The sequence below is a fragment of the Lonchura striata genome, chromosome 2, assembly GCF_046129695.1.
Source record: "Lonchura striata isolate bLonStr1 chromosome 2, bLonStr1.mat, whole genome shotgun sequence".
Classification (NCBI taxonomy): Eukaryota; Metazoa; Chordata; class Aves; order Passeriformes; family Estrildidae; genus Lonchura; species Lonchura striata.
Window position 1 is genome coordinate 112,794,755 of NC_134604.1, and position 71,021 is coordinate 112,865,775.

Below are 71,021 nucleotides of genomic sequence, written 5' to 3' on the forward strand. Positions count from 1 at the left end.
AGGTGCAGCTCCTTCCTTCCAGCTGCAGCAGCCCAGCAGCAGGGTGAGACCCCATACCCATTGGTCTGAGCCACAGCTGGACACGAGCCCAGCTGTGCCCAGGTGGCCAAGAAGGCCAGTGGCACCTGGCCTGTGTCAGCAGGACCAGGGCAGAGATTGTCCCTCTGTGCTGGGCACTGCTGAGGCCACACCTCGAATCCTGTGTCCAGTTTTGAGGCCCTAAATTCAGGAAAGATATTGAGGCATGCTCAGGGAAGAGCAAAGGAGAGGCTGGAGGATCTACAGTCAGTCCAGTGAAGGGTGGCTGAGGGAGCTGAGTGTGGAGAAAAGGAACAAAGGGACATCGGGGGCACCTTCTCACTCTCTACAACTCCCTGACAGGAGGGGGCAGCCAGGGAAGGGAAAGCTCTGCTCGTAAGGAACAAGGCACAGGATGACAGCCCACAGCCTCAAGCTGCACTGGAGGAGGTTTCGGTTGGAATCAGAAAGAATTTCTTCACTGAAAGGGTGGTCGGGCATTGGGAGGACTACCCAGGGAGTCCCCATCCCTGGAGGTGTCCAAGAAACTGGATATGACACTTAGTGCTATGGTTTAGCTGCCAAAGTGGGGACTGGTCAGAGATTGGACTTGATCTCAGAGGTTTTTTCCCAAACAAAACAATTCTGGGGGTCCTGTAGTCCCTGCAATTAGATCCACAGAAGGATCCAGACACTGAAATCCAGTGCTGGGATCATCAAAACTTCTAATCCCACGGGCAACTAAAACCCAGAGACGTCTGGAGCATAAAAACTCTTGCTTCAGAGCGTGCCTGGACAGACAGCAGCCTGCGGCAGGCTGGCCGGAGTGCCGCACACCGGGCTGGGATGCAGAGGGACAGAGGGACAGAGGGACAGAGGGACAGCTGCGGTTCCCTGGGCAGGGGAAGAAGAAAAGGCAGGAATGAGGTGTCTGGCGCTTCCCTCACCTTTATTTAACAGCTTATTTGTCACAGCTTATTTGTCACAGCTCAGCAGCGTGCGCGGCGCTCCCCTCCCGCCCCATCGCTCCGGCCGGGGAGCTCCGGACGCCAGCATCGCCCCGGGGCAGCTTCCACCCGGGAACCGCGCCGCTCCTCCGCGCCGGGAGAGAAAAAGGAGCCGTGGAAAACCCACCCACAGCCCGTCCCAGGAAGTGACGGCAGCCCGGTCCCCCCGGCACACCTGAGTCACCTGCGGGCGGGGCGGCAGCGGCTGCGCTGCGCTCCGCGGGGCCGGGCGGGGTCCGCGCACAGCAGCGGCCATGGCGAGGGACGGCGGCTCCCCCTGGGCCATGGGGCTGCTGAAAACCTTCGAGGAGAGCGAGTTCAGCAGCTGGGAGAAGATCGGCTCGGGAGGGTTCGGGCAGGTGTATAAGGTGCGGCACCTCCACTGGAAGACCTGGCTCGCCATCAAGTGTTCGCCCAGCCTCCATGTGGATGAGAAGTAAGGGGGGACAGAGGGAACGGGGGACACCGGGGGGACGAGGGATTCTTGGGGGACAAGGGATTCTTCCCGCAGAGGCGCTCCGAGCCTTCGGTCACGCCGCGGATGCGCAGCCGGGGATCCGCGGGGCGACCGAGCGCTGCCGGTGTGCAGCCCTGCCCTTCTCACAACCAACAACAGCAGCGGTATCCCAAATGTCCCTGCCTTGTTCTCTGGGAACCATGAAACATCCCAAATGTCCCGCCTGCTCCTCGGAGCCATGCGGAAAGCATTCCTGCCCTGCCCAGGCTGTGCGTGTGGCGGCTTGCACGGCCCCGCTGCGGCCCCAGCAGGCACCGACCGCGCCGGGATGGGATGGGATGGGATGGGATGGGATGGGATGGGATGGGATGGGATGGGCAGGAGGAGCAGTGGGAATGTGTCTGGGATGCAGGGGCTTGGCAAGAGCCAGGCGTTCAGCTCTCGGCTGCAGGAGTTGTGGCTCATGCGGTTGGGGTGCGGGCGCTGGAGCCGCGGGTTTGGTGTCTTTAGGGAGCGGGAGCTGAAAGGAGCCGGGCTGGGAAATGTGCCTGGCTCCAGCGCAGGGATGTGTGGCTTGTCCGTGTGTCTGTCTGCTCGGGATGAGTCCGTGCAGGTGTGTTGTAGTGCAGTAAAGGTGCCCCAGGCGGGACTCCCCTGCCCTCTGGCACTCCTTGCGGTCCTGGCTGAGGACGGTGGGCTGTGCTGTTCTCACGCTGTGTGTGATCGCAGAATCCCAGATGGGTTTGGCTTGGGAAAGACCTTAAAGCTCATCTCCTTCCAGCCCCCTGCCATGACCAGGGACACCTTCCACTATCCCGGGTCGCTCCAAACTGGCCTTGAACTCCTCCGGGGACGGGAGCTATCGAGTGCAGGTCTCCTTTCCTAGGAGAAGAACGTTGTCAGGTGCATCTTTAGAAACATCCCTGTGTTGTCGGGACAGCGGTGCCTTCAGCCTCTGTGCAGAGGGAGGTGAATATGCACAAGTCGTGTTCCTGGAGCTTTCCCAGCTCCCTTTGATCTTTGGGATCTCTACCAGCTCACAAGCTGATTCTGCAGTTCAGTTTTTGAGACGTGGATTGGCTCAGTCACAAAAGGTTTCCTGTTGGTGCCTTTCCTGCAGAAAGAGCAGAAATAAGCTAGCCCACGTCTGAAAACGTTTGTAAACTCATCTTCTGCAGGATTTCTGGGGTAGTTGAGCATCTTTTCCAGTATCTGAATTGCTGACTTTGCAGCAGGCATGGCTTATAGAGTGTAGTAAATGAAATTAAATGTCCTTTGGAGAGGGAGAGTTTACTATATGCATAGGGTAACTGTGCTGTCTGTGAATAAAAGGGAAAAGACCTTTTAGTTGCAGAGTGTATGTCATTGTGCTAATCTGCAAGCCCCCTACTATTAAAACCTCACAGGTGATTTCAGGTTTGATGCTTATTGATCAAAAGAGTACCATGGCTGGTTAATTTTAAAGTTAAGATTAAAACATGTCTGAAAAATAAGCTAGAACTTTTCATTTGCAGTGCATCTCTAGAAACTTACTCCAAAAGTTAATTTTCACTTTGAGACAAAGGATACTATCACCTATTTTAATATGTTTAGTAATTCATTTTAAAATTCATTTATAGTTTAATATTTAATAATTACTTTTGAGATTTGCTGTCAGATCTTTATATTAACATATAACACGTGCAGTAGAGAGCTGCCTGTCTCTGTGGCTATGAGGTGTGCAAATACTGTAAAACCAAACATGCAGCACAGTAAGCAAAAAATGCCTTGAGAATTTGGGAACTGAGGCCATAGGGCTGCTACACCTTATGATTGATTTTAATAAATAAACCAGTCCTTGAAGCACTAATTTGTTTTACTGCAGAATCTGTGCTTCAGATGCTTGAGGAGGGCATTGATAAGACATTGGAGTATCTCTGGCCTTTGAAATAGCTGCCCCAGCTAAATAAACATAAACTGATTTTATTTTTTTTTATTTCTCCCTTGGTTCTTGGGCTGTTCTATCAAACCCCTTTCAGGAGAGGGTTATGCCGAGACTTTTTACCCAAAACTTTTCTAATAAACTGGTGCTATTTAAATGGTGGGGTGGGGGGCACAGACAGAATCAAACACAGCCTCTTTAGCTGGCAGGTTGCAACAAGCCTGTGTAATTAGATTGTTAATCCAGGAGATTAGCCTGACTAGCTGTTTCTTGGAGCCCTGTGAAGAGTTAAAAGAATTGCCAGTGGTATCAGAAACATTAACTGAAAAGCACAGAGGCTTTTTCTGATGTATTTATTTGGTACCACATTAAAACCCTGTTTGTAATGGCTTGGTGGTGGTAATACTCTGTGTAGTCTCTCTTTCTGCAGACAGTGAGAGATTTGGAGTAATTCCCTCGGCAATTATCACATCATAGAGCCAAGTGGCCTCAAGCAGAAGAAAAACTGAATGTAGAGCCAGAAGTGTTTTTTAAAGCCCAAGCCCTCTCAGACAATCCACCCAAATTCCTTTCCTAACACCTTATTTGCTCCCACTTTCCTGAGATCTCATTTCTCTTATGGGACTCGGGATGCTCTCGGTATGGGGAGGTTCAAGGAAAATCTGAAAAAAGATATTTTTGAGACCCAGAAGAGTGTAGGAGCTTCTCCCCCAGGATTTGCAGTGGAAGTCTCTTCTTATCGGTGTGGTCTTGCAGAAAAACAGTGGCAAGCTGGGAGAGGGAGAATCCTTTGTTGGTATCTTCTGCTGAACATAAAGGTGCTGACTGTAAGGTGAAACATTTCCTGGAGAGGGATCTTTACTGGAGGTGTTGGCATTGGGGGTGACTACAGGGCGTGGAGGTGGAAAAAATTTCTTAAGAAAAAAGAAACCAAGCAATGCCCTACCGATATCTCCCTCTGCACATCCTGGATTTGGAAATGGAGCAGGACTTTGAAATTGAGGAGGTTTTAGAGATGCCTCGCTGTTAGTGGATGCTGCATTTATTTAGGTGGTGAAGGTCAATGTCTCCTCTGGGTAGGGACAACCTAGGAGCACCTTGTGCTCCTTAAGGAGTAGGGGAGAGCCTGGCTGTGCTGTAATCCTCTGGTACCAGAACTGCACAGATCTGTTAGCAGGGCTGACATCTGTCAACCTGAAAAAAAGGGATTTTCTTCCTTTTTCCCACCCTCCCCCCCACAACACACTCTGTCCTAACCACGCAGTGGTTTTTGTCTTCTCATATTCACATTCTTGTCTGCGAGTCAGCAGCGTGGAAGTTGTTAAATATGTACCCTGCAGAGCAGAGGCCACTGTGTTCTCTTCAAACCTCTGCCATGATGCAGGTGAGAAGAGCTCCTGAGGACTTTCAGGGGTGGTGTAATTTGGTGGACCCCCATCTGCACCAGCAGCAGTTTGTGAAGATGTAACTTAAATTCCTGCCTGCAGAGCAGGGCTGGATCTCCCCTGGGCTGGGAGAAGCCTGGCTGCTCTGTGTCTGGAGGTGGCTCACACAAATGGCCCCAATTACAAGTTTTGAGCTTCTCTGGAGCAATTTTTGAGTTTCTTTGGAGCAACTTTTAACTGCTCTGCCTCAGACTCCATTAGGGAAATGTGGTGGTAGTGGTGGGGGAATATAAAACTGCAAGGACTGCCTGGTGAGTCTAAGGTTGTAGTCTTACAGCAGTGTTATCTCTAGGGCACAAAGATTGGATCCATGCAAATGCAGGTACAGCTGTAATTCCTGCTGTTCTTGTGGCAGGGTTTGTGGGACAAGGGCTGGGCCCTGGGGACTGGGGCAGTGGGCAAGAGGGAGGCCCTTGTGTCTCCAGGAGAAGCCAAGGAATGCAGCCCTGTCTGTCTGATGTGGAGTGGAAGCAGACAGCTCTTTGGAGGTCTCCAATTCGTGTGATATTTCTAGCTGCTTTGAAAATGACTGATCTGTACTGGCTTCTCTGACAGAGAGCTCTTTTGGCACTGGACCCAGTGCTGGAACTCTTGATGTGTGGGGCCTGTCTTCTGGTAGAATTGACAGCTGTCCTGTGTGTAAGTTTTCCTTTTTCTTTTCCTCTTTTTCTTTTTCTTTTTCTTTTTCTTTTTCTTTTTCTTTTTCTTTTTCTTTTTCTTTTTCTTTTTCTTTTCTTTTCCTTTTTCTTTACTTTTCCTATTTCTTTTCTTTTCTTTTCTTTTCTTTTCTTTTCTTTTCTTTTCTTTTCTTTTCTTTTCTTTTCTTTTCTTTTCTTTTCTTTTCTTTTCTTTTCTTTTCTTTTCTTTTCTTTTCTTTTCTTTTCTTTTCTTTTCTTTTCTTTTCTTTTCTTTTCTTTTCTTTTCTTTTCTTTTCTTTTCTTTTCTTTTCTTTTCTTTTCTTTTCTTTTCTTTTCTTTTCTTTTCTTTTCTTTTCTTTTCTTTTCTTTTCTTTTCTTTTCTTTTCCTTTTTCTTTACTTTTCCTATTTCTTTTCTTTTCTTTTCTTTTCTTTTCTTTTCTTTTCCTTTCCTTTCCTTTCCTTTCCTTTCCTTTCCTTTCCTTTCCTTTCCTTTCCTTTCCTTTCCTTTCCTTTCCTTTCCTTTCCTTTCCTTTCCTTTCCTTTCCTTTCCTTTCCTTTCCTTTCCTTTCCTTTCCTTTCCTTTCCTTTCCTTTCCTTTCCTTTCCTTTCCTTTCCTTTCCTTTCCTTTCCTTTCCTTTCCTTTCCTTTCCTTTCCTTTCCTTTTCCTTTACTTTTCTTATTTCTTTTCTTATTTCTTTTCTTTTCTTTTCTTTTCTTTTCTTTTCTTTTCTTTTCTTTTCTTTTCTTTTCTTTTCTTTTCTTTTCTTTTCTTTTCTTTTTTCCTTTTCCTTTTCTTTTATCCTTTTCTTTTTTATTTTCCTTTCCTTTTTGCCATTTTTTTCCTTTTTTCTTTTTTCCTTTACTTTTATTTTTTAATTTCTTTTCCTTTCCCCCCTTTTTTTCCTTTCCCCCCTTTTTTTCCTTTCCCCCCTTTTTTTCCTTTCCCCCCTTTTTTTCCTTTCCCCCCTTTTTCTCCTTTCCCCCCTTTTTTTCCTTTCCCCCCTTTTTTTCCTTTCCCCCCTTTTTTTCCTTTCCCCCCTTTTTTCCCCTTTTGTCCTTTTTTCTTTGTCCATTTTACTTCCCCCCCCTTATTTTTCCCCCTCTTCTTTGTTCCCCTTCTTTTTCCTCTTTTCCCCCTCTTTCCCCCCACTTTCCTCCCCTTCTCACCCCTCTTCTCCCTCTTTTCCCTTTATTACGATGGAGGGAGAGGGCAGAGGAGGCCTGGAGAAAACAATTCCGACTTTTCAACCGCGTGGGTACGAAATAACAAACCACTATAACACAGGCTAAACCTCCAGCTCTCAGCCGAGAAACCCCACCCGGAGCTTTGCTTTTCCTTCACTTTGGGCAGCTGGGGACCCGTCCTGAGCAGGGAAGGACCGAGCGGTGCAATTCCATCCTGGGAGCCGCGGGATGCGCGCCCGCGGCTCCATCCCCGGTGAGCGCTCCCGTGCGGGGCGACGGCGCCCCGGGAACACCTCTGTGCCCAGCGCCGGTGGCATCCTGCGAGGGGAAAGGAAGGGAAAGGAAGGGAAAGGAGAGACCTTTGATCTCGGCCTGCTGGAGGAGATCTTGGTTTAACGAGCTGTTTGTGTTAGGAGCATTAATGCAAGCGCGCTCCTAATGACTGCTTTGGCTCTCTTGGCTTCTTTTGTCTTCTTTCCTTTTCTGTTTTCAAAAGGTGACAGGGACCTTTTGAAAGCTGTTTGAAAGTTGTGCCAGGCCTCTGGCTGATTCGGTTTTGAATGCTCTGGGTATGGGAAAGCGCTAAGGGTGGTAATTGTTCCATGGGGGCTTGATTTAAACGGGCAAATTAGATAGAGGGCACTGGCCTGTTATTCTGTTAATTCACTCAATGAACTGGGTCTGGTCCAAGCAGAAAGGGAGCTTTTTTTTTAAACAAAACACATTATTTTAATGAAACAGAAAATTCAGATTTTTTTAGAAAACGCCCCATTCCCAGCAGCCAATCTGTGCTTTTGGCGATGCTCTCTGAGGCTGTTGCTAGCCTGAGCAGCCCATCCCGAGGAGTTCAGTGGTTCTTGTCAGACCTTGGCTGTTGCTGGGCTCCTGCTTTGCCTGGGAGGGCTCAGACGGGTATTTTACATGCCTGACTCCAGCTCAGCCCGGTGAATTATGCTGGCTATGCGTGTGGCTTGGGGGCAAGGAGTTGGTTGTGTTATTCATGGGCGCTCCCTTCCAGCGTGCCAAAGAGCAAACCGGGTACTTGTCTGCAAAGGCAATTATTTCACAAGAAAGTTGCTGTAGGGAGCAGCAGGAGCCAACATGGTTAATAGAAAAGATTTCCCTTATCTTCTTTTCGCTTCTCTCGCTGTGTACGTCCCTCTTTAAACCATTCTTCAGCCTGATCTTGCCTCTGAAATGGGTTTGCTGCTCCTGGCTAGGTCCTGGTGGGAAATGTTGCCTGCAGCAGGTTATTGCAGGCTGCCACAGCACATTCCCAGCCTTGGGGAGTGTCCTGCTGCCGAGTCTGAGGGCCAAATGACAGCTCCCAAAAATCTGAGGGTCCCTCACAAGCTGCACTTCAGCTTCTCCCAGGTCATCCAGGCATTGGGGGGGACACATGAGAAGGTTTGGCTGTGTGCAGGCTGGACTTGGTGTTTTCTCTCTTTAGAAGTACACAATGCTGCTAGCTGGCCTTGGATTTGAAATTTCAAAAGCAAACCAGTTTGATTAAGCTGAGGTTCCGCCATGAGGCTCTCACAGTGGTAGCTGGCATCACTGTCTGGTGGCACAGAGCACAAACTTTGTCCTATTACTTCAGGTACTGTTGTCCATTAGATAGTTTGCACATCTTTGGGTGCATTGCAGGAGCTGTTGTGTAATAAGAGAGGGTCTGCTCAGGAAATATTACCTGTCTGACCTCCCTGTGCCCTCTTTTGTGAATCTATGGCAGCAACAGTGATGTGTCAGTGCCCAAAGCTGCTCTGGGCAGGGTTCATCATCGCTAATAATGCAGTTTTTACAGATTGAAGGGTCTTTAAACCATCAAGTGTGCCCCTCTTTGTGGGCACAGCCAGCCTGGGGACAGAACCCTGGTTTTCTCTTTCCAGCTTGAGGCTCTGTGGGCTGTTGCAGAAGGCTGTGAGTGAGGTGCAGAAAGGCACAGCAATTAAGGGTCTTGACCTGGGAGGCTGCATTCGGACTGAGTAACACTTAACCCTGTGCAGGGTCAGGCTGAAGTGACCTGTAAACAACCCGGGGTGCTCATTACAGCTGCCAGGCCCAGGCCTGTTACATCACTGAAAATGGTCAGCTGGGAGTTTTCAGCACCTGCTGGAGATGAATGAGTGCAGTTTTGGACTTGTAAGATCTGTATTTTGGGGAGGTTTTTGTTGTGTTTCCCTGATTACAGCTGGCAGTTTGATCCCCTCAATGGTGGGTCCAAGGATTCCTCTCCCAAGGTTTGGGTCTGTGAACACTCAGGATGCACCAGCAGGGCTGCTGAGAAGATGCTGTCTGGCTTCTCTTCTGATCAACACAGCCTTGTGACTCACCAAAAGTTCATTACTTCAGCCCAAGGAGTTAGAGCAGTGCTAAAGCTGGGCTCTAAGTGTACCACCCTCCTTCTGAACAGCACAGCACAACCAAAGCAGGGAGATGGGCTTTGCACTGGAGGTGTTCACACTGTGGGAGTGCAGGTCCCACCTGTGGTCCTGCAGCTGGGAGCTGCCTCCTCTCACAGTTGAGACAGAGACAACACAAAGCAACACAAAAGGTTTCAAGCTGTTTTTTATTATAGTATGCATGATTTTTCTACATTCTTATGAAGCTCATAAGTTTACACTTTACTCATTGGCCAGGAAAGACAACAAAGTGCTCATTGGAATAGGCAGTTGCAGGTTTCTCTCATTTATCCTTCTTTCTTTCTTGGTTTCTATGTCAACGACATAGAAAATTTTTGGGTAGAAAATTCTTTCAGGGGTAAATATGTATTCTCTGATTAAACTTCTCTCTGGCTCACAGGAGCCACCGTAAAACCTCTCCCACAGCCTACCACTGAAAGCACAAAACCCCAAATTAGTAAATATGGAAATACACCTGGGGTGCAGGCTGGTGAGATGCAGCGTGGGGTCAGTCAGGGGGTGATGGTGGGATGTGGCGTTGGGTTTTATAAGAAATGTTTTGTGTGTGATTGGCCTGAGGAGAAGCAGCTGCTCCATCCCTCACCTGCCATTCTCCTCCACGCAGGGAGCGCATGGAGTTACTGGAAGAAGCCAGGAAGATGGAAATGGCAAAGTTTCGCTACATCCTTCCCGTTTATGGCATCTGCAGAGAGCCTGTGGGCCTGGTGATGGAATACATGGAAACTGGGTCTCTGGAAAAGCTCCTGGCCTCCGAGCCCCTGCCCTGGGAATTGCGCTTCCGCATCATCCACGAGACAGCGGTGGGGATGAACTTCCTGCACTGCATGTCCCCTCCCCTGCTCCACCTGGACCTCAAGCCTGCAAACATCCTGCTGGATGCCCACTACCACGTCAAGGTATGCCCTCTGTGCCAGGGTACCCAACCTTTGGATGCTCCCCCACGGCTCCTGCCAGATGCAAAAAAAGAAAAAAAAAGAGAAACCAGCAGCATTCCTTTAAAATTAAAGAAATGCCCATTGGCCTAACACCTCTGATTCCCACATTAAAATCCACCCAAATACAGCCCTTAAATAAATGCACCTGGTTTATTTTAGCACATAAATAGAGGTGTGGTTAGGGAACTTGTGAGAACCCTCCTGAAATTTTAGAAGGATGCAGCGAACTCTGGTTCCAAGACCTAATGGGTCCTGCTACGAATTTCTTTGAGAGCAGGGGGAGAAAAGTGGTGTGAGCCTCTAAATCATCTTTGCCACTTCCACAGCTGCCATGATTGCCTTGTTCTGGGTCTTTGTCTGCACCCCTAAATGCACAGGTCTCATTTTCAGCTGGAGCCTGGGGAAGCCTTCCCAGAGGCAGCTCATTTCCATTTGCTCAGGGCATGTACAGTGAGGAAATATCTCTGTCCTGATTGTTCGTGCATACCAGAGGTCACTGAAAGGAATTTCTTTTGTGGCTGTAGCAGCATGAAATTATTTTTGTTATCCATTTCCAGAGTAAACTGACAAACTTGTTAGCCTTCTCTGCTGGAGGTTCTGTGGTCAGCTGGACCGAGGAGGTTGTGCTTGCTTTCTCAACTTTCTTTTCAGGGAGCACAGAGACTGAAATACAGTTTTTTCCCCTGATTGTTTTTGGGTTTTTTTAAGTGTTCAATTGTTTTTTTTAGCAGTGCCATAATCCATCTGCTCTCTGTTTTCCTTGGCCCCCTCACTGATCAAGTGCCTTTAGCCTTGCCTGTATCCTTCTAAAAATGAAGTTTTCATTAAATAAAGACAGATTTCCTGATGTGATGATAGGGTTGGAGCCATAGGAGGTGTGTGCCGGTAATGTAATCACACTTGTGATGGTCTCAGTTTTTTTACTAGGCCTCTTAGTCATTTATTTCTTAGAAGGATTTTCTTTCTGAGGTAGGAGGCATCTACAGGTGATCACGCTATTATGACCACAACATCAGGATTTGAATTGTTGAAAGCCTGTTCTCACACAACCATGCTGAGAGACCTTTGCTAAGTATTTATTTACTTAAAAGTTCATGCTTGCTTGCATAACTTCTTAAATTCCTGATTCTTGACTCATCCGTGAGCCCAGATAGCAAGGCTGTGTTTTTCTCACTGTTTCAGGAGGTTGAAGTGTCTGATGTTCTGCCTGCTGCACAGCCTATATCAGGGTGGTGATGTAATGCAAGGGGGCAAAGTGCAAAATGTGCAAAAATAAAAAAGTCTCTGGTGAGGTCATTGCTGACATCCCTGATGTGCTTCTGCACGAAACACATCAGGGTTGTCAGATCTTTTCCATGGAGCCCAGGAAGGAGGGGTCTAATCCAAACCTTGCCAGCAGTCTTTTACATCCACATCTTTTCCATCCAGTCTTTTACATCCAGGCATCTTGGAAAGCCCTCCAAGAAGCAAAGCAGAAACAGGACTCCATATGCAAAATGAGAGATGAACATATTCTGTGAGGCACCTTCACTTTAAAAATGTGGCCCCTAACCTTCTTTTTGTGTGACGTGAAATTTACAATTAAATTTCAGACCCTGCAGCTTGATTTAATGTGCATTTTCTTGCTGGAAGGCTAATGGAGCTGCTGATTGAAGTGTTTTGAAATGTCAGCATTAATTTAGTATGTGACCTGTCCCTAATAGAGTCCTAAGGTGAGTGAAGAGATGTTGCAGACTCCAAAAGAAGAGTTTGGAGGTAGGGAGGACTTTTACAAACTGTTTGCCCTTGAGCCAGGAAACAGTCAGTCTTCCAGTGGAGAGCACTGGAAAAGCTGCTGTGCCATCCTGCAGTTAAATGCAAACACACCCTGCTCCTTTTACAAGCCCTGTGCTCACTGTAAATCCCTGAGTGAGCCTGGTGACTCAGGCAGTGCTGCTGTACAGAACTTATCATCAAGTGGGTGCCTCCATATCATAAAGCCTGGGCCATTACATAAGCGTGTGCTGAACTGGGAGGATAATTAGGAGGATGGCATTAGGCTGGGCAGGGATATAGATAGACAGATATTAATTTTGCCAGAGGCACATTGGGGGATTCCCTGGTGATTTGAAATATTTGTGTGTAACGTGTACAGCGCAAGGTAAACTTTGCTGTTTTTTGGAGGGTGGATGCATCCATCCTCCCCTGTGTGAGTTGGTGCTGGGAGCTGCCCTCCCTGCCATGTCCTGCTCCCTCTTGTTTGCCTTAAACACTGTGTTTTCCTTGGCAGGATTATTCCATACCCAGGCAGACTTTGTCATCCTTCATGTCAACCTTTACCAACAAGATCCTCCCTTGCCTCTTTCTCCAGTGTTCCTCATACTCAAATCTTTCAATATTTACACACTGTCTGACATCTGTTTCTTTGCTCAGCTGGGCCACATCTTTTGAGCTCAATTCTTCAGCTCTCCTGCCCTGCACACACATTCTGGATGTGTCCCCTGAGCTGCTGCGGTGTGGCAATCGCTGGCACGGGGGAAGCAATGTCACATTCCAGCTCTGCCCTCGTGGGCTGGGAGTTTGCTCCTTCCCTGCTGCAATGTGATTCCTCTGCAGGGCCCTTGGTAGGAGAATAAACACCCCCACCACGTGCAGAAATCTCATGCCAAACTTGTTGCCAAGCTGCCATGCCCTCATGATCTCAGTTGCTGCTTCACAGGTTTTCTGCCTCCAAAAATCTCACGGTCAGGAGTGCTGCTTTTTGTTCAGGTGTTTAAAATTAGGCTGACCTGCAGCTTAATACTTTCGGCAGAAACATTATTTTTAAGCTCTTGTTTCTCTCACTATCCAGCCTGTGTTTTTTGCAGCTCCTCATCTTGTCATATATGTATTTGTACACATACACAGACATACATGTACATATGTGTGGGTTCATGTACACACAGAAACAAGCCTGACCAGTTGTTTTTCATCTCCTAGATTTTGGTTTTAAGGCACTTGAAGCACAACAAGCTGCTCTCAGCTGTGCACTGCTTTAAGCTCTCTGTAGTTGCTTTTCTCCCCTCCCCAGTTCTCCAATTTAAACCAATGTGAAATCTGCTGCTGTGTTGTACCGTGCTGACGGTCTTGCCTCTGTGGTCTTCACTTTTATTTTTTGCAGCTTCAGCTGCAAAATCTCTGAGAATGGAGTTAGAAGCAACCTAGTGAGATGGCAAATTTCATGATCAGAAAGCTTCTTCATGCAGGCTGTTAACTGCAGGTACAAGCAATACCCAGAGGCCAGGCTGGTAAACAGCAGTTGTCTCTTTTTATTAGACTGCCTGGTGTAGGTAGCACAGCCACTTTTTTATCAGCTGCAATTGCTCTCCTGTTATTACTGATGAGAGAGCCTTTGTTTTATGTGTCCCTTCTGCTTGTTTCCTACCCTTCCTGACCAAGGTTTCCATGCAGGGCTGTTGTTGTTTGGCTCTTTAATCCCAACTAACAAAGCTGTTAGAGTAATGCAGCTTCATGACGGATTTAAATGGGTGTTTGGCTTTGGTTTGGGCTGCTTCTGAAAACAAATATCCCACCTGAAACTAGTTTGGAGGAGTTAAAAGTTTCAGGGCAGGTTGGAAAAGGATGGAAATACAGTCTGTTTCAGAAAAGCTTATTTTAGAAGCTAACTGAAGTGCATTCATTAAAAAAAAAAAAACAACAAACCTTTCCATAAAGACATAGGTGTGAAGTGTGCATTGTGTTGGTATTTGGAATTAATTTTTAGTCATAATTTTTAGTGGTCCAAATCTGTGACCTCTGCAAATTTCTTTAAAATTTCAGGCATTTCTTAAGAACCAGAATGTAAAAGCCTTTTTCCCCTACCCACAGAAAAAACAAACAAAGGAAACATCCCCTGCCACCAGACACCCTAATACCCCACAGATAAATATGGGGGGCATTCTCAATATCCAAGTGCAGAGACTTTGTACAGAGACAAATACTGGATGTTGTAGCAGAGATTAAAAATTAATCCAGTGAATTTGTTTTAGAAAACCTTTTGATGAACTCTGTCCCTGAGTCCATTGCAGTGGGTTCTTGAGTTTTGCTTGCAGAAAAATGACATTAAAGCATCAGGAGCTAAGTGCACAGTTCAGGACATCAGGAGGTGAGAGCAGAATTCAGGGCAGCCTGTCAGGAGTCAAGTCATCAGTAAAAAGAGTCACTTTTCAAGCACTCATTTTGCTCCTGGGAACTAGATCCCTGCAGTGCTTGGGAATAGCTGGCTGTAGTAGCTGTTGTAGTTATGTGAGCATATTGTCTAGTTAAAAAAAAAAAAAAAAAATTGCGAAATACAAAAATAATTTCCTAAAGCATCTAAAACTTTTCAAGTGAGTGTTTCTGTATGAACTAGAGTGGAAAGATCCACAAATGTCAGAAGCAGAGAATGTCTTGCGTGCATGAGGTTAAAACCAAACTGAACTATAAATAAATAAATAAATAGAAATCTTCAGATCTTGGAATCCTTCAGGAAAGCCAGCGTTGCTGGAAGTGGGCAGGAAAACATGTGCAGCTCCCATCCCTGCTTGGAGCTCACGTGTTGGTGCTCATGCAGCTTGAAGGAGCAGAGCTGCCTGAACATGAAGCACTGAACGTGAACCAGCCCCTGCCTGCGTGGGCTCTGCCAAGGCTCCTTTCCCTCCTCCCCACCGCTGGTTTTGCATGGAGCATTCTCTGTGTCTCCCTGCTGCTGCCACTGTGCTTTTGAAGGGACCCACCTGAAATCACTGCCATTGATGTCTCAGGTTTTAGCTTGTCTATTTTTCACGTTCTGTGCTGCTTTAGTGTGTGGGTCTGAGCTTCTCATGATAGGATGCTGAGCTCTGTGCACAGAGCAGGGAGGCAAAACAATTCCTGCTCCAGCTGGGCACCAAGGACAAATGATCCAAACCTCAGCCCAGGAGCACAAACAGCGTGGGCTGGAGAGAGAAAAACAAGCAGGATGGGACTGCCTGGGCTGGAGCTGGAATGGGACAATGAACTCCAAGGTGCCAATGGAGCAGAACTGATCCCAGGGAGAGCCCCGGGAGCGCTCGTGCATTTTGGGACCATTTTGGGTCATTTGGGTGCAGCCCTGCCTGGGCTCTGGTGCTGCCCAAGGTGGATCCATGGAGGAGATCCTTGAATAAATCCCTGCTTTATTCTTTAGCTCTGCCCAGCCTCTGCTCTAGGGCAGCCTTCTTAAGGCATCAGTGTGAGGAGTGAAATTGTGGATTCCCTCAAATTTAGGGAAGGGCAGAGCCTGGGGTGAGCTGCAGGGACCAGCAAGGATGTGGAGGAAGGAGTGGGGAAGGGTACTCCACTTTCACTGCCTTCCCCAGCAAGGGTGTTGCAGAATGAGGTGCCTGGCAAGCAATTTAAAGGCAAACCAGGCGAGTTAAATGGCTGTATCTTCCACCCACTGCACAGTTCCCACTGGTTTTTAAAGAGCCTGCATACTTAAATACACCATGCAGCGTGGAAAAGTCACCCTAGAGGAACTAATAAAAGCCACAAAAAGCTGTCTGCAGAATGTAGCTCTTTTGTTGCAGCCTGCCAGATAACAATTCCTCAATTTCCAGTGCTTTCTCCTGCAGAATTTGGTATGATTGAAGCCCTGCTGTACAGGTGATGTTTTTATTAATTAACACCCAGTCCATCACACAAGGTAGGGACAGTTCTACAAGGTGAAGATTTTGCTGGCCAGGGAGGGTGGATGCTATGTAGCTTAGCTGCTTCTTAGTTTGTAGGGTGACTTTTTTTGTCTGGAGTGCTCAGCTCTGCCTTAGCCCCCAGCCTTAGATTCACACACCGTAGCTGGTGGCTCCAAACACAGGAGTGTCACCCTGCTGTCTGCATTTCATCTTTATTCCTTAACTCACGCAGTAGGAAACACACCATTGTTTAGACAAAGAGGGAGGTGTGTGGCTTTAATTATGCCTGGATTTCTTGAGGTGTACACAAGCCTCTGCCTCACGCTAATCAAAGGAGAGCAGCGCTTCACCACGTCGGATCCGTTCAGACTTGCAGGGTTCAGTTCATTTCTGAACCTGACACCACAGCCTGGTGTGATGCTGGGGTTGGGCTTTTGTTCTCCTGTGGAGCACCAGGTGCCCCAGACTCATGCAGCATTTCCTGAAGTGGTCAGTGTTACTTTTCCCAGGGTGATCTGGCATGTGGACAAGGTTTCTTGCTGCTTTCCTGGACTCCAGTGCTTGGCTTGCCAGCAATCCCTCTCTTGAAGAGTATACCTCTACAAGCCTCTACAAGGATGGGAAACTATTCCTCCAGATGACTTTCCTTTTTCCTTTTTTTTTTTTTTTTTTCCCGTGTGTGGGTTTTTCTGTTCTGAAGTCATTCCCACATTACAGATTAAAGGAGGGACAACAGGCTGGACATACCTGAGTTTTACGGTGCATGACTTCCCCAGCTCCTCAGAATGCCTCTGCTGAGCTGTTTGTCCATGGGACAAGTTCTTGCTGAAGCTGTGTGGGTTGCTTTGTTTGTTTTATGGCAAAGGGAGATTCCTTGCATGGCTGTGTAATGTGCCTGTTCTTCAGGAGGCTGAAGCTGGCAGCAGTTTTCTCCCTTTCCAGTAATGGACACATGTTACAACTAGTTCTGTGGTATCTTTAGAGAGAAACTTCTCAAAGTGTACAGTTGGAGCCTATTTCAAAAAAATAAAAAAAAAGAAAAGTTTTTTTTTTTAATTATGCTTGTTGTTTTGAGGGAAAACTTTCTCAAAGGAGAAGCTGTGAAGATCAAAAGGGGAATGAGTCATTGAAAAACCTGAGTATTTATTAGATAAAAGGAATGTGTAAGTTAGGGGGAGGGGGAATCTTATCTGACATGTAGACAAAAATCAGTGGGCTCAGTGGTCCAAAAAGACTTGACTTTTCTTAAATTACCACTTGGCATAGTAGACATTTTTGTCCAGTGGGAAATAAATAAGACAAAGGAAATTCCTGGCCTATCTGTTTGCTCGATGATTGGTATGCCTTTGAGAGCAAATGAATGCATATTTGCTTGACACTTGAAATTAAAGTGGAGGTGTGTCCTTTTTATAAACTTGCTGTCACTTGTTGTGCTCATTTCAGCTGTGCTCCCTGCGTCACTGTACCGACTTGCTGTATCTCCTGGCTGCCAAAAACAGTTCCCAGTGTGAGGTTTTGGTGTGTCTGTGTGTTTCCATTTGGGTTTTTAGCACTTGGTGGCTCTGCTGTTGGGCTTGGTCCTCATTGGCATGGTCAGTGTAACAGAACACCTGGAAGAGTGATTCTCCAGAGTTCACTGGGGAGCCAGGACGTTTAAACACCTCATGCAGTGTGAGGTTATGTAGGGAAAGGGGGTGGCAGGGCCAATAATTACATTAAAGCAGTTTGCAGTAGCTAAATTCGACTGGTTTAAATTACAATAAATTGTCTTGACTGTTTGTTGTGTTTGCTATGTAATGGGCTGGCATGCTGCTGCTTGCAAAAACTGCTTGCCTTTATTTTCTCTTCTTCTTTTTCTTCTTTTAGTTTAGCCATAAAGAAAAACCTACCATAGCATTATTCTTCCAGAGATGTTTTTTTGGCTTAATATTTCTGAACAGCCCTTCACTGTATTTACTGGGTGATCCTGTTGCATCTGTTGTTCTTTGCAGAAAATATTTTGTGAACACCTTGAAAGTCTGATGGTACCATGAACTTTTCTCACCTTCTTCCTCCTCTTTTTTTTTTTTTTTTTTTTTTCCAGATTTCTGACTTTGGGCTTGCAAAGTGCAATGGCTTGTCCCATTCCCATGACATCAGCATGGATGGCTTGTGTGGCACGATTGCCTATCTTCCTCCAGAGCGCATCAAGGAGAAAAACAGGTGCTTTGACACCAAACATGATGTGTACAGGTCAGTGAACTATGAAAACACCTAAATGCTATTTTAGTAACTCTGTAAAATGAGCCCTTTTTACTTTTTTTTTTTAAGCATGAGACCCCTAAATCCAGTTTGAGCCTCGTCTTGAAATGTGTCAAATTTGCTTTGGGTTTTGCAAAGTCTTTGTAGGGTAGAGGCCTTTTGAAAACTGCAGGTGATCCTGGGTCTTGAAATTATTTGTTAGCAGCTGGCAGTGGGAGGCACTCTGCCCACCTTTAATTTCCCTTCTAAAGGTACATCCTGGCCTACTTTTGGAGTATGTGATAAAATTCTGAGTTATCTTCAGTGGATTTCATCACTAGGTCTTTGGCTCTTCTTCCATGGCAAGATTATTAGGAAAAGGAAATCACAGCTTTAGATTAAAAATATATCTCTTATTCTAAATTAAATTGATTTATTTAAAGTCATCTTGCAGGGCAGAAGCATTAAATTAAATCCACTGTAATGCTTTTCTGATTTTGTCAGGGTGGATGTGGACTGGTTGGTAAATGCTACCAAGGACTTGGCAGCCTCCAGCAAGTTCCTGTGTTTGCTGCCTCAGGTTCCTCCCTGCCAAAGCTACCATATGAAATCACAGTTCTTAGCTGCATTCTTCTGTGTTTCTGTGTGTGTGTGTTCATCAGCTGAATTAGGTGCAAAAGTGGAGGGATAAAGAAAATAAATTACACTTCTGTGTGGTTTTTTTTTTGGTTAAAAATTTTTCTAGAGTTTTTTTTTTTTTACCTTTTAAAATTTTTTTTTGGTAGCTTTTCCATCGTGGTCTGGGGAGTTCTTACACAGAAGAAGCCTTTTGCAGGTAAGTTGTGCGTTATCTTGGATTTTTTTTCCCCTTTTTCCCATTGATAAGCATGCTTCTTGCCCCACCAGCCCCAGATTTTTTTGCACGACCTCCAAATTCTGAGAGTCTTGTGTGGTAGAGACTTTTAAGCTCTCAAATTCTGATCACAAGCTTAAGTCCTCCTTTGTGCTACATCATGGAAACAGAACCTATATTGCTGCAGGATTTTTGTCTGCATATTTTTGATTCTGCTGGAGTTTGCTTCACAGCTTCAGATCAGCGTGTGGCAAAGCCAACTTGGCAGGCAGCTCTGCTGTTGTTGAGAAGGAGCTCCTCTTTAGAGAGGTTCTGTAGTTTATTTGTAGATTGTGGGTACAGATTTGTTCCTTTAAAGAAAAAAAAAAAGAAGAAAAGCTGTCTGTGAGAATAAGCCCTGTTCTTCCCCGCAGTAAATGCACCTCAGCAGGCAGCTGTTTGTTCTTTATGACTTTCCTGTCTCTGTGACTGGCCTATGTATAGCAAACATGCCCCAACAAGTTCCAGTCTGCTTTTAGTTTTTCTCCCAGTGAGCGATTCCGTTTAGCCCAGTGATTGATTTGCAGTCAGGAGCTGCATTAGTGCACCTCTTGATTTGTGTTCTTCCTTCACCTTTACGAATAGTTCAGGTACCTGGTCTAAATAAAACCTGAGGTTCTGTTTTCTTACAGCAGCTATGGAAATCCAAATCCAAAGAGAGGTAGTAAAGAATTGTTTGAGGTTTTTTCTTTCCTTTTGTTCTTTAATGGGTGGAAAAAGAACACAGTCACTTGCTGAAAATTGGTTTTGAATGATACACAAGTAGCAGGTGTTACTGCATTAAAAAATACCTTATTGGAGAAGACAACCACAATTTTTTCCGCTATTGATAAGAAATCTAGGAAAAAAAGTGTGAAAACGAATTTTCAGCCTAATTCACTCTTAATGCTCTTGGGAAAAAGAGAAGTGATTCCTTTTGCTGGGACATCTAAATTTGTGTGCTTTTGCTTTGCAGAGGAAAACAACATTTTACATATTATGGTAAAAGTAGTTAAAGGCCACCGCCCAGAGCTACCTGCTGTTTCCAAATCCAGACCTCATTCATGTAATAACTTGATCAAACTGATGCAAAAATGTTGGCAAGATGATCCTGGTGAACGGCCAACATTTCAAGGTAAGATTTCCTCTTAACTTGGCTGCCCATTTATTCTTCTATGAGTCACGTTATTGCTCAGGACTCTGCTAATCCTTGGGGTAAATGCCGAGAAGCTCTGTGACAGAGTAAATAGAGCACATTGTGTGTGGTGGAGACAATGATACAGGCCACTTACTCATCTGTGGAGGAAGGGATTATCTGAGGACATGTCTGACCATGATGGTGTTATGTAAACACAAGCCTTGTACTGAGCCAGTGGGTCCATTTACCCAGAAATTATATTTATTTCTGATAGTGAGTGTCAGGACATAAGCCAAGCTGGAGCTGGTGTGGTTTGCAGTGTACCAAAGCATTGAAGGAACTGCTTCTTGAAATTTGTGCTGTTGTATGCTGAGAAACTGAATTGTTTTCTTGTAATTAAACAGTTTGTACATCCCTTCTCTGCCAGTAAAAGATTTGAACTTGTCCAAAGCACCTGTTCTGAATTCAAGTGTGCAGAGGGATGTAGCTTCATTAGCATTAATGGGAGATTTGCCTCTTCCCTCTCTTCCTGCTCAAACAAGGAATGAAGACTGAAGGGATTGAGGGATTCCATCTTTTAAAAAAACCATATTTGAATCTGTCAGCAGTACAGTGGCTCCCAGTTCACAGTCCTGAAGCGTAGCCCCTGTGTAACAGCAGTTTGGTGTGACTGAAAATGAATTGTTTGGGCAGCCCTGTGTACCCTTGGCTTGGCTGCACACTTGTCCCACTGAGGAGGTGCTGGATGGAATGGTCAGCACTGGAGTCCTTCTCCCTCAGTATCTCAAGAGATTTTAAGTTCAATTGATAGAGAAAGACAGCAGGGTATCTCAGAAACTCTTCTACTGAAAAAACCAAGCACTAAAACCTTCTCTTGTTTCCTTTAAAGAAATCACTTCAGAAACAGAGGCCCTTTGTGAAAAACCAGAAGATGAAACAAAAGAGATGTTAACTCAGGACCTGGACACCAAGAATGCCACAGAGCAGCAGCCCAAGGTATTTTCTCTTTTACTGCTTGTTCAAACTTGCAGGGTTTTGGAAGGAACTGGCTCCTTTACAACCTGGAAGGTTCCAAGCAACCTTCTCTTTGCTGCTTTTGAGCACCACGCTGCCTGATAGAAGTGGGTCTTGGTGAAAGACAAGCAGGGGCATGGACCAGCTCAGGAAAGCCTCAGGGCAGAACCAAATGCAAGTGCATTTTATTCTGTGGAGGGAGAGCAGGACAGTTAAGAAATAAAGGCTGGAACTGTGTGGGTATGACTGATCTTAAAAACCATCATAGACAGAAGAGCCACATGGCTTTAGTGGCTCTGAGTACTGATGGAAGCTGCCCTCCTGCTTCTGAAAAAATTCAGTTACCTAATTCATAGGTTTCATTTAATACAAATAGTGTTTAAAGGCTACCTGCAAACTAAAAAAAATTATTTCTTCTGTAGGGCTTTGCGCTCAGTTTTGTTTGCTGACCTTTCTATAATGCTTGTATGCTTCTCTTGAAGGGGATTTGTGCACTATCCCAGAAGAAACAGGAGCCTGCTCTACCATCAGTTAAGGATTACAGTCTCTCAGAGTTGTTGTCCCAGTTGGATTCCGGGATTTCCCAGACTATGGAAGGCCCTGAGGATCTCAGCCGCAGCTCTTCTGAGTCCAAACTTGCCTCCAGTGACAAGCGGCTTTCAGGAGTTTCATCTGTAGATTCAGCTTTTTCATCCAGAGGATCCCTTTCCCTTTCCTTTGAACGGGAGAGTTCAGGTACTGGTCAAGTTTTCCTTTGTAGTTGTTTGGATTGGGGCATGGGAGTCGATGGCTTGGAGAGTAGAATAACATTCTGGAAATTACTGTTAGCCTTGCTTTCTCTTGCTGTCAGCACTATAAATTTGTTTACTGGAGCTAGTTATTTAAAAGGAAAAAACAAACAAACAAAAAAAATGTGGTTCTCGAACATGATCTAATGAGAAATAATAAATCTCATTTACTTTTGTAAAGGAGTAGACTCCTATTAAAGCAATTACAGAATCAGTCATGTAGAGGTTGGTTGGAAGGGAGGTCACTACTAGTCCAGCATCCCACTTGATGTGGGATTAAAGCCGCTGACCAGTCAGGTCAGCTGAGCTTGTGGCTTTTACATTAAGCCTAAACCTCAGCACCTTAGTTTTTGAGAGGACTCCAGCCACCTTCTCAGCAGCCCCTGGGGCCATTGAGATAAAGACCCCCTCACTTTTCATTCCAGAGCTGCAAACCTCAGACAACTATTTTCTAGTTAGGTAAACAATGGTTAATGCAGGGATATCAACCACAACATCCTTTGGTCTTCATACCACAACAAAGAGAGGGGGCTCAAATCTGACCTGGAAATGTTCTGGGACTCCTGTGGAGCAAGAGGGATGCTTGCTCTGCAGGCAGGTCAGTGTTGAAACCATGGGCAGGTGAGGTTTGATGGGTATCAGAATTGTGATGCTGTCTTTTTCTATAGAATCTTAGAACAGTTTGGGTTGGAATGGACCTTTAATGAGCAGGGACATCTCTAACTAGATCAAACTGAATGTGTTCAGGGAGGTGGCATCCACCACCGTTCTGGGCAACCTGTTCCAGTGTTTCACCACCCTCATGGTAAAAATTTTCTTCCCTGTATCCATTTAGATATTGGTACTACAGACATACAGAAGAGGAAGCTAACGGAGGCAATTTTATCTGGAGATACCAGCAAGCTGATGAAGATCCTCCAGCCTCAAGATGTTGATATTGTTTTAGATGGGAACTCCAGTCTTCTGCACTTGGCTGTTGAAGCAGGTCAAGAAGAATGCGTCAAATGGCTCCTGCTGTACAACGCTAACCCTAACCTCACCAACAAGAAAGGGTCCACCCCTCTTCACATAGCCATCGAGAAGAAATTTAAAAGCATCGTGGAACTGATTATGGCCAGGAAAATCAACATCAACGCCAAAGATGAGGACCAGTGGACCGCTCTTCACTTTGCTGCCCAAAACGGGGATGATTTCAGCACCAAAATGCTGCTGGATAAGAACGCGTCCTTAAACGAGGTGGATTTTGAGGGCAGGGCCCCCATCCACATAGCCTGCCAGTACGGCCAGGAGAACATCGTGCGCATCCTGCTGAGAAGAGGCGTCAACGTGAACGTCAAGGGGAAGGATGACTGGGTGCCCCTTCACTACGCCGCCTGGCAGGGCCACCTCCCCATCGTGAAGCTGCTGGCCAAGCAGCGCGGCGCCGACGTCAACGTGCAGACCGCGGACGGAAGGACCTCGCTCCACCTGGCCGCCCAGCGCGGTCACTACCGCGTCGCCCGCCTCCTCATCGACCTGGAGTCGGACGTCAACGTCCGCAACGGGCTGCTGCAGACTGCCCTGCACATCGCCGCCGAAACCGGCCACACCAGCACCTCCAGGCTGCTCCTCAAGCACGGGGCAGACATCGAGGCCGCCACGGCAGAAGGATACACGGCCCTGCACTTGGCATCCCGCAGCGGCCACTTGGCCACGACGAAGCTGCTGATGGATGAAAGGGCCAGCGTTCTAGCCAGGGGCCCTTTAAATAGGACAGCGCTGCACCTTGCCGCGGAAAACGGGCACTCTGAAGTAGTGGAAGAACTTGTCAGTGCAGAAAATATCGATATTTCTGATAGCGAGGGGTTCACGGCTCTTCACCTGGCTGCGCGAGGGGGGCACGCGAAAGCAGTGGAGGTTCTCCTGAAGCATGGGGCCCACACTGACATGCCCAGGCCCAAGTGTCAGACCCTGCTCCCACCCGCCCAGCAGAGCAGGAATAACTCACTTATGGTGTTAAGTGACACTTAAGCAAAAGGTGCAGAGTGGTGCTTTTTTACGTGGTGTGAGGAGACTGCTGGAGCCCAGGGCCTTCTCCAGCTGCGCAGGGATGCACTCACCAGCGGTGGCAGCTGATGGGCTGAGGTGTTTGAGTGTGCCTGAGGCCAGGTGCAAGGCCAAGAGCTGGAGTCTGCCGTGGTCTGTGTCACTCATTCCGTGCCTGCACACCCTGCCTGGATCAGGACATTTCCCTCCCCAAGGATGTTCTGAGGGAATGATGCAACTTGTGTGTTCTCCCTGCTTCCCTGCTTTTTTTTTTTTTTTTTTTTTTTTTTTTTCTCATGTGCCAAACTAATTTAAGAACTAACATTATGTTTTTTTTTATTTTCATCAAAACAAAAACAACAACAAAAAAAGATGGCATAAATTCATGGCTCATTGCAGATATTGATATTGATATTTTGGGCTGAAAGCCTCCAGTTTAGAATAAGCACAACAGCAGTCTGCTTGAAATTAATGCAGGAGTTGAGGAAAGGGCTGTTTAAGGTACAGTTAATCATGTTTCTGCTGCAGTTTTTAATGGAGACGTTGATTACAGATTTCCATGTACTCAAAGTTTATGAGAAAGACTTAATAGCAAGACAGGATTCCAAAAAAGAATACGCAGAAGTAAAAGCTTAACACTGTCTTCATGTACAGTATTCCCCTGTATGTATCCTGAGATCAGTAAACTGGACTCGGTGGTTTGTCTTAGTGGTTTGTCTTAAATGAGCAAGTCAAGAGCTGAAATTTGTACTGGACTGGAAGTGGATGGATTCTAACACCATTGTACCAATTTGCAAAACACTGTTTGGAGGGGCTGATGACTGGAACTGATATACTGTGTATATAGGATTTCTACCTGTTGTATGCTTTTTTCTACTGAAGAAAATAGATTGCTTAGAGTGGGTATGTTTTAATACACCTTTTATTTTCACTCTTTTCGAAGTACAAATGTGGTCTGTTATTAATAAAAAATTGTGTTCCACAACTTGTCTGTATTTTGGAGTCGATAAAGCAACTGAAAACCCATTGACCAACAACAGAAGAACACAACTATCATGTGTTTAGTGATCATAGAATGGGTTAGAAGGGACCTCAAACACCCCTGATCTGAGCAGGGACAGCTTCCACTAGATCAGGCTGCTCAGAGCTCCATCCAGCCTTGTCTTGAATGATGCTGAAGCCCAAACTGTTGACATGTAAGGCTGCCCTCAGTTTTACATTCCCTACAGCTTTACAGAACGTCAGGAGCTTGAAGGAATGGTAGGTGTTTGTTATTTACAGAACAAAGTTGTAGAATAAAGCCTCACATAACCTAATCTTTATGCATGTAACACACTGATATACAACTGGGATGGTTTCTTCTTACGCTGTAGCTGTTAGTGGAGAATGAAATGGAATTTAAAAGTAGATGGTGAAGCCACGCTCACGCCACTACATGGAGGTTACAAAGCAATGCCACTCTTAGCAGATCATGGCAGTCCCAGCAAGCTCCTAAAGGTCCTGACAGTGAAACTTCTCACTCAGCAAACAACTGTCATTTTTCTGCTTCCTTCCACTTCTCTGGAGACCAGTAAGGTGGCCATGTTTCATTAAGCTGTGCTTAATCACTGTCTCAATATAGCAAATTCAACCACAGGCCACTTGGTCTCTCAAGCTTAAATGCTTGGCTTAGCCTAGCACACACCAGTCCCGTCTATTTCAGTCTCCTGAACAGTGAGATTAAAGATACCTCAATTCCAGTACTTGCCTGAAGTGCAAAAGGGCTGTAAGACCAGGTAACAGCAGTCTTGCACCTCCTCATAAAGGTAGTTCACACTACAAGGTAAGGGGAAAGTACACATAAAATGCTTTTAAAACAGCTCAAACACTGCTTTGCCAGTACATTCCTTCAGTGCCTAATAATAATAGTACATTAGCTTCTAATTAAACATGAGGCCACACTCATGAGTCCTTATTTCCATGCTGTCTTTCACAATAACAGGCACCAGCTATGCATTACAGAGAAGGCAACACAGCTGGCACTGGACAAAAAAACAACAAAGGATTGCAAAGACATGCTGCCAGTGTTGGAGTGGGTATTTTTCCCTGTGAACCAGCCTTCCTGGGGGCAGGAGGGGTGCTAAATTGGCACTAATGCAGCAATTAGGAATTACTGTTTTGTAAAGGTCTCCTACGGGTGACTTTTCTAGTTGTATGTGCACTCCTCTGACTTAGCTGAAGTCTCTGGCTGTTGACCTAAAGCTTACAGGCATTTCTTTGTCTCTTTCCAATCTCAGATGTGTTCTTTAAAAAAAACCCCTGTAGGCTTGGGAGGTGGGCTTGAGGTGGTTTGTGACAGGAAGGGCTCCATGGAGCTGAGCCTGCTCCAGGTCCCCAGCTGCCCCCTCGCAGGTGAAAGGGCTGAAAGATGAACATCAACTCATGCTGCTCACCTCTAAGACCAAGCAGAGGTTGCTAGCAGGATTTCTGCAGACGCTCTGCTCATCCGCTTCCTTTGGGCTTCTGACCATGGCCTCAGGTGGCTATTCCAGCCCAGGGAGAAACATAAGAAAAAAACGCTACAGTGAAATGATGTTCGTGACCATAACCTTCACCTTTTCATCTCTAGATGTGGTTTTTGTGCCTGCACAGCTCCGCTGGCACAGTCTGGGCTCCTGGTGCCGTCTCCCCGGGCAGGAGCCCCAGCAGAGGGGAAGGTGCCTCCCACCATCTCCATCCCTGACTCCTCCATCCCAGCCTCCGCCCCCGGGGGACACAGCCCCTGCTGCACCGCCTGTCTTTGCAGCAGGCAGCTTTATTTACCTGCTGCTGTGTTGGTACAGGTCTCCAGAGGACTCGACAAGCCTGCGGTTCCAACACGCTGCTGCTGCTGGAGGTGGTGGAGAGGGGAGAGAATCGCTGGGTGATTGCAAAGAGGCCCCGAGGCAAACCTCAGCCCTTTCATTCCTGCCTCCTCTCCTCTCTTGCACCACCCTGGCTCCACTCAGCATCAGGCTTGCAAGAAAAACAAGGCATGTGGGAGCTGCTCTGCAGGGCCTCCCTTAGCAGAGAGCTCTGCAGGAGGGGATATCTCCTCTCCCCCACTCTTCTTTAACCCCAGGGTGGCAGAAGGTGCAGACCAGCTCGTGGGTGCCTCCAAAAATCCCAGGCAAAGCCTTCAGGTGCTAAAGTGCTCATGGGGTGCAAACCTGTGTTACCTCCATGGCTGTCTCCGGGCTCAGCTGTTGATCAGATCCCTGTGCCCTGGGGAGGAGCATCCAGCCTTTCCCCTTCCTTGACTTTTGATGTGTTTCTTTGGAGGAGCAAAGCAAGGAAGACAGAGCAGTGGGTTCTTCAGACACCGGGCCAGGGGTTTGGGGGAAGATGCCCAGCTGCACTTTGCCTGTCCCATTCTTTGGCCAAAACCACCTGAAAGTGTGCCCAGGTCTCTGCACGAAGCCTGTAACAGCTTTGGCCACACCAGTTTGGTATTGGAGAGGGATGGATCATTCACAGCACTGCTCCACTCCTCCCCTCTCTCTTTTGTGGGATGCTCTTTCATCCAGGGCTGTGGTAAAACGCCAAACCCAGGAATCACAGAATCGTTCAGCTTGGAAAAGACCCCCAAGGTCCTCGAGTCCATTTAGCCAGCGCTGCCATGTCCACTGCTACTGCCAGCCCCAGGCAGGGAGAGACTCACACCCCAAAGCTGATTAAGCAGGGCAGGGTGAGAGCACAGGAAGCCCTTTCCAGGGGAGGTGGCACAGGCAGATCCCAACACGTCCCGCTGAGCGTCAGGGGCTGTCGGCAGCGAGACGTGGGGCTGGGAGGGCAGTGAGCTGTGATGGAGAGCAGGGTGGGGAGGCTGTGCCCCAGGGACACCCTGGAGAGGCTGGCATGACACCTGGCTGGGCTGGAAAACTCTCACTGCCAGTCCTGAGCTTAAAGAGAAACACTCAGCAGGCACTTGAGGAAGAATGGGATTTAAAATCAGTGCTGCCAGTGCCTTATTTACCTGGTGTTTTTGAAATACTGTGAGAGGAGAGGCTTCCAGGCTTTGCTCTGCAGTGATGTAGAGCTAAGACCATTTAAAAGCTAATAAAGAGCAACTTGTGTTCTACACAGAAACACCTTGTCTGAGAGACTCTCGAGTAGCAACATGCAGAAGTGTAAGACAAACACCACAGCTGTGGCAATGAGAAGGGGAAAGATGTTCTGCACTCTCCCCTGGAGGAGCAGGCAGGAGCCCGTTTGCTCTGCCCCAAAGGCACAGAGTAACCCTTGACCGTGACAGGAGTAAGGCCTTGGGCCAACTCAGAACATGCACAAGGAGAGAAATCTGCCTGACGAGTCTCCCCCACCCCAGTCTCCACTGCCTGATCAGATCAGAGGAAATAAATCCTGGCAGAGCCAGTTTTCACAGGAGTTCATGCCCTGACCCTGCCTCAACAGGGACCGGGTCCAATACGTTTCCCTTTTATCTATTTAAATAGGATTGCTTGTCTTAGTCCACTAACAGGCAGAACATGCCAAGTCCTGTGCTGAATTACTGACGTCTGCTGTGTTTTAAAACCCCCAGTGAGGCTGGCTTTGCCCCAGCATTGCCTTGCTTTTGCAAAGATGCTTAGCTAGGGGCATTGTAGGAGGTTTAGCAGGGCACAGTTATAACTGACATTGGAAATTTCTATCCCATCCAAAAGCACACGTGCAGTGGGGTTTAGGCATTTGCAAAATCAAAGTCTAGACTTTTGTGGTGAATATGAAGACTGACTTCAGCCTTTTGGCAGTCTCCACAGCTCACAGAAGACTACATCTTCCTTTAAAAAAAGGCAAGATTTAAAATCTATTCAGCAGACCAGGCCATCCCAGCTTGAAGAAGATGCTGGATGCCCTGAGATTAACTCAGCCTGACTACTGACTTTCCAAAGCAGAAAAGACTTCATTCCCCAGGTCTCAACATAATTCAGATTCTGACAGTGATTTATGAAAGAAAGGTGGTAATGCTCCATTGCTCACCAATCCAAACTGCTCTCAGGATCATCTCTATTCTCCCCTTTTCCTCTGGGCTTCCTCTGGGCTCCTGACACATTTCTCAATGCACCAATTCCCAGAGAAGAAATTCGCTTTAGTGCAGCAAACCAGAGCAGCAAGTGCAGATGCAGACAAGTACAACCCACAGTCTGTACCTCCCTCCCTTTCACCAGGGCAGTGCTTTCTCTGACATAAAGGTCACAGCTCTGGGTCATTTCCAAAGCAAAAATCTTTGCAGAACTGGAAACTGAGGGGATCACTTCCCATCCTTGTATCTGCCAGCTTTGGGGAAAGAGAGAGCTGCAGAACTGCTCCTGGCATCCCCATGGATGTGCCAAGGACACAGCCCCATATATGCTTTCAGCACAGCACCCTGTGTTTCCTTCCCAAAGGCCTGCCAGGATGAGGCAGCCCTGCAGCAGCCTTGCAGCAGCCCTGCAGCAGCCCTGCAGCAGCCCTGCAGCAGCCCTCTGCCCCAGGTGGCAGCCAGCTCAGCGTGTGCCAGCAAGCATCATGCTACAGCTGACTCTGGCTCACGGGGCTGGCTGGGCTTTGCCAGCCAGGTTTTGGCAGGGAGGTGGTGTTGAAGATGCCACTGTACTTTATCCATTCATTCCTCCTCATTAGTAACCAAAACAGCCACTGGAGCCAGGGTGAAGCCCGATGGTGAAGGCTGCTGTTAATGAGCTGTGCTGGCAAGCACACCCAGCAAAGAGAAAGGGCTGGGGAGTCACCGTGGCTCAGAACCAGCCTGTGCCACTGGAGAAGCTGAGGCATACCTGATCCTCCCCCTCTCCTCCCTCTGAGCTTTCCTTCCCTCTCAATTAGCTGAGAGATAACTCCACTCCTCCTTCCTGGAGGAGTTAGAAGGAAAAATAAACTAAAAGGCCAACAAACGTGGAGGAATACACCAGGCTCACCCTGCTGGCAGAGGCTTGTGCCTAGAGGGAATTCCTTTTTCCCCCTGGCAGGTGAAGGGCAGGGGGGAAGCAGGGCTGGCTTGGGGTCTGCCAGGAGGTGCAGTCCCCAGTGGCACAGCTAGCCAAGCTCTCCCTTGGAAAGGGACTGTTCTGCTCCATGGTGTTTTCAGTCTAGCCTGAAGCAAGCCAAGAAAAGGTGCTCCAGGGCAGGTTGTCGTTCCTTTAACAACACCAGCCTGTTTCCAAGGCTGGAAAGAAGATTTTATGCATCTGACTCTCATTAAAACCAGAGGCATGCCCACCTGTGGGATTTGGCTAGCATTGTGCTTGATGCCTGCAGACATCTGGAACTGCTCCTTCAAATGCCACCTCCTCTGCTCCCTCCTAGCCCACACTGCAGCACCCTGCTCCAGCCAATGTTCTACAGCATCCAGAGAAGCATTTAAAATCAGGTTGTTTCCATGTAAAATTCCCAGAACTGCTCTGAGGTGCCACAAAGGTGGCCTCAAGTGCGTGCCACTACTTTGTCCCCTCTCTGAGCCTGCAGGCAGGGCTCTCCCAGTGTCACAAGCTGGCACAAGGCTCACAACAAGGCAGTGGGACCTCCCAGGGAAGAACCCAACCCAGTGATCAGCCCCATCTGGGCTCTTTGTGAGGAATCAACGGGGGCAGGCTGGGGCTGGGTGAGGCAGGAGGCAGAAGGGATGGATCTTGAGCCATTCCAGCTTTTCAGCATGGCTCCTTCCTCGCTGCCCTGAGCCATTCCAGCTTTTGAGCATGGCTCTTTCCTCACTGCCCTGAGCCATTCCAGATTTTCAGCATGGCTCTTTCCTCACTGCCCTGAGCCATTCCAGCTTTGAGCATGGCTTTTTCCTCACTGCCCTGAGCCATTCTAGTTTTCAGCATGGCTCCTTCCTTGCTGCCCTGAGCCATTCCAGTTTTTGAGCATGGCTCTTTCCTCACTGCCCTGAGCCATTCTAGTTTTCAGCATGGCTCCTTCCTTGATGCCCTGAGCCATTCCAGCTTTCAGCATGGCTCTTTCCTCACTGCCCTGAGCCATTCCAGATTTTCAGCATGGCTCCTTCCTCACTGCCCTGAGCCATTCCAGCTTTCAGCATGGCTCCTTCCTCACTGCCCTGAGCCATTCCAGCTTTCAGCATGGCTCTTTCCTCACTGCCCTGAGCCATTCCAGATTTTCAGCATGGCTCTTTCCTCACTGCCCTGAGCCATTCCAGTTTTTGAGCATGGCTCTTTCCTCACTGCCCTGAGCCATTCCAGCTTTTGAGCATGGCTTTTTCCTCACTGCCCTGAGCCATTCCAGATTTTCAGCATGGCTCCTTCCTCACTGCCCTGAGCCATTCCAGCTTTTGAGCATGGCTTTTTCCTCACTGCCCTGAGCCATTCCAGATTTTCAGCATGGCTCCTTCCTCACTGCCCTGAGCCATTCCAGCTTTTGAGCATGGCTTTTTCCTCACTGCCATGAGCCATTCTAGTTTTCAGCATGGCTCTTTCCTCACTGCCCTGAGCCATTCTAGTTTTCAGCATGGCTCCTTCCTCACTGCCCTGAGCCATTCCAGCTTTCAGCATGGCTTTTTCCTTGCTGCCCTCACAGGGACAGCTAGGTGCCTGTGCCCCTCCCTGCACAGGCACACACCTCTGCTCACTCGTGCAGCACTCACTTCTTGTTTTTACACTGAAAATTCTCCACTTCTCACGGCAGGGAGCTCTCAGAGCACTGCATCCACCAAACTGCCCCCAGCACAGCTGCTCACAGCCAGGGCCATGCTCCCTGCTGCCAGGGCCAGGCTGGAGCAGAGGATGGGGATGGCACTAACTCATCTCTGCTTGTGAAATGCTGAGCTGATCCCACAGTTCTCCCCTTTGGCTACTTCATTCCAGCTCCCTCAGAGCATCCAGAGGGATAAAAGCTGCCTCAGGGTGTGTCCCTGACAAAGGTTTGAGTTATACACATCACAGCTCTGCCTAATCCACTCCCGTGGGAGCTGCTGCTGTCAGAGAGGAATCAAATCCCATCTGCAAAGAAAGAGGAAAAATCACCCTCTTCCTCAGCCATGAACATTGGTATGGTTATTCCCAGCTCAGAAAGAACAGCATGGGTGAGACCAGCATTCTTCAAATTTGGTATTGCCTCAGAGTTTCCTGTGTTAAAAGCCAAAGGAAAAATCAAATCATAATTCCTCTCTAAGAAATTAGGAAACACAGGGTTCATAGGGAAAATGCTTTCTGCATCCCAGTCTCTTATCACAGTGTCCACTTATCTACAGTAAATATTTAAATATTTCCAGAATCCTACACTGCTCTTCAGTTACCACTTAAAAAATTTAATGGATACATATTATACATATATAGATACATTGTTAGATATATATATATATATATATACATTTTTATACCTATTCAGACACATAAATATGTGTGCATATATCAGACATATAAATATTATGTACATATATATGTTCACACACATTTAAAAAACCCTTGAAAACATTTATTTGATCAGTCTAAAGGCATCCTGCCTTTGGATTCTGCTTCTACCTCCTCTTGTCATATTTAATAATGTTAAATATCTCAAGATATTTAATAATATGACAAGATATCCTCTTGTCATATTCAATAAGTCATATTTACCTTCATTTTAGCAGTCACATGAGACAGGATACAAACTCCTACTGATTCCCCTACAATGCTTGTTGTTGACAACAACTCCAACCCTATCCCATCCCAACAACCCAAATCCAAACCCAGGTGCAAGGACTTGGGTCCAAAATGGTACATGAGGCTGCTGTTCCTGCATCACCAAAACTAGAGGAGCTGCAAGTAACTTACTCACTTTTGGCCTTGCCTCTTTGCAGGGGCTTATTGTGGTTTATTTGTGCCAGGCTGGAGGGAGCTCTGAGCAACCTGGTCCAGTGGAAGGTGTCCCTGCCCATGGCAGTGGGGTTGGACTGGATGATCTTTAAGGTTCCTTCCAACCCAAACCATTCTATGACTCCTCCCCTTGTCCCCCAGCTGCCTTCTTCACCATATTTTAATCACTGTTGCTCCTCTCAGGGCCTTTCTTTGGCCCATAAAGAAGGGATTTACCAAGTATTTCTTACTTCCATTGCAGACATACGTGTGCACACACACAGTTGCAGAGCTACATTTATTTTTATCAAGCAACTTCCTGCCCTTCTGCTGTTTTCCCAGCCTCTGCTTGTTTCCCCAGGTTTACTCTGAATGTATCCCAGATTAACAAAATTCACCAGAGACCAAGATGCAAGGGGCAAAACCTTTCAGCCAAGTGGATGAAGGCTCACAGCAAAATTAGGTTGATATATCTCAGCTAAAATTGTCCCCTCACCCCTGGTGAGTGCCAGGGGCTCTGTGCCCAGCCCTGGCCACTCCTCACCAGCCACCTTGTCATGCCAGAGGATTATGGCTTCCTTGAAGGCCTCCTGAGAGGCTCCAATTATCTCCCTCAATCAGATATCAAAGCTCCTGTGCCAGCAGCAAGGCTGGGAGCGACCCAGCCACAGGAAAATTCCTGAGCAAGGCACTGGGTGTCCTGCAGGGACACAGCCCCAGCAGCCCAGCTCCACTGAAAGCCCAGTTTCTTGAGAGGTCTGTTCTGGGAGAGGCACAGCCCAGCTCTTGAGTGATGCTGGGGCTTTGGGGGCATCTCTGCCCCCAAGGAGAGGCCATGAGAGTTGTAAAATGGAAGAGGGAACTTGTGGAGGCACATTCTTCTCTCTCTTTTAGGATTTTTCATAGAGGAGCACAGAGGAAAGAAAGAGAAAGCAATTTCTATTTCTGCTCCTTGTTTTTCCCATGTGGAATGTGTTTGGAGAATTGTTTCCCTGGGGTGATTGCTTGGTTGGATTCTGGTGAGGATTCTTTGAGCCTGATGGCCAATCCAATCCAATCCAATCCAATCCAATCCAATCCAATCCAATCCAATCCAATCCAATCCAACCCACCTGTGGCTGGATTTTTGAGAGAGGGTCACGAGTTGTGAGTGAGTTAGATATGGTAGTTAGAAAAAGTAGGTATGTAGCTTTAATATCTCCTTTAAATAGTATATTAATGTACTATAGTATAGTTATAATAAAGAAATCATTCAGCCTCCTGCACTGGAGTCAGACATCAGCATTTCTTCCCACCTGCTTCACCTGCATTTACAGTAGGAAGCCATGGCCAGAGCCAGCCTCAGTTCTTGGGTTTGGCTCCCCCTCCAGTCCTTTTAACTCCTTAAAACTCTTCCTGAACAACCTTGATCCAATCCTCCAGTTTTGCCCAAAAGGCATTTGGCTGACAGCAGGGAAGTTAAGACATCAGTTAAAACACAACTGATGCCAGCAGAGTTTGGCTGCAGGTCCGAGTTGTGACACAATTAATACCTAATGAGGATATAAATATTATATTGTGACACACATAAGATCACCAGGTTTCCACAGAATATGTTGCTGTTGAGGAGCCAAGAAATAATCCTTTAACCATGGATTAAATTTAGTGCTATTGGACATCCCATCCTTCAGTCAAGCCATTAAGAGAACCCGGGACAGGAAGATTTCCTCACCAGAAAAACTCACATCTGGGTGAGATATTTTGTAGCATACATGCAAATAAGAAGTTGTGAGGCTCTCTGAGGAATGGCTGCTCCAATATAGTGCCTGCTTTGTACCTAGGCTGCATTAAATGCTAATCTCTTGTCTGAAAAAGGTCATTAAGCTGCAAATGTATCTGTCCTGTCTTTCTTTCAACTCAGTCTTAGCTGCAAACTTCACCCACCAGACTTCAGACCAGCTCGAGGTGCCCACATTTGGTGTCCCTTGAAGCAGCAGGTGCAGGGGTGTTGTCACTGCAGGGTGACCCAGCAGGGACACGTAGCTGCACCACACATGCCAGGGCTCCAGCCTGCCCTTCCTTTCCTCAGGTGTGCCAGCTGCCACTGGAAGGATGCTTTAGCCTCTCTTCATCCCCTGCTCCTCTTCTGGGCCCTGCCCTTCGAGTCCTGGTGAATTCTGCATGCAGAGCTGAAAGGGGAATCCTCAGTGACTCACAGGGCAGGGAGGGAAAGGAACACAAAGTACAGCCCGTGTATTTCAGCCCTGTCCAGGGGAGATTTTCCCTCCCCTCTGTATCCTGCAGGGCTGCACTGTGGTCTCCAGAGGCTGGAGGTGTCTGCTTCCCTGGAGAAGCTGCTCCAGTGTTTTGTGGGAGTACAGCTGCCAGCATCCTCTGTTACTCAGTCTGTTACCCTGCACAGGCACTACAGGTTTCTTCCCTCTCTCCCTGACACCTACAGTGCAGGTCCCCAGGGATCCACCTTCCACTTCCTCCTGTCTTAGCTGAGTCATTAAGGATCTCTCTCTCTAGCAGCAGCAAAATGGGGACAGACATGGCAAACTTAGGAATTCAGTAAAAAAGAAAGCCAACTCCTGTAACAGAAATGTGGAGGAAGAAGATCAAGAAGAGAGCTGGAAATGAAAAGCACATTGTGGAATTATGCAGCATCCCTGTAATAAAATCAGCTATTCAACTACTTGTGAAGCCACCTAATTGCATTATTCATGAAGTATTAATTACAAAACTCTTAATTTTTCCTTTTGAGACTTTACCATTGCAGCTCAACACCTGCATCAAATAACCCAGCAGCACTTTTCTGCCTCCAACACAGCCTATTCAGTTTTCTCCTCCTACCTAATTATGGCAATTACTTTCTTATCCTCCTCTTTTATTTTCCTTGACTCCCATTGTTTGAACTAGCCATTACATCTTTAATGTTCCTGCACCAAAATTGTTCTCTGCAGACCCCACCCAAGACAGCACCATGATATCACCTGGTGTCAGGGAACAGCTGAATCTCCACCAGGTGTTTTTCTGGCAGCTCCTAACAAAAAGGAGGCTGTGGGTTTGTTTTGTTTTCTTCTGACTGCTGCATCTCCCCCATGCCTCCTCTTACCATCCATTCCTGCTCAGCACATGCTGGCTGAACACGGATGTGTGGTCCCAGAGGCTGCTCCAGAAGTGACAGGGGTGCTAAGGAAGGGCTCAGCCCACTGCCTCAGCACAGCATGCCAGCTTCTCAGAGCTGAAATCCATGGCACTGAGGTCTTAGCATCACCAAGGACTCCACAGCAGCACCAGGCAGCAGTGCAGGGTCTCCTCCCACACATCCCAGGTCAGGGGCTGTACTCAGACCACAGCAGGTAACATTCTTATCAATTAATTACTGAGAGCACCAGCAGAGAACCAAAAGAACACATTTGCAAGGGCTAGAAATACTTGATCAAGTCAGAGACCATTAAACCAGGGTGAACAGGGCTACTCAGCCATAATCACAGCTGTTTATTAAATATAACTTTTCTTAGCCAGATCAAATGCATCACACCCAACTTCAGGTATCCCTGCAAGTGTGCCAAAGCTCCCCCAGCAACCAGTGGAGAGGAAATGAAGAAAACACAGTGTATTTATTCATCCATCCCACCTTTCCCAGTCATGGGGCTGTACCTCTGGGTGAGCTGAGTGTGATGGATGGATGGATGGATGGATGGATGGATGGATGGATGGATGGATGGATGGATGGCAGGCAAATCCCACCCAGGCTGCCTCCACTTTGTTGTTAAACAACCAGAGGAGAGCCCAGCAGTGAGAAGCTCCTGGGACACACCTCAGGGTACCACTGGAGCTACAAGAGGGTTTTGGTGTAGATGGAGCACTGGGCTCATGCCTGATCTTCCAGGGAGGCAGAGGAGTGCAGGAGTAGCAGAGCCAGGTATCTCCTCTGATGGGTCCTCCTGGGGCAGGTGCTGCCTGTGAGAGATTTCTGGCAGAGCTGATTGTCCAAAAGTGTGGGTTGAGCTGCCCAGGCTCCTGGGCTAACCCTGGTTATGCTTGTGGACACGAGTCCAGAAGGAACCAGAGAGCTGAGTCTAACATTCTGCTTTTAGTAGGGACTACAGGCCTCCAGTGAGTGCTGCTGTCTCTGTGGGTGCTTGTGTAACCCACCCTGAGCCAACAGTGCTTCTGTAGTCCCTGTGTTAGGCTTCTGCCTCAACAGATGACCTAAGGAACTGAGGCATGGAGGAAGTTTGTGAAAGGTTGGAGATACTGGCTGAGGATTCCTGGGTGTAGGGAAGGCTCAAAGCTGGAGGTGATCTTTTGGGTGCATTGTGTTTGCATGGCAACATTTTGGGGGTTAGGGGTGGGCTACAGGGGTGGCTTCTATGAGAAGCTGCTTGGAGCTTCTTTTGTGATCAAAAGAAATAACATGAGCAATGTCACCTAGAATTTGAATGCAGAAATAAGTAACTTATTCAAGTATCACTTAACATCCATTTGTCCTAGACAAGGGTATCTGTTTCAGCACTTCTGGTACCAGTGATCAGCCAAGTTTGCCACTCACTTCTCTTCACAATGAGGAAAATTGCTTTTCTGAGACCTAGCTCCCATCTTGCCCCTTGTCTTAAGCCTAGATCACAACCCCATCTGCTTTCTGTTCATGGGTGCAAACATGGGTGCAAACCAAAATACCTGTTCAGTGTATAGACTATACGTACACACAAATATATATATATATGCACAATGTGTTTAATCTGGTCTAGAATAATCAGTGCTGGATTATACCAGGAGGCACTGGTGCATTTCAGCCTTACAGTAAAAATTTCATCTGCCTTCTGAGCAAACAAAGACTATTTGCCTCAACATAAATCAGCCCTTATCTTAGCCAGACAGGCCCTGCAGATGCTCATGTTATATCCAACTCTACAGTTTCTGCTCTCAACACTCTAATCCAGTGATGTTGAGCTGAGCCTAAGTGAATTATGACCCTTTTGCCCCAGGTGATGCTGACTCTTCAGTTTTATGAGACTACAAGAACCGAACAGAAATTACAGCTTTGTGAGCAGCCTGAGCCCTAATGATGGGGTGATAACCTTGCTTAGAGGCCCTGAGCTGGCACAAAATGAATGAGGATTCTTCACCCACCGGGTAGTCATCCTATTTTTAAATGCCCATCAGGACACAGCAGAAGAGGACATAAAGCCCAAGAGATCTTCAGCCAGTGATAAACCAACCCTTGGCCATCCTGCTTTCTGCCATGGTTTCTTTTTTCAAAACACACCTGAACAAATCACAAATCGCTGTTTTCCCTCGGGATGACACCCTCACTTTTGCTTGTTTGGCCTTGCAGGCACACAGACATATTGATCCTTAGTCCCTTCGTTTTCCACGTGGTCCCTCAGACACAGGAGCCTCAACCCCACACCCACGTGGCACCAGTGCTAATCTAAGCCCAAAGGCAGTGGAAACGCCCCAGAAAGCTCAGGGCAGGGCCAGGCCTTCATCCAGCAGGAGCTGAGGAGTTTCCTGTTTTACCACGAGGTAAATCCAGGAGCCTGGGATGGCGTCCTGAAGGGATCAGTGCTTTTCATAAGGATGAAGTGCCAGAGGTCCTGTATTGTAAATGCAGGCAAACCCAATGGGAAGAAATGCTGATGTCTGACTTAATTCAGAAGGCTGAATTATTTCTTTATTATAACTATACTAAAATACATTAATATAGTATATAAAAGGAGGATACTAAAGCTACATACTACTTTCTCTGACTCTAACTCAACTTGTGACCCTCTCGCCAGAGTCCAGCCCCAGGTGGGTTGGATTGGATAGGATTGGATTGGATTGGACTGGACTGGACTGGACTGGACTGGACTGGATTGGATTGGATTGGACTGGATTGGATTGGATTGGATTGGATTGGATTGGATTGGATTGGATTGGCCATCAGGCTCAAACAATCCTCACCAGAATCCAACCAAGCAATCATTCCAAGTAAACAATTCTCCAAACACATTCCATATAGGAAAAACAAGGAGCAGAAATAGAAATTGTTTTCTCTTTCATTTCTCTCTGTGCACCTCTATGAAAAATCTTGAGAGGAAGAGAAATGTGCTTGCCACAGTCCTGTGCTAAGATGAGGGCCAAGATTAGGAACAGAAGGGTTGGTGGAGCCCAAGGGATCCACAGAGCTCACAAGAAGAAGGAGGAGGGCTGGCATCAAATGACTTTTGGGCTATTTTGGGAGGAGGCAGGGACTCCCACATTTGTGTCTACAGGCACACACTTAATGCTTGGGTTGGCAGAGCCTGTTTTCCTGCTGTGATTGGCCCAGTGGGAAGGCAGGGTGGGAGCTGGTGTCAGGGTTATTTAGCCCTCCTCACCATCACTGTCTGGCCAAACTCACCATCAGCTCCACCCATGGGGCCTTCCCTGCTCCTTTTTCAGGCCACACTGACTCACTTTGCCCAGTGCTACCAAACCTCCAGCATCTGGTGTCTCCTAATCACCCCTTGGCAAACAACAGCCCTCTGTTGCATATCAAAGGAGGAGGACCCGGCAGGATTAGGGATCAAAACAATGCATTGGAAATCTCAGCCTGTTTCTGAATCATTCAGGGCTGGGAGGCTGGATTAGAGATGGTGCCACTGGAAGCCTATAGCTCCTGCTTCTTCTTTTTTTTTTTTTTTTTTTTTTTTTTTTTTTTTTTTTTTCTTCTTCTTGGGCTGGGATGCTACTCCATGCCATGGTAGATTTAAATACAGGGTTGGCACTTTATCCCAAAAGTCTACGCCAAACGATAAATCCTGGAGATTTGCATAAACACTGGTGTCAGTCTGGATGGCTTCTGTGTAACTCTGGGGCATGTGTGGATCTCCTGGGTATACAATAGCAGGAGCAAATAACTTAATAGGTCTGTTGTGAGTAAAGCCTGCATCAAAGGCTGCAGTTGAAGTCCTGATTAAGAGAACCGAGGGATGAAAAGCTAAGCTGATTTACACATTTTGCAACACCTCCCAAGGTAGAATGAGGGCTGCTGGTAATAGCAGCAAGCGTCTCCTGGTTTGTCTTGGGGCACAAATTGTTCTCCAGACAAACACAGGCAAGCCTAGAACCGGGCTTAATATTAGGGAAGGAGACAACTGAAGACCTCTTTATTGTTGTTTTCACTTTAGCTTAGAGCATTACAGTGGCTGCTGTCCTGGCAAGAGATTATCAACATGCTCGGTGCTTGCTGCCTGGTGCTTTGGGTTGGTCAGGGTGCTGCAGTCAGCACTCAGACGGTGGCACCTTTTTGCTCAGGCCCAGGAGGTCCACAGGGATCAATCCAGGTTAACACCAGAGCCACCTGTCCTCACCAGCACCACCTTTGCTCCTCAGTCCTGGCACGAGAAACCATCTCAGAACCAGCCCCACTGCTCCCATGGCACCACCAAAGGGCTTTGTGTCCCTTGCTGCTGCTCCCCTGCTATCCTGTGCTATTCTGCAGCACAGGCATGTCCTGACACCCACTGGACAAGATGCATCCAGGGAATTTATCCAAATCATCCAGAGATTGGGAGCTACATCATTGCTTGGGAGCTACAAATTCCAGAGAACACATCCTGCTATCCCCCCACACCCAACTCCCCCAATAGCAGAAGTTGTCTTAGACAACCTATCTGAATACTTCCATTCCCAATTAATTCACTTTAAAAATATTTTTAGAGTTTCTAATTGAAGTTTTATCTTCTTTTTAAGGTCATTGTTATCTTTTGGAGTTGGAGAACCTCTGTTGATTCTGAATAATTGCCTTTCTACTTCCAGCTGGCATTACTGAAAGGGCTATTGAACACAAAGCAATATGAACTTCGGTTTATAAAATTTACGTTTTATTACACTAATCTTTCACATGAGAGGTACCTCTTCCTCTTTTATGTAGCCCTGTCCACCTTCATGTGCAAATGTATTGCTCATGAATTTTAATAGATATTGGAAATGCTCACTGGAGAAGGAACAGTCTTTTTTCACTGGCCACAAACGCAATATGACAGCACTAACATTTTTTTCCACCCTGCTCTTTTTTTTTTTTTTTTTTGATCCTGCCTTCTTATTTAATAATAAACCAGGCTGTGAACACACTGACTCATCTCTTGTTTTCTCAAAATAGTGAGAAGTTTTATTTATTTTTTTTAATCAGTAACTACCAGAGAAAGGAATGCCTCATAAGATAAAGGCATTTAATTAGTTTGTTTGCTGTTAAGAAAAATATGTAGGTGGATGTGGGCGAAATGCCAAGCCAAAGTGGTCTGGCTTTGCTGACAGTTCAGCAAAAGAAAAAGATTAGACGTCATGGAAAAAATTACTCCCTGAACAGGAAAAGCTGGACCAGGCACATATTTCTCTTCATGCTCCAGCTTTGTAACAGTAAAAGGAACCTCTAGCAGCAGCTAACAGGACATATTTAGTGTGAAAGAAGGCTGCAAGACAACAAAGCTGGCTGATTCACAGGGCTTTGGTAATTACATGAGATTTTTTTGCAAATCTCTTGTTCTTCATCAGTATTATTGTTAATATTATTACAAGTCCCTTGTCTCCCCAGACTGCACAAAGGCCAGCATGTCAGCACTGCTCAGGGCACTGTGAACTTTTGGCTCCACTGTGCACGTTTCTGAGCAGACCCAGACATCAGGATACTTCCATTTATTACTCAGAGCACACTACGAAGCAGAATAACCTTTTGGAACCGGGTTAGCAAACAAACAGCACCGTATCAATCACCCTAATCTTGATTTCAATGCTGTTCACATTCCTGCGGACACGAAACACTCGAGGTACAACGAGCTGGAATCCCAAAACACAAACAAATCCAGAGAGCCCATAACATAGCACAAATCTGTTTAGAGTTTGGCCATTCTTGCTGAAGGCCAAATTTGCCACTGGGCATCCTCTGTACCCTGTTCCCAGCTGGGTCCTTCTGGTCTGCTGCTGCCAAGGAACTGCTCCCCACACTTGAGTTTGTGCCACATCTGGAGTGTCTGTACCAAACTTGTCTCCAGGGGCTGCAGAGCATTTCAGACAAAGCTTTCCAGCTGGCTGCTGCATCAGGAAAGTCTACCAGCATGTTTGGTATACAGTATCTTAATGCCAGTCATCCTTTACCCTTTAGACTTGTGTCCCAGATAACATCCAAACAGCTCCGTTCCTTTCCTGAAATCCACGATTCTTATCGTGGTGACCCAGCTTTTTATATGATCACTTAGTTCACTCCCACCTTGGGATTGTTCAATCCATTTCTGTTAACCAGGAAGGATACTGAAATAGCCAGTCCATTATTAGTTACCTCCTGTTTCTGAGGTGAGTTGTCTCTCCCATGTTGGAGGAACCTGGCCACACAACTCCTTCTCCTGTTGACCTTTTCCTCTTGACCTTTGGGAGAGTGAGATGTCTGTTTACCACATGGTCCCACCCTCAGACAGTCATGACAGGGATTTTTATTTTTTTTTTAAATCACCATGCATCCCTTTCCATACTGTAGGGATCTGTTGCAGACCCTCACATCATGGTACCTTGGTTTTTCCCTTTTATAATTGAAGGGTTTGTGTGCCTGACTTGTAAGGAACTTTGTGAGGGTTTTTTCACAGCAACCCAGTCCAGGTGTGTGTAAATGATTTGTACACATCTCCAGCAGAAATTGAACCCAGTGGGAGGAATCGAGTTTTGAAGAGCAAGTCTGACACTTCCAGCAGCTGTTAGTGATGTTACAGGGACCTGCTGGGCACAAGAGCATGGATATATGAACAGACAACAGGAATTTACATCAGGTCAAACACCATGAACGATGAGCAGATTGAGAATGAAAAACAACCAGCAGGTGAATGATCTGCTCCCCAACCAGCAGAGAGAAATCTGTCACCCTCTCTTCTCCCACAGGATCTTCCCTTGCATACACTTATCCATTAAAATTTCCCTTTCCCTGTGCCCCAGCAAGACTTTCCACTCTGGTGCCATGGTTTAGTTGAGGTTGTTAGTTAGGGCATGGATTGTGGATATTCTCAGTTCAGCCAGAGAGGAAAAGAGAAGGATTTCTGCCAGGCTAAGCCTGGGAAAAAGTCCAGGAGGAATGTAAACAATCTATTATCTTGCTTTCTGTTCATATTTTTTATAGATATGTTCTACCACACTGACCTAAGTCAAGTGCACCAATCAGGTGAAATGTTTTTACTTTAAGACCAATGGAATTAATGTTCACAATGCTCTCTATAAAAGAGAGAGGTGTTTTTGAATGAACATTAGTTTGCCTTCTGAAATTGTGTAAGCCATTTCACCCGTCCCTGGCTCAACAATCAATGGGTTGGACTCAATGATCTTTAAAGTCTCTTGCAAATTTGTGATTCTGTGAGTTCTGTGAATCTGAGCCCTTACACAACTCAGGTTTCTGTTGCTGTCGAGGCAGGATGGAAATGAAGAGGCTCTGATTCAGAAGGCTGTTGAGAGTAAACTCCTCTTTATTCAAAATACACTGCTCTTTTATACAGAGCTCTGCAAGGACCAAATCCATTGGTTCTGAAGTGAAAACAACCCACCACCATTGGTGCAGAGTGCTTGACTCACAGTGATAGAACTTAACTACAAACAATGTGAAAAACAAGAGAGATAAAGAATTATTTACATTCTTCTCCAGCTCTTTCCCAGGCTTTTTCCTGGCTAGAAACTCTCAGTTTCTTTCTTTGACTGAATCTGAGACCCACAGGTTTCTCCGGGACTCGTGATGGGAACCCTACCTAAACAGCATCTGGCTCAGCACTTCTGGCTGCTGAGGCAATAACACCGAGGGCAATGCCCACACCAGAGGCTAAAAGGGTGGGACTGTGCCTGGGAAGCCACAGCTGGGGCAGCAGGAGCAGCTTTGTCCCTCAGCACGGCACCAGCAAATCTTCCACGCTCCCAGGCAGGGTTTGCACCTGGTTATTTCACCCTGCACTGCCATTGCATCAGGACTGCTGTCAGACACCTTTTAAACCTCAGCTGGCTACTTTTCCTTTCAGGCATGGCAAGAGTAGAGGGGGCAGAAAAGAACAAGATGAGCTCTGAATTTTCTCCTCCGGGAGAAATTGTAAATTAAATCCTGTGTTAATAAATTTGCTTTACCCTAGAATGGCTCCCTAGAATGAGGCTAAAGGCAACAAGTTCTGCCTCACTACGTCCACGTGGCTTGGCCAGCTGCTGACACAACTAGAATTTTGCAACACCTTGCCTGTACACACACCAATGTGGGTCTCCCTCCTCTCTTGCCATTACCCTCCCCAAAATCATGAGCTTCTCTCTCTACTGCAACCACAAGTGCTGCTTTCCACCAGGGAAAGCACACACAGCTCTCACTGCACGGGGCTAGGGCTGAGCTGTTTCCTTGCTTGGTTGAATTTGAAAGCTGACTCTTGTGCTCAGAGATGTGAAACCTCCACCCTGATGGCAAATTGCCCAGCGTGGTGCCCTGCAAAGTCCCACCCCTGTTCCTCATCCTGTCTTCTGATCTTTGTCCAGTCTGTATTGCTGCTCTTTTGTCCCAAAGGATGCTGCTCCTGGACTCCCATTTCCCCATTTAGAGAATCATAGAGTGACTTGGGTTGGGAAGGATTGTCGCTGTCGAGGCAGGATGGGAATGAAGAGGCTCTGATTCAGAAGGCTGTTGAGAGTAAACTCCTCTTTATTCAAAATACACTGCTCTTTTATACAGAGCTCTGCAAGGACCAAATCCATTGGTTCTGAAGTGAAAACAACCCACCACCGTTGGTGCAGAGTGCTTGACGCACAGTGATAGAACTTAACTATAAACAATGTGAAAAACAAGAGAGATAAAGAATTATTTACATTCTTCTCCAGCTCTTTCCCAGGCCTCTGCCTGGCTAGAAACTCTCAGTTTCTTTCTTTGACTGAATCTGAGACCCACAAAGGACCTAAAAGATCATTTTGTTCCAACCCCCTGCTGTGGGCAATGACACCTCCCACTACCCCAGGTTGTTCCAAGCCCTATCCAACCTGGCCTTGGACACTTCCAGTGATGGGGAATCCACAGTCTCTATGGGCAACCTATGCCAGGGCCTTCATCACCCTCACAGGGAAGAATTTCTTCCTAATATCAAACCTAAATCTGCATCCTTCAGCTTAAGGCCAGTCCCCTTTGTCCCATCACTACATGCCCTTGTGAAAAGTCTTCCTCCAGCTCTCTTATAACCCCTTTAGGCACTGGGTCTCCCTGGAGCCTTCTCTTCTCCAGGCTGAGCACCCCCAGCTCTCCCAGCTTGGGGGAAAGGTTCTCCAGCCCTTGTGATCACCTGCATGGTCTCCTCTGGGCTCGTTCCCACTGCTCAGTGCCTCGTGCTGGGGGCAGGACTCCCCACAGGTGCCATGTAGGGGCTGTGCCATCCCTGGGGGCTTCAGGCTCAGCAGGCTGAAGAATCCTGGTGCTGTGGGGCAGGAAGGGCCACAGATCCCACTGGCTGCAGCCGTGTTCTCATCCCAGGTCTGGGATAAGGAAATACAGACTGGTGTGTGCCACAGACATCGTTTCCTGGGAACCCTGCGTGGCCCCAGGGGAGGAAAAGGTTTCTCACCTCACTTCAGCTGAACAAAAGACTTTTCCCCTCCACTTTATATTCTTCACTTTCCATACTCAGACCAGCTGAATCTTCACTGCACCCACAAGAGAGCATTTAGCCTTGTTATTAAGCCTTTAGAGGCTGCAGCAGACACACACCACGTTATGTGAAAAATACAGGAATTAATGTAATTGTTTTTGAACAGGGCACAGTCTCCAGCATCAGTTAAATGCTGAAAGGAAAAGGTATGCATGGGAGGTAATGGTAGGAGTATAAAAACAGCATCAGTTAAAAGAACATGTATTTCTGGTTAAGGGGAAAAAATGCATCAAGAGAGGAAGCCTGAAAGAGTCCTCACCATATGAAACACCTCCAAAATAATGAATGAAACTTTTCTTGTGGAAGTTAATATAATATAGAGAGATTTGATGACTTAAAGAACCTTAATATTCCTTATTTTTATCCATTTAGCATGTTTTGGTGCACATGGCAAAAGATATATTTATCTTGAGAAACCTTAGGTAGAAAAATTGGCTGATCAGATGTTCAAGTGAACAGAGTGAATGGAAAAGAATCAAAAAGTGGGAGGAAGCATAAAGAGAACATGTTTCTTTTTGCTAGCACACAGTAGGATACATTAAAAGTGCCAATTAAAAACTGAACAGGAAGAAGAATTTTGTCTTCATTAAATGAATATAAATTCTGAGCAAATTACAGGTTTTTCCCTCTAAAATAACCATTCAAAAATCACTGTGGAAATGTAACCCCAGCTGCTCACATCACCCTCTGCTCTTTCTCCCCAGAGATGATTTGGAGGTGAATGGGGAATTTTCTGGCCACAAGAGGTGTGGGAAGTGTTTTAAAGGTATGAGGAGGCTCCACAAGAATTGCAGTATTGAGGGAAGGAGAAATGAGAGAGGTGAGAAGACTGGAAAAGACATCCTGCAAGAGAGAAACCTGACAAAAAGGTGCTGGGGAGCAGGAAGCTGATTTAGGCTGTGAGCAGTGATGGCCATTTCCAATGCCTGACATTTCCAGTAATGAGTTCAGGCTCAGCTTTCACCCCAGTGTGTGTCTCCCCAGCTGGAAGCTGAGTGAGTGAAAACCCAGCACATTTCCTGCACACTTCACTCGGGAGCAGTGTTGGTTACTTATCACCAGAGTTTTATTTATTTATTGATTGATTTATTTTTAGACACCGAGTATCAAGCTTGTCATGTGAGTGGGTCAAAGGCACTACTACACAATATTGATCCCCAGCTATCCCCTCCCTAAAATTGTACAGTTAAATATTGACATCTGGAAAAAGAAACTGAAAAAAAATAAAAACTGAATCTGGGACATTTTTCATTCCTTAAGTTGCACGCAGTTCTTTTCATCCCTTATACCACTTTCTTACTGTCATTGAAATAGGTTTTTTTTTTCCAGCTCATCTTCTGCCTCAAAGGCCAGCTTGGCTTCTTCTCCTGCCTGTTCACATGCATCCAGTGACTGGCAGGTGATAAAATCCTTCTTCCCACCTCTGCTCACTGACAGGGCAGGACAACCAGGCTCCTCTGCACATCCTGAGTTTAGAGGAGGAAAAAGAAAAGAAAGCCAGAGCTCTTACGAGGACACAGCATAATGGCACTTGGAGAAGGTTGTTTATTTCCAAATTGTGCAGAAGGAGGCTGCTTTGGGCACCAAGCTCTCTGCAGAAGGGTCAGTTTGAGGGACCTGATCTCACAGAGCAAAGTGTGGAGGGGTGAGAAGGGTAAAAGGGGAAGGGACATCCTCAGATGTGACTGAACCACATCAGAGTCCCAACAGCAGGACAAGAAAAGCTTTAATTCTGACAGAGAATGGAGATTCCCCTCCCTTTGGGGCTGGGATGGTCCAGGGGGGAGCCCTGGCTCTGTGTGCACCCCCAGCCACAGGAGCAGGCACGTTCCTCACCAAGGGCAGCTTATCAGCCAGGCAGCCATGAGAAAATGATAAAGGCCAACATAATTACACCTGCTTGTCTCATGGCTGGGTAAACATTGTGGGACTCATGCTCAGCTGTGCTGAGTCCCACAAAATCCACCTGAAGCCACGCTGCAGCTCCCAGGTGAAACACTGGGCACTCGTGTGCTGCACAAAGGTGGTCACAACATCTGAGGGAAGAGTTTTCTATTCAAACAACAAAAAAAAATGGATTTGAAACAGAATTAAATGTTTTTCAGAAGTGGTCTGATGTGTTATCAAGAAAGCAAGAAACCAAACAATTTTTCAAATTAACAAAATGAATGAGAAAATTGTTTTGATAGGGTGATTTTTTTTAAACTATGATCTCACCATTAAAATCTGTATGAAAGTAGAGTATAAGACACTTGTACTATAAAAATGAAAGGTTTCTGGAAAATTTTCATTAAGAGTAATTGAGCTTTGTTTTGCAAGAAATTAAGCCTTTTTTTTTATTCCCACACAGCATTTAAGTGTCAACACTGAACTTCAGAACAGAAGTACTAATTTCTCAGCAGTCTCACCACTAAAAACATGCTTCCCCTAATTAGAGTTTTGTGGTAACTCTGTAATAAAGGCAGGAACGAGATAAAGACACTTTTCCTCAAAGAGAGAGGGAAAATTCTGTAATCCATACGTGCTTGGAAAAGAATTAAAGTGACTACATCTTTCCACAATGGTATATTCCTTAGACTGGAAAAAAAAAATCAAAAAACCACACAGAAGAGTCATGCAGCACATACCATACCCAAGTAACTTCTCACTTTCCCACAGAGAAAATTGGCCATTGGGCATTTTCATCTCTGCATCACCAAGTTATTACATCCCAACCACTCACAGGATAAACTTCAGGTAATTAGATCACAGTCTCCCAGGTTTTAATCCTTGGATATAATTTAACTTTACACCAAAAGATCCTTGACACTGACAGCTTAATTTGGTGTTGCTGATCACTCGACTGCCACTTTAATCAGACAGAGGCTGCAGTGTCAGAGAGCCACTGAATTACACCTGTGGTGTAATCAGGGATGTGTAATACTGAGTTTTATATTAATAAAGGCTGATATCACCATGATGCACTCCTGAGGCAGATAGCAGATGCTGAAATGAGTGCAGTAATAAGGAACCCCACCCTTTCCATATATACCTGTTAATAGCTGGTTTCCCTTAATAAGACTCTCCCAAAGGACAGGCCTTTTCCTTCCCAGCAGCCACACTTAACAGCCACACCAGCAGAAAGGGAGACATTTCCTCCCAGAGCCTTGCTGTTACACAAATGTCAAAAGGCACATCTCCATCTTTTCCAGTGGAAGGTTTCCTGCCCATGCCAAGGGCAACTTGGAAGGAGCTGATCTGTGAGGTCCCTTCCAAGCCAAACCATTCTGTGATTTTGTGGTTCATCAAGCCAGGGGCACATAAAGTGAAATATAGAGAAAACCACTACTGAGCACATGAAAATTCAGTCAAAGTGGGAACTGTCCTGTCTGTGGGTGAATCCTCCCAACTGGCCCAGAAGTCCATCTTGCAGCCTCCTTTATTTTTTTTTTTTCCCCGTAAATCCAATTCTTCTTTTTCCTTTGCTGTTGCCACAGTGCAGGTCATTTTTTCTCAAGCCCTCCCTATAACTTCCTTTTCTTCTTGCTGTGCTCGCTTGCATTTGGGCTAATTGGGGCCAGGTCATCAGCCAGGTGAGCACAGCTCTGTGTCATATCTGTCTGCCTCTGAGATAAAGCTGGGTGGGGCCCAGGGAGGAAAGGAGAGCAGAGGGGAGCTGGCCCAAAAATCCCTGAAATAGAAGGATGGGGACACAGTGTGACACAGTTTAATGTCCAGCAGTGCTGGTCACACTGATATTAAGGACTACCCTATGGAAACCCAGGGCACTGGGAATATTTCTCTGTCTGTCTGGGGTGTCCTGACCCCCAGAGCAGCTCTGACTTTGACCCTCATGGAGAAAACTTCCAAAGCCTCAAGGTAAACTAGAAACCACAAAAGTGTGAAATAGATTTTAGAGATTGTAGATAATAGTGTAGTATGTCACATGGGGGAGAAATTTAGGATTTGGATTTTTAGCATCTTATAGATGAGTTAAAGATGGAGGGTATAGGGTGTTGTCTTGAGTTCATTTTACTTCTTTCTTCTTCTTGGGTTTAGGTGGTATCTTGTCATTGGGTAGGAAAATCCTCATTGAGGGTCTTTAGGGGTCAGTCATTAGATTAGAAAGGTAAATAATTTAGGTGTCGCTTCTTAATTGGGTAACTTAGTTTTTTATTAGACTTAAAGGCCTTGTAACAAGAGATTTGAGCCATTTTTGTGCTGTTTTCCCTGCACGCAGAGTCTGGTGCAGACAGTGTGCTGAAGTTTTGATAAGGTAACAATAAACAGAAGCTGAAGACTGAAAAAGTCCAATGCATCTCTCATTTCTGACACAGAACTGCTCCAGGAGGGTCTCCCCTGCCCCCAGGGAGTTACCCAACTTGGGGTCTGCAAACTCACACTACCCAAGCTACTAAAAGTGCAGCCACCAGAGTCCTACCCCCCAAAAAAAGCAAAAAGCACACCCACCCTCCTCTGCCTTGTGGAGATCAAAAACTTTGGTCCAGATCCTGAAAGCTGACCAAGACATGGACCTCCAGGGTAAAGACAGACCCTGGAGATGGGCTTTGAGGAGTAACATCAATTCAGGGAGAAGTGTGAAGTGTCTGACCCATCCAGGATTTTTCCCAAAAACACCATGGCTCTACCATTACAGATCTTGAGAGACCACAGGAGGAAGCCCCAGTGTGTACACACCCCAAAAATGTACAAATGGAGCAAAACAAACACCTGACTCAGGACACTGTGAGGATGTCAGCAGGGGCCCAGGCTCCAGCAATCCTCCCTCCCCACCCTGCAGTGGGGAACAGAGCAGCACAGCTTTTGGGGAAGAGTGGATGAAGGGCATGGTATGGAAAGGCAGGGGAGGGTGCCCAGTTGGCTGTGATCACTCCTACAGGCAGCATTGCCTAATCCCTGTGGCAATTTCAGTAGGCACAGGGATGGAGGGGCTGGCAGGAGCCCACGGGGTCGTGTTTCCTCTGCCAGGGGATGGGGTGATGTCCAGGGTGATGCCAAGCCTTGCCTTGAGCCAGCAACACCCCGAGACGCGCAGCCAGCCGGGAGCAGAGAGAGCCTGGAGCTCCTCTCATGGAGAGCACGGTGGCAGTGGGGACAAGCACAGCAGGGACAGACCCCGAGCTGATTACTCTGACCTTACTCAGTGGGAATTTTTGCCTGAACAACAACTGAGTAATCACTTTGCCTGTTGGCACACACATGACACACCATTGTGTTTTATATGGGAGTTGTCTCGATTTCTAATTAGTTTGTGCCTGTCCTGGTTGTATTTTGACAAAACAGCCCTAGACAAATCTATTTTCTTCTTCCCCCTCCTGTGTTTAATAGCACCTGTGATGCACCTGAGAAACATCTGGGGGGTCCAGCTCCCTGCTGCAGCCAGAGCAGAGCTTGGAGGTGCACAAGTGCAAACTCACTGAAGGCTTTGGGTGTGCTCCAGGGATGGTGGCAGGGAATTCCAGCTCTGCTGCTGGGCTACAGGATGGACAGGGCCTTTTCCACCAGGCAGTGTTGTTCATGGCTGGGTTTCATCCACCATCTCCTGTCCTGTGACTAAGCCAGCAGAGTGCAAAGATGTGACCTTGTGCTGCCTTTGCTGAAGGCTGTGGGGCAGCTGGGGTTCGTGGGGCAAGGAAAGCCCTTGAACACCCTCTGCCCCTCTGGTTTCAGCTCTGCCCACGAGCAGACATTCAGCACCTAGGGCACAGGTCATGAAGCACCTCTCTGTCCAGCACTGCCCACGGATTGACAGATGCCTCATCCCATTTGTGGTTGAATGCTTCTCTGCAATCAGAGTGTTTGGGAAGAAATCCCAAAGAAGCAGCGTCTCCAATCTGGCTCTGCTCCAAAATCCCAAGGCTGCCTGACCTCCTCCCCACTGCACACCCTGAGCCATGATGACTCTTCTCCCCAGCCCAATTTCCTGCCCAAAGTGCTCCAGCTCCTCCAAGCACACACTTAACTTGTTATATAACAACCTCTAAGTGCTGTAATGTGTTTCAGCATCATCGCAACATCATTTCTGAAGAAGAAAAATAAAACCCCAGCACCTCCACAGACCTCTGCCACCAAAGGTAATTGCAGAATTCATTCCAGCTGAGGCTGAAGGAGAAACAAGACAAGTTTAACAAGAGGGCTTGGATTTGTTTGAATTGATAGAGATGCCCCTTGCACACTGCTGCAATTTTATTTCTAAACCCAAAGCAAGATATGTGTGTAGTTACACAGCAATGTGCTTTTAGTTGTGGATTTAATAGTAAAGCACAGGAAAGAAAAACACCACGTGTGTCAAAGTGAATATTGTCCTTATGAAATGTAGTGCTAACAGCCCAAATCAGTGACCACACTGCAGAGAGCCCCAAAAATCATGTTTCTGTACAGTGGAGGGGTTCACATCCCTCCCACAGCCTCCCTGAAGCTGAAGGGAGTGCAAAGAGCAGCCAAGCCCAACATTCTATGCAGTCCTAAACCTCCACCTGTTGCAACAATCATGTTGCTATAGGAGATGCACTGCCAGCATTTAGCACCTTTAAAATCTATTTTGATCTGCAGATAAGATCAGTTTACTAAAACAAGCACAGGGATTGCAAAGGTCTCCTTACCCAGCTTAAAGCAGAACAGAGTTCCAGCAAAGCTTTGCAGGGCATGGGTCAGGCAGGCAGTGCCAAGTTTAATAGCTGCAATTTAGGATGCTGCTGCCTGCTCAGGTGTTTGCAACCCAGGCCATTGCAAGGCTGTAAACCAGACCAGGGCTGAGCTCAGGCTGCTCCAGAGCCTGTGATGGGCACAGTCCCTTGGCAGCAAAACTGGCAGAGCACAGGTGCACAATCGCTGCCTCTGAAGGGACGCTGCTGCTGCTGCCAAAAGTCACACTGACCTTAAAGCACCGTGCTCGTTTCTGGTCCAAATGAGTTTTTTAACCTTGTTTAACCGGCACAATTAAAAGTGTGCTCAAATAAGGAAATTGGGCAAGAACCTAAAAGCAGACTGGCATACAGCACCTGATGTGTTCCTCTCCAAAACATGAAGAAATTCAGATTTCAAAACTGACCAGATGAGTTGACATAAGGCTCCTGCTCATTTTGAGCAATGGCCACATTTGCTATCCATCTCAAGTGCAGCATGACTACAGAATCACCAGATTTATTTTTTTTTTTGCCCATTACCATTGGTCCTATAGAGCTTGCTCTGTAATCTGGCATTTTACTGAGTAAGTATGTTGACATATATAACTTTCCTTAACTGGCAAGGAAGTTCACACTGAATCTATTTCTGAAGTTACCACACAGGATAACTCATTGCAACAGGATCTATAAATCCCTGCACACATAAACCCTTAAGAAAAAAACTCCATTACTCACTTGAACTTTGTCATGGTGTGACTGCTTTGCAGACTGCATAGAAGAGGCAACAAGTATACGTGCAGAGTTACACAAAAGTAATCTCTGCAGTTTTCATACATTTTCATATGCAAACTTGAGTTTCCTGTAAAAAATATTTTTGAATGAAAAATGACTCTGACCTCAGAATTTTAATTTTTTAAATTTTTTTTTGGGTGCAGTTTCAGATTTTTCTGGGCAGCTGCACATCACTTTTCTAAAATCACTCACACAGGACAGAAATTCCTTATCGTTTCCTAATGAGCTGGATTTCTTAGAACATTTAGACTTTTATGGTGTGTTTTCTATTCATCCAAGCCATATAATATTTCCTCAGTGGGGATGTTTTTCAACATAGAAGCTTGATCCTAAAAGAAGAGAGGGCATGACATGCCCTAAATCCAGTTCTAACTGGACACCTAAAATTCAGTGGCAGCAACTGACAGGTTTTAATCTGAATAATTTATGGGCCATTTTTTTTTAAGGCAGTTTTATAGTTGGCATAAAAACATATAAACTTTTCAACTGACAGGAAATCCAGGTTTCATTTGCCTATAAATATCTCCTTATCTACTCATATCTGTAGAGATACAGAATATCACCTGTCCTAAGCACTGACCTCTGTACATTTTTCAAGATATTCCTGTGTTGACAATAAACTCGTGTTTATATGAAAGGGTCCCTTTGTTCCACACCTTTATACAGCTCAGTAGTGTTGATAATCAAACACTATGATAAAAAAAAATCAGAAAGAAGAATAAAACAAAACAAAAAACCCCAAGAGTCTCTCCTCCCCTCAAAAAATCCCAAGTATTTTAAGTGTGGATGAGTACTTTGGGAAGCAGGAAGACAACACAAATTCCCATCCCAAAGCATTCATGTTTAGTGCAGAAAAACAGATGAGGCAATAATAGTTCTTTTGAGGGCCATTAATTCTTGAAAATCAGATGAGACACTTGTCAGTCAATGGATCTACTGAGTGCAAATCATCTCCCTCTCCCCAAAAAGAAAGAAAAAAAAAATGATGTAATGAAAGAATCGCCCCTAAAACAACTCCCCAGAGAAGCATTTCCTTCCTTTACTAGTTGAAAAGTGCACTCCTACAGATTTTTTTGGGCTTCCTTTGTAAATATATATATATATATATTTTTTTTTTTTTTTCTCGTTGTGGCTCAGCACTGAAATAAATAACTTCTTTGGCGAGAGGTTTAGGAAACAAAGGCAAGGGGGAGTGGCTTGTTTGGAAACAGAATGACACAGCCGGACACGCTCCGTGTCAACAGAGATTTCAGTGCACTTGCACAAGAATATTGTGGGAGAGGTCTGCAGGGTAGCTGGGTGAAATACTTCTTGTATCAATAATGCATCATCATTAGGAGGCACATCTGTCTGTGCCTTGTGGCACTGGGACAGACACTCATTACCAAGTCACCCCTGGTTACAAGGAATAACAGATCATTTCTTTCAGCATCCCATGAGCGACCTGTCTACAAACACCTGAATTCTCAGCACACAGCTGGCACAACAGCCTTAGAGATGATTGCTTCATTTAGGAAGAAAAACTCCGTGTCAATTAATTAGATTCCTGTGTTGAATGATGCATAGATTTTAGAATAATATTTCATGGAAGGTTATCCTTGACAGACTTTGTTTGTGTGCATTCCCCACCAAAAAAAAAAAAAAAAAAAAAAGAAAAAAAAAAAAAAGCTTTTGAAATAATTGAATAATTGTCCTGTCCTCCCAAGAAATCTGGTGTTTGGAAAATTATGAAAATTATTTCTTTTATCCCGTGCAGCTTAGGGTCACAGCCCAGCTCCATCCCCACCAGCCCTGGCAGGGTGAGTGCTGCCCCTGCTCTGCCCCTGCTGCTCCATGCCCTGCTCCCAGGCAGGAGTTCAAGGCAAGGCTCACTCCACAGGTGGAAGCTCCTGCTCTCCTTCCTTCCTTCCTCCTCCTCCTCCCACGCCACTGCAGGGAGCCAGGTGAGGACATTGGGGTGTGCAGGGAGAGGGAAACCAGGGTTTGGCCTCTGAGCAGTCACCTCTGCTTGCTTAATGCACACCTGGTCTATTCTCTGTTCTTTCTTTGCATGAGAAGTCTGATGGTCACATCTAGCTTCTCCTATTTAAGCATCATTTTCATTTTTGTGGACCTGATCTTGCTGCTGACTCAGGTGGGAGTCGACCTAAGTGTGCCATTCACTTAAATAAGTAAGTTTAATTCTATATTAAAATATCCTCAAACCAAATGTTCTTCAGCTTCTTGTTCATGCTGCCCACTTGGTATAATTACACCTGTAACTGGACTTGGTTTTTTGTTCTGGAGTCCACCTGGCACACAAGCAATCCCAAACTTTATCAAAACACAGATAGATATTTTTATATATATATATATTTCTGTGGATATTAAGGCTTAAGGGGGAAACTAAATATCAGTGTCAGTGCTACTACTACAGCAAAAGCTAAGCTCCACAAAGATCAGGACATGTCTGTGCAGAAAGATAGCAGAGCACATGGTTTGCAAGCCTGGTTTGCTCCAGATATCAAGTGTGTGTTGAGGGTTGTTTTGCTTTTCATGGCTTTTGTAGACAAGACTCCAGCCCTTGTTTGTCCCAGGGGAGCCCTGCCAAAACAAAAAGCACCAAAGACAGTCCCACATGCCCGAGCTTGCAGAGGTCTCCAAACAATGACTTGGCAGCCAGACCTCTCCTGGGCACCTGGCACTGAGCAGTGACAGGTCAGTGTCAACACTGGCTCCTCACACTTGATCTTTTCTCTAGGTTAAGCAAACCCTGAAGTAGGTGTGAGGATCATAAACTCTGCAGGGAGGGGAAAGCAGCAAAAAGATGAAGGAAAGACCCAAAAGTGGAAATGAGAGGGTTGGAGCATGGAGGGACAGAGAGGAGGCAGCAGAGTCAGACAAGTCAGAAATAACCTGAAGGGCTAGCCTGTGAAGGAACCATTCAAAAATTCCACTAATTAAAGACCAGGGAAAAATTATATCCTTGCTCCCTCTATGCTTCTTGATAACAAGGTTTCTTCTACCAGATGAAGTCCTGACCTTAGAGATAGCTATGCCTATAAAGGAGCTACAAATAAAAATTAATGACAAAATCTGCTGCCTATGATGTCAGAGTCCTTGGGCTGAGCTCACCCTGAACTGCCAGCACTGCAAGTGATGGGGAGCAGCCACAGCACACCTGGTCTGCCCTAAAATCTGCCATGCCTTCCCAAAGAATGCCTTGGACACTGCAGATCTCCTGGAGGCAGGTGATGTGCCCACCTCCCCTGCCAGGGGAATTATCCATGAGCTAATTCCCCCCAGCAGGAACGGTGGCTGAGCTTCCTGCTCCAACCTGATGCTTGCTGGGGCTTTGAAAACACCCAGATATGTGATAAATGATTTATCTTTCCCCAGCACAGGTCGGCTCCCCTGCCACCTCACAATACCCCAAGGGTACAATTAAAGCCCTTCTGGATAACAGGAACACTCCCTGGAGTGTTAATCATGTCAAAGAGACTGCTGGAGCTTTTAGAAACCTAAAGCTTATCTTCTACCCCATACAAAAGAGGATCTGCTTCTGCAGACATCCTAATCTGCAGGATTCTATTTAAATTTCAGGTGATTCCCAGTGCCACACCGGAGAATAAGAAAAAGCTGATTAGAAGTTGGGTGAATCAATATGTGCTGAATGGCCTAGAGAAGTAGGAGCATTCATCTTGGCAGTAATAAAACTGGGAAAGCTGTGGGTGGATGACTAAAAGGAACAAAGGGCTGCTTAGCAGCGTTGAGCTAGGGTAAAAAGGCCAGGAAGAAAAGCACTCATAAAACTTTATGACTAAGATCAGAATGAGATGAGAAATGCTCTGGGAGAAGTGTTGGATCAGGAAATATGTCACTCAAACCTAGGGTGAGTCACGCCAGCTCCTGCCCAACTCTTGCCTTTTAGGACAAGGTCTGCCTTGCTGAGAAGGTCAGTTTTTCCTTTTGGATGTCCCCATGGAGGGGCTGGTTTCCTTCAGGGAATTCTTGAGAGGGAGGTCCAACAAAGGAGGAATGGTGTGGCCAGCAGGAGCAGGGAGGTCATTCTGTACCTGGCACAGGGGAGGGCACACCTCGAGTGCTGTGCTCAGCTCTGACCCCTCACTTTGGGAAGGACAAGGAGGGGCTGGAGCACATTCAGAGGAGGCAACGAGGCTGGAGAGGGGCTGGGAACACAAACCCTGTGAGGAAGCACTGAGGGAGCTGGGGGTGCCCAGCCTGGAGAAAAGGAGGCTCAGGGGTGACCTTGTCACTGCCCACAGCTCCTGGAAGGTGCCTGTGCCCAGCTGGGGCTGGGCTCTTTCTCCAGGCAGCACTGACAGAGCCAGAGGTCACAGCCTCGAGCTGCACCAAGATGTTCCTGGAGCCAGAAAATGCCTGGCAGGATGGGAACAGGAGGGCAGGAGGGCTGGGGGGAAATCCTGCACCCCAAATCTTTGTACACTGCACAGAGCAGCTCTCAGTAACACAATGGCCACAAATTCTCTGAAGTGTGATGTATAATTCCTGTTAAATGAGATACAACAGCAGAGAGAGGGACACTGAGTGTGCTGACAGCTTCATGCTACACCCAGATGTGGCTGCAGGAGCAGTACCCATGGCAGGGCCCCAAAATGCTGTGTTTGCATGGAGGAGCTGCAGCAAAGCCAGTGGAGGTCACGTCCAGCTCTTGGTGAATTCCCATGGCTCCATGTTCTGCATCACCTTCAGAGTTCAGGCACTCCCAGGGACCAGCTCAGGGGACAGCTGAGCTGCTGGGCTCCCATGTGGAAAGCTGCTCCACATTGTCACCCCATGCCCAAAACCCCCAATCTTCTGACCTTTCAAGCCCTATTTGTGTGACTAAAATATTCAGCCAGTGCTCCTGCTGAATGCAAGCACTGGGAACACGAGGCAGGAAAGGGAGGAAGGGTGGCTGTGCCCAGCTGGGGCTGGGCTCTTTCTCCAGGAGCTGACAGAGCCAGAGCTCACAGCCTCGAGCTGCACCCAGGGAAATACAGGTTGGGTATCAGGGAAAAGTTTTTACAGAAATGGTGATAAAGTTCTGGAGTGGCTGCCCAGGGAGGTGGTGGAGTCACCATCCCTGGGTGTGTTTAACAAAGCCTGGATGTGGCACTGGGTGCCAGGGTTGGGTTGAGGTGTTGGGGCTGGGCTGGACTCGATGGTCTTGGAGGTCTCTTCCAACCCAGAGATCCTGGGAATTTTGTGAACCTCCCATTTCAGAGCAAGATAAGCTGGAAGGCGCCAGAGCCGCCCGCTGGCTGTTCCAGAGTTCTGAAAGCAACACCAGCATTAGGATGGGGGGAAAAATTACCCAGAGGAGTTACGGGGCCACAATTGTGCCCTGAAGGACTCGAAACAAGGAGAAAGAGCAGCAGCCCTTGGGAAGAGAGGCTGAGCATTCATGGGGTGACCTGGGGCCAATGTTGCAGCACTTTGCCAGGGCCCCTGTTTGTTCTGCCCTTGCTTTATTCGCCCCTGGGGCTGTTTGGGGAACTTGCTTCTCTCCAGTTATCAATTTGCAAGTCTCATGAGTGCTTAGCTCTCTTAATAATCTGGTTTTTGCTAATGTGTATGTTGAGCTTGCAGTCTCTGTTCATTAAAAACAATTTTCTTGTAGAAATAGAGGATAGTTTCAATATTTTGAATCAGCAACATGTGAGGTCCCATGGAGAGTTAGCATTCAGACTTATTAAAAAGATTACTGAAACATTCAAATAAGATTGTTTTCTATTATGTTTCAGAAGCAGAATGTAATATTAAAAACAAATATAGCACTGGGATAGATGCCTAAGGTGCCTGAGTTTGTGCTTTCTAATGGTTTTGCTTTCCCTCTCATCCCGCTTAAAATCTAAAACCCAACCACCTTTGGCAGTGGTGTGTAGTAGACCATAAACAACACTGAGCACAGAATTGTAATTGCAAGTTTAGTCATGAGGTCACTGTGCCCCTCGCAGAACTTCAGATTTTGATTACTTTTAAAGACTACATACAAAGCTCATTAGGAATACTAACACAAAAATTCCAGAACTACACAGAAAAAAAAAATGGGATTTTTAGTTGATTTTTTTTTTTTTTTTAATTAAGTACAGCTACATTTGGGTTGCACACACTCTGAACCACAGTCCTTGTCAGCATTCTGATTCTCTGCCTGAAAGGCATCAAACACCTCTGCTTTCTACAGAGATTTTGAACTTCTGCTGCCCAAAAAGGCAACCCAAAAAGCAATAATTGAGATTGAATGGGGTTCACTGAAGTGAAGCACAGATGCACTTGGAGTCTTCTGTGCCCTTCCCACCACCTCCAGCAAAGCAAAAGGGGAGATCTGAGGCAGTAGTAGCATAGCAGTGCTTGGAGTATTCCTAATCCCACAGCAAAAAATGCACCAAAAACCAGAAAAAAGTCTTCTGATTGCCAGGAGACCTTCACTGATCAGAGAGTTGCAAGTTCAGGTAAAATCTGCTTGCCTGTACACACCCTTGGGTCTTTCCACAGTGATGCTGATAAATATTGAGGTTCTAAATGGTTTGGACTGGGTATCTGATCCTCTCCTGAGCACACAGCACATCCCCAGCGTGAGTGGCAAATATCCCGAGGAAGGAACACACATTTAAAAGTCTCGTTGCTTCCCATCCCTCGGGCTCCAGCAATCCGAGTAACTCTGACACAGGAAGGACACCTAGTGGGGTTTGGCTTAAGTGCCAACACCACAAAACCTCTTCTGTCAGAAAACGATTCATTATGTTATAAATACATACTATATTGTCTGCTTTTCGCAGATATTAAGATGGATGCTATACGTATAATGTTAAAATAACTTTGCTTTTATTTCTGCTATTAACAAAAATGTATACATGGAAGTAGTAACTGTTATAGTTATGAGTAAGGTGTCTGTTTAGTCAGGATAACATCCAGTAAACATGTGATAAAACCCTGCTATTGATATGCCAACTATCAGCATCTACTGTCTGAAGAGAATATAGACCAAAGCCCAAACTAAAAGTAATAAAGAAAACAGACCAAAAACACAGCCAAAACCCATATATATTCTAAAAAAAGCAGACCCAAAAAAGAACCAAACAAAATAGTTCCTAAAGTAATTTATATTAAAAAAAGAATATGCATGGAAGTCTATAAATATACAAGGTGATATAATAAAAAAAGTATTTAAAAAGTATTTCTGAAAATAACAGAGTACTCTTAACTAAATCCCAAACACCCAACTGTCTTTAACCCTTTATCTGTCTCCTACTCTCTTTTTATTAAACTTTTAAAATTTTACCAAAAAATTAACCTAATTTTTTACATTTAAAAAAATATTATCACACAGATTTTTTTTTTTTTAATTCAGTTGCTGATGCTACAGAAAAAAAAAAAATATTCCCAGTCTATTTTCCCAGAAGTTTTCTAAGCTTGGTCACAGCACCCACACACTACCCTGGTTTCTTTCCCTTTCCACCTTCTTTGCCTGGTGTTTCTCAGAGTTTGAAGTCAAGAGATTGCTTGTTTGAATTGATAGAGATGCCACATCTTGAAAGTGTTTCATGCCCTAAGCCCAGATTCCATTGGCATTAACAAGCTCATCAGCATTACTGGCTAGAATGGCTCCGTGGCCAGCACAGCTCCAAACTCCAGGACTGCCACCAATAATTTAAACTGCAGGCAGGCAGAACTTGTCATTCTTATCCCCTGGGAATGACTAGAATATTATCCTGTCAACAGAAAAACAAATACTTGCCTAAAACCTCATTGTTGACTCACTAATACATTATCAATGCTGTTGGCAGGGTTTTTACAGTGAGCACTGTAAAAATCAGTACACAATTTCTATTTTAATAAACAGGAGTAACAACATGAAGACCCTGTAGGATGTAGCCTGATCCTTGACAGATTTTTTTTATTTTCTTTGGTGGGCTAAAGCACTTCTATCCTCTGGATTTCTCTGGATTTTCTGTTTTGGATTACTGCAGCTGCATGAGAAGGTTTTTTTAAAAAACAGCCATCGCTCGTTGCTCGTGTGTCATGCTGGGATTCTCAGTCCACCTTCTGCTTTAGTCCTAAACTTTTATTAGACCAGAACTCTGGAAAAGTTATTTCCTATTTTTATCTCTTCCAGAGTATTGGTTTGGAGCACTATCTGAAACCATAAGGCATTGAGCAGGTAAGATAACAACTTTATCCACTTCACTGCAGATTTAGCTAAAAGAGAAATATGAAGAAATGCCCAGACAGCCCTTCTTCTGTACCTGCAGTACTGACTGTGCTGAGTACCTGTTGCCCTGATTTTTAAAAGTCTTAAGTTTTCTTTTATAGTTATTTTGAAAGTTTTTAAGTTCTTATAAAATTTCTTTAGCCTTCTGATAATGTTTACATATTTCTACTTGAGTTCTCACACACCTGTTCATGTTAATAATGATTGTTTTGCATTCTTCTTTGTGGAAGGATATAATTGATGGACTGTTGGTTTGGCCAGTGTGGTTGGAGAGGTGGCAATTTCATCCTCCAATCCACTGTCACTTTTGGAATGTTATATATTGCGAGGTCAGAAATAAAATTGGCTTTTTTTTCTCTCTTGAACTCACCAAGCTTCTGTGTACTCATTTCGTGTCCAATAGTGACAAGTACCTACCCAGTTCTTTCATGTCTCCAGGTAGATCTTGCAGTGATTGATAACTCAGCCTCTGCTCCAGCCTGCTCCTTAATTGCCTTAAATACCTCTTTCATCATATTCCCTCTGCTGGCTCCTAAATTTGAGAGGCAGACAAAGCCAGGGGAATGATGTTTGATGGCTTCAAAGTAAAATAGACTCAGAGACAGGAAAACCTCTTCCCACCCCTCCCAGTCAAAGCTAAATATGCTTTAAGAGGGGATTGACTGGGGAGGGCCATTTCTCCTGCTCTCTCTGATGGTAACACAAAGCCAAAATCTTCCCAAAAAAGCAGCACAAGCCTGAGGCAGGTCAGAGAAGGAGAAGATTAATGGAGAAGCAGCACTGTGGGAACCCAGGGCACAGAAATATCCCCCTGTCTGCCCTGGGGTGCCCTGACCCCCAGGGCAGCTCTACTTTGAGCCTTGTTCATGGAGAAAACTTCCAAAGCCTCAAGGTAAACCAGAAACCACAAAAGTGTGAAATGGATTGTAGAGGTTGTAAAGAGCAGTGTAGTATGTCACATGGGTGAGAAATTTAGGTTGTAGGATTTTTAGTATGTTATAGATGGGTTAAAGATGGAGGATACAGGGTGTTGTCTCAGATTCCTTTCTTCTCTCTTCTTCTGCCTCTTTCTTCTTGGGTTTAGGTGGTATCTTGTAATTGGGTAGAAAAATCTACATTACGAGTCTTTAGAGGTCAGTTATCGAGTTAGAAAAGAAAATAAGTGTCACTTCCTTAATTGGGTAGTTTAGTTTTTGATTAGACTTAAAATGACCTTGCAACACGAAGTTGTTGGCCATTTTTGTGCTGTTTTCATGCATGTAAGGTCTGGACACAGACAGTGTGCTGACGTTTTGATAACAATAAACAAAAACTGAAGACCAAAAAAGTCCAATGCATCTCTCATTCCTGACACAAAACTGCTCCAAGAGAATCTCCCCTGCCCGGGGAGCCCCCAGGGAGTTGCCAAACTTGGGGCCCACAAACTCACACAGCAACAATATAGTCTAAACTGAGAGAATTCCAGTTTTTCATACTGGGAAGATACCAATGTGAAATGGGTAACTGAGGCACTGTTTAGTCTCTCTCTTGGGTGGATTCACCAAAACGGGCAGGGCAATTCACTGGTGTAACAATACTGTTAAATTTTTACTGTGTGAAATCAAACTTGCTCCATTTTAAGTTAAATCCCTGAGTGAAGAGAGGGTACAGGAGCACAAGGGACAGACCAAGGTGACAGGGCCACCACCTTGGCTCCCACACCCAAGCCCAGTCGTGTCCCTGACTGGAGATCAGGATGCTGCTCCTTCGGGAAGTTAAGGATGCCACACTTCCCATCACCTGGGTGCCAGGTCAGCCTTGCTGAAGGAGATTTCCCTCCTCCACCCTGCTCAGTGCTCCTGCAGAATGAGCTGCCCTTGTCAGATCAGAGCAGCACAGAGGCTCCATTGTTCCCCAGTTCTTGCAGGGCTTTGTGTTACACCGAGTGTGCAGTTCAGGCTAGGACACTCTCCGGTCATCCCTCCAGAGTGGCAGGCTATGAAATTCAGAGCTTTGTGAGGAAAGCAGAGATAGGATGAGCTGTCAGAGCATGAATTAATACCTCTCCACACTGCTGAATGCAGTGAGCCCTGCTGCTGTTTCTGTGAGCAGACACGATGTGCTCTGTGCTGAAAGAGTCACAGCAGTTTCCCTGGGTGGCTTCTGTTTGTGTGCTGTCCCCACAAGAGAACTATCTTCCCATGGAGAAGTCTCCATACATTACCAAGAGGGACTTCTCTCCCTAAGGGAACTGAAGAAAGACTATTTTAGAGGTGGTAAACTGACTGAAATTTTAGGTTTTGTTTCTTTACATTGTCAGTGGGAAAGAAAAGGTTGTAGGGGGAGGAGAAGGGTCCTGAAGATTTTGTTCTGATTATTATTACCCTTTCTTTTAGCTATTGTTAATAAATTTTTCTTTATCCCCTTTTAAAGTTTTGAGCCTGTTTTTCCTTTCTCTTAATCCTATCTCACAGCAGGAAGTGAGTAAGGACATTCTAGTGAGTGCACTGGTGACTGGCCAGCACTAAACCCACCACATTCACAGGTGTGTTGGCTGGGAAAACTCAAATTGGTGAGCCAAAACCACTACAGGCATCACCAGTGCTTTTTATTTTCCTGTCACACACCCTCAGCTGTGTGCCAGGAAAGGTCCCCTGTAATTACACCCCAATGAAAAAGCAGAGATCTGCTGGGTTAGCTCCTTTTCAGTGCTCTCTAAGCCTTTGCTCAGTGCTAAAACACCACTGACCAACTTGTTCCATCTCCCTCCTTGAAGGCCAGGACTTTTCCAGACCCTTGATGTTGGGGATAAGGGTTCTTCAGGGAAAGTGAGCAAGCCTTGCCCAGCTCCTTGTTTAGAGCAGGTCATGAACCATCACTGGAATCACAAACTGACAGATAGACAGTCACAGCCTCTGCTTCTGCCCTGAACCTTGGGGATCCTCCCCAAACATCCTCTTGGCAAAGGGCAGAGACTGCGCCCAAAAGTTCCTGCATTTCCAACATTTATCAGGACAAAGAGCAGAGACTGCACCCAAAAGTTCCTGCATTTCCAAAATTTATCAGGATAAAGAAAGATTATCAGCAGATAAGATGGGGAGGGGAGGATTAGCCTTTAAAGGTCATGAATACAAGGCAGGCTCAATGGTTGAAGATTTTTTCCTGTGCTGGCAGGACCCTACAATCTCCCCTCTGCATCCTCTGGCCACCCATTATTCCATGGGGTTTCATCATCAGGAAAATATCTCCTGCCAGGCTGTTTTCTTCTCTTTTACAATGCTTCCCTAGCTGGCTTCAAAACTTGAAAGAGTTGCCAGTTCTTTTGCTTTTATCACAGTAGTCCCATGCTGTTGTTTTTTGTTTTTTTTTTTTTAAACTCAAATATAAACTCCCAAAGGCAAGCTCTTATGCAGGAATCTCAGGTTTCATTTAACAGCAATAATAATATTTAAATATTTCTAGGTGTTAGAATTGCTAAAAAATATCCTGAAGATTAACAATGTAGCATAAGACACAGAAAACCAAACATTTTAAAAAGAGAATGAGATTGTTCATATCCCAAACAAAATTATTTTCCCCCACCTGGAGGGAATAAAAGAGGATGAAGCTTGAGTCAGTGTTGACTCTTGGGGATTAATAATTCTGAATTTTACAGTTATTTTTACAAATAAAATCAGATCAGTCTAACAAAGTTGAATCCTCTCATGTAAAAGGAGGAGGGATGGTTCTAAATCTTGTTTATTGTTATAATTCCTGTTACAAACGCCTCAGAATAACTGAAAATTAACTCTGCCTTGTTTTTGCTATTGTTTGCACAGCACTAGGAGAGCACCAGACACTTTACGAATGCTGGAGGCTGACTTCAATAACTGCAATATGAACACATGACCTTTACATGAGGGGTGGAAGCTGAGAATTCTTTAATTATGGTCTCTGACTGGTCCCAGGCTGTACCTTTTGCTAAGCTGAATAGCACCAGAGGTACAAAACCTTGCTTTGTGCAGCACTGGCACCAGGGGAAGGCAGGCAGGTCCAGGCCCACAATGGCTTTCCTGTTCCTCCAGGACAGCTGGTGTCTTCAAAATGCTCCAACGCCATCAATTCCTCGCGTGTCTCTCACACAAACGCATCACTGGGATCACCTCACCCCAGGGACTCTTTCAAAGAGTTGATTTACTGCAGCCCCACAAAGGCACTGTGAACCCTCAGTGAGGCCACATCATTGTACATTTTACCACCTTAACCAGCAGCACCAAGACAGGACTTTCCAGAGGGCACCCAGCACTCACAGCCTCCAATTCAGGCAGTGATACCCCAAAGTGAGGAGTGGCCAACAGGACTAGGTGCAGAGAGCAAGTTCACAGGCTGGTCTAGACACAGCAGCCACTAAGGAGTTTGGAATTTCATTTATTTATGTATTTAGTTAATAAGGTCCCCTGAAGAGTTGCATTTACAAACCACCACAAGTCCTGAACCCCTTCAGCTCTGCCATTCACTATTTCAGTGCACAGCATCCAGAGGAGAAAACACAAAACTGCTCAGGGCACAGAGTCAGGATCTCAAAGTGAGACTCAGCCAAAGGAATTCTCATCCAGGAGATGCCTGAAAAAGGCACAATTACAGCTTCAACATGGAATTTATTGAGGATGAAGTATTCACAATATTCCACTTGCCTGTTAAGCAGTCGTGCACTAATATGTGAATATGACAGACTTTTAACGACAAAGGAAATTTGGAAGCATGTGAAATCCACAATTCCCTGGAGATCTGTTGCAGCTTTGCTTTTAATCTCCTCCAATCTACATAGAGTAAAAAAGTGAAAGACAAATACTTGAAATTATGAGTTTGGACCCCACTGGGGTGAGCTGAGGGCACCTGTGGCTCTCAAATGCTGTTAGCCAATGTCAGAGTCTGTTGGCAGTGTCCCATATCCACCTGCATTCCTCTGGCTGCATCCCCCCCTTCCTGCAGCTCCCAGCAGCCAGGCAAAATCACCAGCCACACTCTGAGCCCTCAAATCCAACAATTTCCTTTTACTAAAGCAAAAGTCAACCTTTTTCACCCCCCACCTCGTTTTGAAAGGTGCCCACGGGCAGGTTCACGGTGAAAAGACAGAAAGCAAAACCAAAACAAAAAGGAGAATAACACTGAGCTGCTTTCATTCTCACCTGCTGTCTCATGGAATAATCCTCCCAGGTGAGGCCTCTCCTGGCACAGGGAAGTTGCAATAATTGCATCTCTTAGCCCAAAATGTACATTGCCTTTTAAGAAGACAGCAACACACACAATCAAAAACAGCAAAAGAGAAACTTCCTACAACTTCCTCACTTTATACAACTTCTGAGAGCACTGAAAGGGAAACACAAAGCACCTGGAAAACCTTTAAAAATCACAGCTGCAGGAAACCTCCTCGCATGATTGATCTATAAAGGTCTGACTGCAGAAAAACAAAAGTGGTTTCAGCTGTGTTTGAAGGCAAGTCACAAGCTTGAACAGGGGTTGTTGCTGCATTGAAATTTTGTTTTTTCTGTGGTGGACAGGATGCCTTTTGCAGTAGAGGAACGAGTTCAAACATCTTTCAGGATTTATCCAAATTAGCGTGTGGCAATAGAGTGTGTGTCCCCTCCACACCCACTGCTCCATCTCTCTTGATAGAGTTAATGAGACAACGAATTACAATTAATTAGATTACAGTTAGTAAAGACGAAGGAGCAGCTGGGAATTTTCTGTGGCAAGTGACTGATATGAGGTGGCACTGCAACCTCCCTGCTGCTGCCAGGCAAATTGACAAGGGGATGCCCCATTCCTGGAAGGGTCCAAGGCCAGGCTGGATGGAGCTCTGAGCAGCCTGGGATAGTGGAAAGTGTCCCTGACCATGGCAGGCAGGGGCTGGAACTGGATGATCTTTAAGGTCCCTTCCAACCCAAAATATTCCACGTTTCCTTGTTTCTGTCACAATGGCCCATCAAACGTCACCTGCAGAAATTTGGGGTATTTTGCCTTGCTGAAGAGCGGAGTTGATTGTGCTTGCTAAAGTATTTGGTTCTGTAACGTTTCAGTCCTGACAGGGCAAATCACTCGCTCGTGTGAGAAGTCGAAGCCCTGCTGTGGCTCCAGCAATGGTTTAAATTCTGTGTCCAGGAGTGCTCCAGAGGGAGCTGTTTCACTCTCTTGTTCTAGTGCTACTTCTCTGCTTTGCTTCACAGCCACCCTTTGTGCTTCCACATCCCAAACTGTCTCCTTTAGAGCATCTCCCTTTCTATTCCCCTGCTGCTCCTTCACACAGCCACCTTACCCACAGCCTTGCTCCCCTGGAAAGTCCCGTGTCTTTCGAGGCAAAGTTTTGTCACTTGCTCCTCTGTTTGCCTCTATCATCTCTGCTGCTTCAAGCCCTGTGGCAAGCACATTTCTCTCCCTCTCAGGATTTTTCATAGAGGTGCACAGAGAGAAATGAAAGAGAAAACAATTTCTATTTCTGCTCCTTGTTTTTCCTATGTGGAATGTGTTTGGAGAATTGTTTCCCTGGGGTGATTGCTTGGTTGGATTCTGGTGAGGATTGTTTGAGCCTGGTGGCCAATCCAACCCACCTGGGGCTGGACTCTCGAGAGAGGGTCACAAGTTGTGTTAGAGTCAGAGAAAGTAGCATGTAGTTTTAGTATCCTCCTTTTTATTTAGTATATTCATATATTTTGGCATAGTTATAATAAAGAAATCATCCAGCCTTCTGAATTGAGTCAGACATCGTCATTTCTTCCCATTGGGTTCGCCTGCATTTACAATAAAGCCCCTCAGCATCCAACTCTCATCCTCCCCCAGTCACCCTGCAGTGCCTGTGGAACTGAAATATTTGATATTTCATTTATACAACTCTGAGGTGAAGGGTCCTGCACAGTTCAAGGCATCTTCAGTCAGATGAGAGCAGTGTTAGAAAACAGGTCAGTTCCCAGAATTTCCCTTCCCTGCTCCTCCTCCCTGTGCAACTTTTGGTTCTGAATTTATCTGGGCTGGAAGTAAATAAGCTGAAAAAGAAAAAGGGAAAGGAAGAGGAGATTTATACTACTCATCACAGAATTTACATCAAGGCCATGCTGCTACATCTGCAGAGATGCTGTGGCCAGGGAGTGACCAGCCAAGGACAAGCAGGATTCCTGAGGCAGAACTTCTCTGCCATAGGCAACATATTCCTGCAACCCAAGATTTGTGTGTCTGTTTTTAGGCCTGAAATTTGAAATTGATCTGTCACCTACTACAAATTAGAATTTCTTTGTGTGTACATCGCTCTTTTATCTGAATCTCTACCCCTTCCTCTAAGTCCTTCCAAATTGGTTGCCATAAGTCCTTGGAGCAGTAAGTTCTTTCTTTGATTAGGCAAAGATGACAATTCCTGCTTCAGTGTAGTGGTGGAAGCACATGATAAATGTGAACTTTTTCACTGTTTAGTGAACTTCCTTGGAGAAGAGAGGGAGTTGGTCAAAACTAACAGAGCAATCTTTGCCAACATAGAAGTGAAGTCATGCATATTCAGGATATTTAACTTTTGGAAAAGCTAATTTATAACTAATAGTTCATTTTCATTGCAGTACTTGGAAAAGCAGCCATGGAATTGCCATTGGTGGTAATATAAAAATTGCAGCTAATTTCACAGGGAACATTCTTATTCACCAGGTTAATTCCAGCTGAGGGTATTTAATTCTGCCAATCTTGTCCTCAAGTGGCTGATTCTACAGGGAAGGAAATGAAATATACTGAGAAGTGGCCTCAGAAGCAGTGGGTAATTGGAATGCAAACTAAAGAGAATGGTAAAACTCAGCTAGCAATCCTGCAAGTTGGATTAGGAGGGTCCATCCATGAGGATGACACAGATGATCTGGTGTTTAGGCTGAGGTTATAGGCTGGACTTTACCAGAAGCCCCTGATCACATTTTCCACAGGCATGAATTTAATTCAGTAATTGAGCAAAATCACTTTCTTCCTCTTTCTCTTTCCTCTTTCTTCCTCTTTCTCCCTCTTTCCTCTACACCCAGACCCATGCTTCCAAATTCAGTTCCAAGCCAGGACAGCAAACAGTGCTTGAGTTTTTAGCAGTTGCTTGATCACTTCATTTTCATGTCAAACTTCATCTCAGCCTGATTTTTCTTCTACAACAGCAGCTACAAAATGCTGGAATTCAAATACTCAACATATAAAAGGGATAGGATTAATACTCACACACATAAGAGATTAAATAACCATGTGGTTGTTAATCGGAGGACTTTTTACCTAGCAGTTTGCTCACAGGCAGAAAGTTGTATCTGTAAATTATATATAGACAATCTCTTAACAGTATCTCCTCCATGAAATATTGATTTGAGGTGATTTCTCCATCATTGGCCAGGTGGTCTCCAAAGGCCACCTTGGCAGTTGCTAGGGAACAACCCCATAGCTCAGGGAGGGCAGTCTTGACCACTGTTCATCTGCACAGTGACATGATTTGGAGTTTAAAAACTTTGTGTGAAAGCAGTTTGTGTGTTTCCAAAAGCAGAATTATTGATTGAATTCTATTTGGTCTGCAGGTTGTGTCCAGGGTAGGTACATCAAAGGAGTAAAAATGAACATGGCTTGGCTGCAAAATCCTGAAGTGATGCAGAAACTACTACACCTTCCAGCTTCTATGTACATGAAGAATTACCAGAATTTACACTTCTCTTTGGCTTCAACAGCTTTAATTTAAATAAGGTTACAAGATTTCCCTGGGAGTCCTGAGAGGGAGGTTTTGCTCCTGATCTTTTCTACCACTCTCCTTGGGACTTTCTTGAATTGTACTCAGTTCCTCAATACAAAACTCCAGTGATGGAGCAGGGAGGAAAGATTCCTGCCCCAATCTGCAGGCACTGCTCTCATTTATACTTCCAGACTTATTTATTTGATGTTTATTTTATTTTATTTTCATAAAACCATGGCATTGCTGACTGATGCTCCACTTTTGACCTCCTGTAGACCTAGAAGTCTTTTCTACAGAATTTGCCACTGTTTTGACAGTGAACCACTGCAAACTGACTATGGCATGGCTGTCCAAACAAATTTTTACTCTCATTCTGCAGCAGTAGATTTAGCAAGATTAAAATATTTTCATGGATTCCCTTTGGAAATGTAATCAAATAAATGGTTAACAATAATGCAAATATGAAATTGTCACAATACAGCAATGCTGCATCTCTGCCTGTACCCTAAAGTAGGATATTAATCTTAAAAGAAGAAAATATGAAAAGTGTATCATCCAAAAATTATTTCAAAAGCCTGACTTAGGTTAGAATAGAATACTAAAAGGGGGAATTAATCCCAAATGCTGGTGTCCTAAACTATTTTTATTGGCAGAGACTCCACTGTACAATATGCAGTATTGGGAGGGCAATTCAGCTTACCCTGATGTAGAAGATCACATGAAGTCACCTACACATCAGGAAATTGAATTTAGGCATCTGTATCTGGAATCATGTCCAACCCCTGCCATTCTGTCTGTCAATGGTCTCTCCAAAAAACCTGTTCCTCAGTCATGAGAGCTGCCATGCAGATCTCACAATTGTTGGGTTGAAAGGTGGAATTCTCTTTCCTAAAACCCAATCCCATTCCCTGAAAATGCCAGACAAACCAAACCAGTAGTGAGCCAGAAGGAAAACACAAAACCAGCAACAGAAACGCCAGGAGCTGATGTGTTTTTATCTAGACACATACCACCCCCATCCTCCTGGCTGGAGATCCTTACCTTTGTTCAGATTTGGAGCAATCCCCAATGGGGATGCAAAGGGCACCACTGTGGAGGCAGGGGAGGAGGTGGAGAAATGTAAATCCTCTTTAACCCTCTTTTGGGAGGGGGAGAGAAGGGGCTGTGTAGGTTGAAGCAGGAAGCAGGATTTATCACCTCAGCTAGAATTCCATTAACCATTAACTCAGGGGAGAATCCAGGCTATAGAAGTTCTCCAGAGTCACAAAAAGAGGGAAAATATGGACCCCAACACAGTTATCCTCCAAAGGGCATGGATATGGCTCCACACAGAGCTGGGAAGAACTGAGGAAATGAATGGCACTTAGAAATATTAGGGGAAGAAAAAAGCTAAAAAAAATTCAGTGTTATTATATATTTGTAGTTAGTATTTGCAGCTATTTTTATAGCTAGCCTGCAGTTTAAGATAACATGTTTTACTCATGCTTCAGAGATTATAAACTATGCTATTTTTTCTCCCAGTTGTGACC

The 71,021-nt window shown here is 45.8% G+C and overlaps 1 protein-coding gene and 1 long non-coding RNA gene across 2 annotated transcripts in view; one reads left to right on the forward strand and one right to left on the reverse strand.

Annotated features, from left to right (window-relative positions):
• The first annotated feature begins 1,243 nt into the window (after positions 1–1,243).
• Positions 1,244–23,872, forward strand: RIPK4 (receptor interacting serine/threonine kinase 4). The gene is made up of 8 exons (XM_031506427.2): positions 1,244–1,461; positions 9,700–9,991; positions 17,762–17,910; positions 18,684–18,733; positions 19,746–19,904; positions 20,797–20,903; positions 21,404–21,656; positions 22,545–23,872. The coding sequence occupies exons 1-8, from the start codon at positions 1,280–1,282 to the stop codon at positions 23,717–23,719; spliced, it is 2,367 nt and encodes a 788-aa protein (XP_031362287.2). The 5' UTR covers positions 1,244–1,279; the 3' UTR covers positions 23,720–23,872.
• A 43,569-nt stretch (positions 23,873–67,441) lies between these two features.
• LOC144248916 (uncharacterized) overlaps positions 67,442–71,021 on the reverse strand; it is a 4,014-nt gene continuing 434 nt past the window's right edge. The window contains exon 2 of the long non-coding RNA XR_013342098.1: positions 67,442–67,810. This is a non-coding gene — a long non-coding RNA (uncharacterized LOC144248916). The remainder of the gene's footprint in view (positions 67,811–71,021) is intronic.

What these genes read in the sequence shown, in the direction of transcription:
- RIPK4 (XM_031506427.2), top strand. Translation starts at nt 1,280, where the DNA reads ATGGCGAGGGACGGCGGCTCCCCCTGGGCCATGGGGCTGCTGAAAACC. An exon ending in CCACAGAGCAGCAGCCCAAG is followed by an intron (nt 20,904 to 21,403) that starts GTATTTTCTCTT and finishes CTTCTCTTGAAG; the next exon opens with GGGATTTGTGCACTATCCCA. An exon ending in CTTTGAACGGGAGAGTTCAG is followed by an intron (nt 21,657 to 22,544) that starts GTACTGGTCAAG and finishes GTATCCATTTAG; the next exon opens with ATATTGGTACTACAGACATA.